This window comes from Periophthalmus magnuspinnatus, chromosome 7, assembly GCF_009829125.3.
Source record: "Periophthalmus magnuspinnatus isolate fPerMag1 chromosome 7, fPerMag1.2.pri, whole genome shotgun sequence".
NCBI classification, from domain to species: domain Eukaryota; kingdom Metazoa; phylum Chordata; class Actinopteri; order Gobiiformes; family Gobiidae; genus Periophthalmus; species Periophthalmus magnuspinnatus.
In genome coordinates this window covers 15,407,997-15,480,085 of record NC_047132.1, presented here as the reverse complement: position 1 = coordinate 15,480,085, position 72,089 = coordinate 15,407,997, and the positions used below count along the sequence as shown (strand labels likewise).

The 72,089-nt window shown below is 38.0% G+C and overlaps 3 protein-coding genes across 4 annotated transcripts in view; all 3 read left to right on the top strand.

Annotated features, from left to right (window-relative positions):
* LOC117373554 (forkhead box protein J3-like) overlaps nt 1–27,643 on the top strand; it is a 73,213-nt gene extending 45,570 nt beyond the window's left edge. Inside the window, exons 8-14 of one of the 2 annotated variants that reach the window (XM_055222897.1) lie at nt 1,283–1,477; nt 11,829–12,015; nt 15,043–15,237; nt 19,683–19,784; nt 22,515–22,796; nt 23,831–23,929; nt 24,810–27,643. In XM_055222897.1, the coding sequence (XP_055078872.1) occupies nt 1,283–1,477; nt 11,829–12,015; nt 15,043–15,237; nt 19,683–19,784; nt 22,515–22,796; nt 23,831–23,929; nt 24,810–24,931 (1,182 nt within the window). In that variant the 3' untranslated portion in view covers nt 24,932–27,643. The remainder of the gene's footprint in view (nt 1–1,282; nt 1,478–11,828; nt 12,016–15,042; nt 15,238–19,682; nt 19,785–22,514; nt 22,797–23,830; nt 23,930–24,809) is intronic. The other variant, XM_033969609.2, reaches the window with a different exon arrangement.
* Nucleotides 27,644–30,521: 2,878 nt separating this feature from the next.
* Nucleotides 30,522–56,438, top strand: si:ch211-156j16.1 (uncharacterized protein LOC564557 homolog). Its single transcript, XM_033969286.2, has 5 exons — nt 30,522–30,894; nt 48,213–48,409; nt 49,514–49,790; nt 50,499–50,607; nt 54,021–56,438. Exons 1-5 carry the CDS (start codon nt 30,831–30,833, stop codon nt 54,025–54,027), a joined length of 654 nt encoding a protein of 217 aa, XP_033825177.1. The 5' UTR covers nt 30,522–30,830; the 3' UTR covers nt 54,028–56,438.
* Nucleotides 56,439–68,019: 11,581 nt separating this feature from the next.
* The window catches only part of prdm2a (PR domain containing 2, with ZNF domain a), an 8,558-nt gene continuing 4,488 nt past the window's right edge, over nt 68,020–72,089 (top strand). The window contains exons 1-3 of the mRNA XM_033969284.2: nt 68,020–68,122; nt 69,199–69,252; nt 69,698–72,089. The exon at nt 69,698–72,089 is cut by the window's right edge and continues 942 nt beyond it. Coding sequence (XP_033825175.1) covers nt 69,721–72,089 — 2,369 coding nt within the window. The 5' untranslated portion in view covers nt 68,020–68,122; nt 69,199–69,252; nt 69,698–69,720. The remainder of the gene's footprint in view (nt 68,123–69,198; nt 69,253–69,697) is intronic.

Genomic DNA, 72,089 nt, shown 5'->3' with positions numbered 1-72,089 from the left:
AACACTGCATTTAGGCCCAGGAACTGGAATATACTTCACCATTGCACATCAATATACTGTAACAACATGTATTGTGTTTAATATTATTAATTCCCAGTAATTTTTAATTCAGTCTTATTTTTTGCACACAACTATATCAATCATAATATAATGTTTTGTGTATCAATGCAAAATTGAAAATATATAGAGGGAAAATGATTAAAAACAACATAGGTTTGGAGGCCGTACCAGTAATGGATCGGGTTCCCATTAAAGATCTTCAAATAGGGACTGTATATTTCAAGGAGTAATGGCTCTCGGGCGTATAAAGACCTAAGTAATTGTTGTAGTTAAGACATTTTAAAATATAACTTTTGATTAACCACATTTTGGGCTCAGTCCCTATCCCTAAGTGTCATTTTGTGTGCTTTACAGCCCTCCCAGTCAGATACCAAACAGTTGTTTCTCAGTTGTTTGGATGTTGCTTCTCTAAACCTCACACATATTCTCCATGGCTTTCCTTCTTTTACAATTAAACGTAGCCTGAAGGTACAGGGTTCTGCTCTGCTTCACCCACGTCAGACTGAACAAAAGTCACTCACAAGCGGGTCTTTTAACAGCCTTCTGATCCTGGGACACCAGACAATATTTCTACATGTCACTCTTTAGAAATATCAAGTCAACTTTGCATTATTCTGGTCTAAAAAGGATGTGTTAGCTGCCATACAGAGGGCAAGGAATGACTTAATTTAAAATCTGTGGCATTAAAAGTTCACGCTGTAATATGGCACGGTTTCACAAACAAGTGTATTTGTTTCAAATGAAATGCTTTTCAATGCTTAGTGCAAATAAGCCCCTAGATATACTCATGATCCATACTCAGGTGCCTGTTCCACTGCTGTGGGTAAGCATTTGTCCACCAACCAGGGGATTGGCTGCTGAACTCTCACCTGAGCTTATATATACTGTATAGCATTTATCTCAAGCAGCGTTTCCCAGAAAAACAAAACAAACAAAAAAAACAAAACAAAAAAAAACCTCTTGTAAATTGTAAACCTTTAAAAATGTTTTGGAGGATTTTGAACATAAAACAAGAAAATGTTAATAGTAATAACTGATAATATACTACTACAGTAAACCTAGTACCTGAATTGATGGGTCTCAGAGTGTGAGACAATGTAGACGGGGTGCTTGGGACAAAAAAGTTTGGAAACCATTGCTCTAGAGACTGTATCACTTTCGTCTTTTCTTTCATAGCAGTATACTCAAGTGCTCTATCTTTATGTTATTTATTTGCCTATAGGTGGCACTGTACAATCCTGAGCCAGAGGGCAGCCACAGTCCTGGGAGTTTGGGAGGCAGCCTCAGTAACAGCCTATCGGAGCAGAGCATGTCTTCTGTCACAATCAACAACATGAACAACATAAATAACCTAAATAATCTGAACAGCATGTCCACAGCAGGAGGCAGTGGGACCAGCGCACACGGCTACACTCCGGTAAGAGAAGCCTAATCTAAGGGCACTTATTCTACACACTGCTGTATAGGTTTAGAAGCCTATCCTGTTTTATGCATTATTTAGACTTTTCAGACTTTTTTCATCATTTTTACCACCTTTATCTTTAATCACCTGCAACACCAATGATATTTTTTATACTGAAAACTTTATTTGTGCTTATGTTTGGCCATGAAGAATACTAGCAGAGGGAGCTAGGATTTGAGGAGTGAAGTAATTTTAATATAGCAAGAAATTGTAGCAGTAGGTTAGCTGTAACCTGGCCAGCAAGATTCACAATATTTGAGTTCACAAACTCACGAGAATCCATCTGGCCTGGCTCCTGTTGTTGTGATTGCCCAGACCGCTGGTGGTTCACACCAATCACAGAGCAGCATTGTGGTTTTGGTGGAAGCCAAAGATGAAGCACCCAAACAAACCAAAACAAACATGGCGACACAGAAGGACGTACTTCAGCCTATTTTAGCAAAAATACTGACTATTTCGTTTTTGAAAAACATGCAGAGGTAACCTCTTTGTTCATTTGTGAATGGGAAAGATGTCTGAGCTTTTCTCTAAACTGAATGTAGCAAAAATGTGGTTTCTGGGCTTGTTCTGCTGTTGTGACGCTTCTGCCAATCATCTTCAAAATTTTCATCATGGTAAGCCGCCTTTTCCTGATCGTTTTCAGTCAGACTCTTCCAGATTGATGCGAAAAACTCAAATAAGAGTACTTCGCATATCAAGCCGGCATGTATCAGGTTAAGTTAGCTGTATTGTAGCAGAAATTTGAGTGTGGACATTTAACTGAATGATCAGTGTTGGTGAAGGTGTTAAAGTTGGAAGAGCACTGACATGAATTGTGGGAGAACATTTTAAAATATGTTACTCAAAAAGGCACAAAACAACACATGCAGTTATTTACTTTATTTGATTTATTACGTCCACTTTTAGCTGTAGAAAAGCTGTCCTTACAGTCGTCTACACCATACACAATTTACCTCTATATCAAAAACAACATAAAAGACAAGAAAACATCCTATGGATATGTTTTTGATGAGGAAACATGGTATGGCTTATTATGGGACAATTAATTCAACCAAGGCTTAGATGAGTGATGTGCGATGGAGAGGAGGAGCTGGAGAGGCTGTTAGTCCTACTTCTACAGTGGAGATGAAGTTGATGAGGGTTGTGACCCATGGAAAGAAGAAAATGCATTCGTTTTAGACTGCCTTTTACCAATCTAGTTCTGTACCAAACTTCAACACATCATTACGACTTCTAATCTTTTTTCATCAACTTCAAACTCATATCTTGATTAGCAGTCCCTTACAGCCTCATCATATAAACCAGTTTTACAGTTAGCTCCAATCCGCACAAATTACACCCCACATTGCCATTATTTTCCCTTTGAACAGCTGCTCTTCTTTTACGACTCTCCTCCTCCTTCTCCTTCGTTCACTGCTGCACCTGCTCCAGCAAAGGTCACCGCAATCTCAGCTCGTTAACCTCCAAGTCTGGCGGCCATCTTGTCTATCCCTCCCCGCTCCTTCACCTCCTCCACCTATGGCTCGCTCTCTGTCATCTTTCTGAAGATTAATCCGGTCGGGTCTTTAGGGTGTAGGGTTAGTGGAGCCTCTTTACCTGGTGGCCTGGCTTCCCTTGTAATTTTCTTGTTTTTTGCATATTTCTTGTAACCAATTAACCTAATGTCCCCATATGCTAATCAAAGGAAAACAGACAGTCTTTTGTTGCTATAGGAACTGACAATGATTTGCCGGGTTTTTCGACTGTACAAATGTCTTTTCTGTAGTAACCAGAAGCATAATATAAATTGAGGAGGAGACAATATGGATAAAGTACCTTACCCAGTAACAACATCAGTATCCTGAGTTTGAACCAGTTACCCTCCTGTTTTTGGATGAATGCTCACACTGCTGCACCATTGTTGCCATAAAGTATTTATTTATTTTTTAGTTCTGCTGCTCTTTAGAGTTTGTTCATGGCTTAAAACTAGAAATTTGTTATAATCCCTTCTAATATGAATAGAAGAATTAGTAGTAGTGCTAAATATCAGCTCCTATGTCACACCCTCAATTTACCTCCTTATATTACTTTGCTACACAAATGGGGGCATTTTTATAAACTCGAAATTTCCAAATTAAGTAAAATATCGTAAATTGTGTGCAAAAAGTTTTTGATTTCCATGGAGATTAACAACTGATTCAAATTGAGGAAAGTTTGGCTCGGTGTGTAAATGAGAGCAAAATTTGGACATTTCAATATTATGGATACATTTTGTAGCCCAAAGATCATAAACTGTGTACAGAAAATTAAATAACTTTTGAGGACCCACAAAATTTTCACAAAATTTGAAAATATTCTGATAAATGCCCAAGGAGGAGCTCATAAAAGTATCATATTTTTTAAAACATAGCAATTTGTGAGATTTGGTTTGATTTTACCATTAGAATAACATGTATTTAATGTTTCATATAGGGAGAGTCCAATGAGAGTACCAGACTATTTTTTCATGAATGTCCTATTAAAATACAATCAATCAATCAATCAATTTTATTTGTAGAGCACCTTTCATGCACACAGACAACTTTAAATGTCATTTAAACCTTTGTGGTTGTAGAGACTACTATGCCCTTTTCTGAAACCCAGTTGATAAGTCTTCAAAATGGAGCATTTATTAAAAATAAATTGTAACCTAATTTGCAAGTAGCTTTTCTAAAACCTTTACAGGACAAGGTAATTTAGATATTGGCAGGAAATGATTTACAGTTTTAGCTGTCCCAACTTTATGTTAAGCAAAACATGTGTTTTCCATAATTCTGGTGTAACTGACATTTGAATTGATAAATTAAAAATATGTACCATAATAGAGGTTAACTTAAATATGAGAAAGCTAGTAATAGTTCTGGCTCAAGGTCATCAGCTCCTATGGACTTCTTTGGGTCTATGGAGCCGAGTGCATTTAAGACCAACATAATCAAGATCAGAAGGGTCAACCTTATTATCCAAAACATGCAGAGATAAAATACTTATATTAAAAGCCTCACATATTTTGTCTTTAGAATATATTCTGTAAAATAAACCAATAAAATCCAGAACTTTGTCAGATTTCCGTGACTCTCTATCAGTGTAGACATGAAGTAAGATGTTTTTGACTTTCTAACTGTTGATAAAGATCCCAATAAGAGCCCAATCCGAATCTGACCTAATTGTGTGCATTTTTCCAGGCATCATTTCTTTCTCTAATTAAACTTGCAATCTGTCAGTTGCACCAAGGATTGTTACAGATTTTCATTCAAATGTTTCTTTTAGGTTCATGTCAGTCTTCATTAGATGCATTAATTAAAAAAAAAATTAGGTGGATGGTCAGGGAATGCTGATGTTAACCTTCAAATACATCCAATTGGACAGAGGTTGCTAAAATCCAGTGGGGAAACACCATTTACCTTATAATTATGGGGTTTGTTTGTTAAGATTATATCAATGACTGCACCTTTATTCAAATTTCTAGGGTCAGGTTTAGTCAAAATAGAAATTAGTTCTGTGAGATTCAGGCCCTTGCATAGGTCTTTCAAAGTCATTTTCCAGTTTAGAAAGCATCATAAATAGATCATTAAGAACATTTTTGGGTGCTGAAGGTGTACAATAAATATCATCAATAGCCATTTTTTTAATCATGGTCATTTACATAACTAACAGACTGAGACAGATATTCAAACATTTAGACTTGGTTTATCACCTTTAAGTGATCTTAAAGGTGATAAACAGGCAATACATCACCTCCTCCACCTCCTTTAACTTGCCTATCACAAAGAAAAACTTAATTTTCAGTATTAATTTCCGTATTGCTTATTTTATTCGATAGCCAGGATTCAGGAAATATAAATACATCGGGATCTGTTTGATTTGCCCAGACTTTAATGTAATTTAATTTAGATGCGATACTACGTACATTCGTATGTATAATTCCCAGTCCCTTTCTTGTCTTAAAGATTTGTATATCAAATAGACCTAGATCTTTAGGGATACTAGGCCTTTTTTGAGATTGACTGATTTGATGCCTGGGCCTAGGTTTATTAGTAATATTGATATCAGATATTATTGAAATCTGCACATTCATTAGTTGTAATGTGGAATTTAAGCCATTGGGTCATGTGAGACACTGTTTATGTTATGCGCAAGGAGTCACTCAATATTAGGTTCAGACTCCATCATTAGTTTGATATCGTCACTCAGTTTTTTCCCAGTCCTAGATAAATGAATAGCATCATGGGCAAATAGATATTCCTCTGTCAGAATCCACAAGAATGATCGACAAAAGGAATTCCAAGAGCACTGCAATAACCCTTCAACCAGACGTGAAGTTAGCGGATCCAAGTAAATTTCATGTCACCGAAACTGCGAGATGGAATCACAGTGTCCGTACGATTGGACAGTATATCTGCAAGCTCCAGGGTGGCATTCAGATGGCTGCATGGCATACCATAGATTAACCAATGAGGAGCCGGGAGAGGTCTTATTCAGTGAAGGATGTCATTTCTTTACCAACTGAGGCCAAGCTGACTAATGATTAATCACATGTTGCGGCAGGGACTTCTTACCCGCTTTTCCACATTTTGTAGTATCTTTATGGACATGGAAATTACTCCAATTTTGTTATTGTAATGCAGTAAGTGCTGCTGTGATGTCCTGCGAGGATCTAAGAGGGAATGGTAACTCCTCGTGACTTGATAGACGTGGAAACGCGTTCAGGTCACAAATGTTAAGCCTATTTGACAGCTCCAGTGGTTGCCTCTGATGAGGACTTGTATGATGATGTGAGCATTTTTTCTTTTGTTTATTATTTGTAACTAGGGATCTGATGATATTAAAATTTACAACCAAAATAATCGCGATTAGTGATATTGTCACGATAATTATTAAACCAAGGTTTGCAATTTTTAAAAAGTCTCTAAACCATCAATTACCATACAATTTGCTGGTGTCTGAGCAATCACCTTCATCACCTTCAATCATAGTTTTTTTGCTGCAAGGGAAATTAACAATGAATGAATAATAAGTGTCAATTATATAACTCTTGACTATAAAAAACACATGAACCAACCTGAGAAAGCCCCCAGAAAAAGGATATGATAAAGGATATGCTGAATTGCAGCCATCAGCTGTGCAAAATGCTCTTTAGCTAGTGCTAACCTAGAGAAAGCAAAGTCGATACAGACACGTACCATTATTCATACAAATCCAAACTAACACAAACTACATTCAGTAGTTTAATTTACATGGTATGTTACTTATGATGGATATTGTCGGCTCAAGTTTGTCAAACAATGGAGGATGGTTGTCTCTTAAATGTCCATGTCCACCAACACTTACACATGCTACTATTACTCTCCTCCATAAGAAGGACAAGGATCCTACATTATGTGGTTCTTATAGACCCTTATCATTGTTAAATGCAGATGTAAAAGTATTGCCAAAGGTAATTGCTTCCCGGTTGGAGAATGTACTTCCCTCGATTATTTCCAATGAGCAAAATGGTTTTATAAAGGGGCGTCAATTATTTTTTAATATTCGCACCCTTCTGAATATAATTTATTCTAAACATTCATCTGATTCCAGAATTGACTCCAGAATTGGTTATTTCTCTTGATGCGGAGAAAGCTTTTGATAGGGTGGAGTGGGAGTACCTGTTTGCAGTTTTGTCAAAATTCAGATTTGGTAATAGATTTGTTTCTTGGATTCGCCTCCTTTATTCCTCTCCTAAAGCTAGCATTCATACAAATGATATTTTCTCAGACTATTTTAGTCTTAGTCGTGGAACGCGTCAAGGCTGCCCCCTGTCGCCTTTACTCTTCGCTATTGCAATTGAGACATTGTCCATCACTTTACGCTCTTCCTCTCAATTTAGGGGGATTGCTCGTAATGGGATTGATTACAAACTGTCGTTATATGCAGACGATTTGCTCTTATATTTATCTAATCCTGCTATTTCTATCCCTACAGTTTTGAACATTCTGAATAATTTCAGCTCTTTTCTGGGTATAAATTGAACTTGGAGAAAAGTGTATGCTTCCCGATAAACCTCCCTGCTTGTAATCTCCAACAGTCCGAGTTACCTTTTAAACTGAGCCCCACAGGGCTCAGGTATTTAGGGGTAAATGTGACCCGCTCGTTTCATACTTTGGCATCTGCCAATTTTACACCTCTTATTTCAAAAATTAATTCTGACTTTGAAAGATGGCGCAGTCTCCCCCTTACCCTGATTGGTAGGATTAACATTGTTAAAATGAATATTTTGCCTAGATTTCTTTTCTTATTCCAGTCGATTCCTCTTTTTCTGCCAAAACATTTTTTTGAATTATTAGACAAGATTATTGGTGTTTTTATTTTTAGGATGGGAAACCACCTAGAGTCCGAAAATCATTGTTGCAAAGATGTAAATTGAGCGGAGGTCTTGCATTGCCCAATTTTCAGTCATATTACTGGGCAGCTCATATCCACAAACTTTACTATTGGTTGAAATCACCAGACTCCCCTTGGTGCAAGTTGGAACTTCTGTCTTGTAGAGGATCATCTATTTCAGCTCAAATTTTTTCTTCAATACCCACAAAACCGTCATCATACACTGATAATCTGGTGGTTCTTAACATGCTTAAAATGTGGTACCAGTTTAGACGGCGATTTAGATTTATATCTGCCTCTTCCCAAGGCCCGTTAACCAACAACCAGTTATTCCCTCCATCTATCTCTGACTCATTTTTAAAAATTTGGTACAACAGTGGTATTAAGCAAATCAAGGACTTATATACAGCTGGAGTGTTTGATAGTTTTGCTACTCTCTCCTCCAAGTTTAACCTACCTCGTACTCATTTGTTTCATTCCTTTCAGGTCCATAATTTTGTTAGTAAGTGTTTTCCTCATTTCCGCTCCGTACCTCCTACAGAATCCTGGGAAAAATTGCTGTCATATAATCCCCATCAGAAAGGGCTGATATCTAAGATGTATAACTTCACTTTGTCATTAAGTGACAATTCAACCATTAAAATTAAAGATGCATGGGAAAAGGAGTTGGGAATATTGCTGAGTGAGGATCTCTGGGAGGATGCCATTGATAGAATACAATCTACTACTACCTGTGCTCGTCTGTGTCTTATCCAATTCAAAGTTGTACATAGGGTGCACTTTTCTAAATCAAGACTCTCTGAAATGTACCCAGAAATTGAAGACAAATGTGTTAAGTGTAATGGTTCCCCTTGTCACCTTAGCCATATGTTTTTCTCTGTCCTAATCTTCACTGTTATTGGTCTAGTTACTTCACCACTATGTCTGCTATTCTTGGTGTAAACCTGCAACTTTGTCCTCTTGTTGCCATATTTGGGATCACCGACTCATCGCTTGCATTGACTTCCACACAGAGGGGCATTATAGCGTTTACGTCTCTAATTGCGAGACGCTTATTTTTACTACATTGGACATCGCCTAAAGGCCCTTCTTTCTCTCTATGGCTCAGAGATATGATGCATTTTCTGAAACTTGAAAAAAATTAAATACACATTAAGAGGACACACAGACAGATTTTTCCAGGTGTGGCAATGCTTTATCTCATATTTCACAAATTTGCAGGTGTTGTCGATATGAATGTGTGCCGGTACCTGGCTCTTGTGATGTCTGTAGTATTTGTGAATACTTAATTGGTGGTATGCGTTTTATATGTTGGGCTGAGATGGGGTGGGAGGGGGATGTTCATTAACAAAAACAAAAAACAGGGACAACTAGATGTTATTCCAATGTAATTTGTTTTCTTTATTGATGTTCCTAATAAAAACATTTGAAAAAAAAAAAAAAAAAAGTCCATGTAATTTGCTCCTGTTTTCCCTCGGAGCTGCAACTTTTTTTTGGCAGGCTCTGCAGATTGATGGCTCAATGCCCTGTTGGTCTTTTTTTCTAAAGCCATAATAATGCCACATGTCAGACTTCACCTTCTTGAGTGGAGGTGGATAAATGTGTGGCATCATCTGGATGCAGATCCACTGCTGCTCACTAGCCATGAGCCCTAGAGTTTCATTGCTATGACAAAAGCCCCCTTTGTGGGCAAACACCAGAATTAACATCTAAACATTCTATTGAAACCAGAGTCATGAGGCAGTCTGGTGCTGTAAAGGCGATTATAATCATGTGCAATGATCACGATTATTGAAAAATGTCACAAATAATTAATTTCGGACCTATTTGATTGTGATTAGTGATATTATCGTATATCATCCCATCCCTATTTGTAACTAGGGGTCAGTTGAGCAAGGGAGTAGAAGCCGGACCCATTTGTTTAGCTACACCATAATAACCACATGTATCATGTCGAGCACAGGTAGAAGTTGGCTGACTGCATCCCACACCAGCAAAATTTACACCGGGAACAGCTATGGTCGCATCAAATTCATTCATCGTGCCGATGGACATGGACTTGGATTTTCCAACTGTCACCACCGAGTTAAGGAGCTGCTCACAAGACTGGCTCTGGGTTTGAGTCACTAAGGAGATGCGGTTCTCTAGTTCTGTCATTCTCGTTTCCAAGAGTAGACAGCTGTCACAATGCGTCAAGCTGGCGAGTGACACCATACTGCAAAGGAAGTTAAACTCCATCAGTAAAACAAATCGGTTTATGAACTTTACATGGCTGTGAAGAACCCAGAAAAGGAGCCCACTGCGCTGGGATTAAGGGTGTGAATCTTTAAGTCCCTGGCCTTTTTATTGGATTTCAATAATTTGGGTTCTGGTTTGATAAAAAATATATATATTCTTGACTCTACAATTCTGGAGCTATTTTTCATTTTATTTATTTACCACATTTCAAGTTCCTTGTTGTAACGATCTTTTATGTAAACTGGATATATCCATATAAAATTGAATTGTTCTTAGATCAGGTAAGAATAAGAAAGAAAGTACCTGAAATTATATTTAGTTGTTTTATTAGATCATAATTCAATAGCACACAGGCTTATTCCCAGTTCACTGACGAAGAGAAATGGTTCTAAACTCCGCAATGTCAGGTGAATTTTAAGGAGGGCATTTTACCATGATGGAAACAATGTTATTAGCGATTTTTGAGTAATTTAGAATCGTTAACATGTTGAATCGCGAACCAAATTTTTGAGAGTTTTTGGCATTATTCACTAGATGAAAAATGGGGGGGTTGGAAGAAAAATGTGTAAAAAAAAATGAAGGAAAGAATAATATTCTAATAAGAAAACAATGGGTTTTTTTTTATATACTAACCTATATATTTTTGGAAAGCACATGTGCATTCCTACATCACCGTGAGGGTCCCTGGTCACTGATGGGCACTTCACTTCTCTTTGCACGGCCTTACGATACTAATATGATCTCTGGTGCTCAATCCTAATAATGATGCTCAAAGTCGCTTGGTGGTAGTAAGGTACTGCACAGCTGCTCTGGGGCAGACTGACGGAAATGAGGTTGCCAATACTCATAATATTGCTGGTACTTTATGGTCAGTGAGATCTAGTCTGTGCGTGGATATCCTGTCAGTAAAAGTGTCTGATGTTTGGACGTTGTGATCACAGTAAATTGCTGTGTTTTCTGGGAGAGGAATGTGACAGAGACGAGATGATTGAGGCTGCAGGGAGACGGCTCTCGCTATATGACAAATCCAAAGTACTTTATTCGCCTTTCTAAGTTTCCATTTCAGATGGCTATTTTTAGATAGTCACCGATTCTTGATGGCAAGATGCTTTATAGCTAATATGAATGAAATCAGCTGACACAAAATAGTGCTTGGGTACTGGGAGCTCAGTTGTCGTTTACCCACTAACAATGGGTAACAAAATTATTATCTGAAAATTGTTAGAAAATATAATGAGTTAAAAGAACTTCCAAAGGACCATGTTTTTGGCAGCTTGTCTTTCTGCAATGATGGCTCATAATGAGTTATATTGACAAGTTACAAGTTACTTTTTGAAGAAATTGTACTTCTGTGAGTAGTTTTGTTACACCAAAACTACTCATGATAATAACGCATTAGTCTTATTCAGCACTTTTCCAGACACTCAAAGCTGTTTTATAATAACGTGCATTATTCACTCCATACTTGATGGTGGTAAACTGCTATTACAGCCATAGCTGTATTATAAAAATCCTTGTTTAGTCTTCAGATTTAGCTCCTCTTTTTGTCACAACCTTATGTTGTTTGTGAAATGATACTTCAACACTATAGTATTTTTAATACTTGATACTCCTGATCTTGGGAGTGAACCAACACATTTATTATCTTGAAAAGCACTAAACCTCCTTCTCTCTGTCTCTCTCTGTCCCACAGGTGAGCAGCCACTCGGACCCCCCTCAGCCCCCTCCCCCTGTGCCCCAGTCCCAGTACGGTATCCCTGGTCTGCCTGTCCCAGACGCGGCCAGGGACAAGGCGCTCTGCTTCTCTGATTTTGAGGACCTCAGCGCCTCTTTCCGCAGCCTCTACAAGTGTGTGTTTGAGCAATCCTTCTCTCAACAAGGTGAGCCCTCAACTATCCTCACACACTTCTTGGTTATTAGATGTAGCAGTGTGACAGTTCTGATGTGATTTGTAGCATGATGACTTATGTAAATGAGTGGGACCCGAGTGTTTTATATTTTGGCAGGGCTGGGGTGTGGGGGTGTTCATGTTGATACTTTACAACAACTTAAATAACAAAAACATGGCTGAATTCAATCTAACTAACTAGGTATTTCTTTTTGTGATTTGCAACAAAATAATTATGCTGTAAATTCATTAATATCTTGATAACATGATAATAACACAATAACGTGATTATGAGGGATGCTAAACTAATGGGTATTTTAGATGTCGCCCAGTCAAACAATCAAACAGATTTTTTTTTTTTTCTAATGCCTTTTTGACCAAAGAAGGTTGAAATATGGTGAGTGAGGGATGCTAGATGAGAAAATGCTTTAAAGAAAAATTAGATTTTTTTTCTCATTATTTATTGACATTTAGATTTAATAATTCCACAATACCATGTCTCTGTAATAGTCCAGATGTCACAATGATAATGACACAATAGTAACACATTAGCAACTTACTTGTAATAATAATAGTAGTAATAATAATCATAAGTTTTACGGGTTTCTTTTATGTTTGAAGGAAAGATATTTCAGCTTGGACTTTGTGAGGCTCTAGTTGATTTTAGTTCCCAAAACAAACAAAAGGACGCCCGTTTGAGCTGCTGCTGTGACCATGTGCTCCATATATAAACAAGAAAACATGTGTCACGCAGGCACATTTCGCTAACAGCCCAATGTAGATGGACTTTATACAGGACTGTCTGTGTCTGCCTCTCTCTGCTAACCTTTTGTTCATCGTCTGTATTCACAATACACAGTAGTTGCTTTGAGCTTGTGTCACTCAGAATCCGTCTCCTGTTAAAGGAGCTGCCACAGTGCTGCGGGCCCGCCCCTTTTCCTGTGTTGCATAAAGCATGAAATCCACAGATAGAATATGGCTTATCTGAAGTATATTGTTAATAATTAGAAAAATCACCAAATAAAACAGCATTTACAAAACGAATTAATGTAGACCTGTATGAAACATTATCAGGACATAGGCATTAATATATATTGAGCCTATGAGCAGACTACAATATTTTTAAGGCTTTATATGTATTGTATGGCCTGCTTTAGTCACATTTACACTCATAAACTAAAACAAACAAATAACTAAAAAGTTTTACATTTCAAAAATCTGTTTAATTTAAAATGTATTATAGGCTTCACTTTATCAGTTATCGATCACATACTTGGTCAAATTATCAGTTCTCAGTATCGGTTGAAAATTCGATTATTGTCCATCACAAGCATCTAGTGATGTAATGTGAGAATGCAAGGCCAGTCTAATTACAGATGGTAGCTTTAAAGCCTTAAAGAGAAACAGCCCACTTGATCACCTCAGGGAAAAGTCTCAACACGTACCTTATTTCACAGTTTTTTCTTTACCACAAATGAGAAGGGATCAAGGATGCAACAAATATCCTAAGAGGCAGGGTTCTACTTTTCAATGTAATAATAGTTTAGTTAACCCTTACAAACTGAATGTAGGCACAGCAAAGCATTCCCACTTTGGCTGTTCACCTGTCTCCACTGACATGTATGTGACAGCAACATATGCCCCCACACTATCAGCCTGCACGCACATAATTAACTGTCAAACTTAAGCTCTGAATTAAACGCAGCCTGATTCTGTTGTCATAGCGCTAAAACCTGCACTCACCTTCACAATACCCCAACTCATTCTCCATTGTCTTTGAATAAACAATAAACTATCGGCTGTTCCGCATATCTGCTCTTTACGGCTCGCTCAGTCAATTAAGAAGATGAAGGGAGAAAAAAAAACTTGCATTGGGGTCTGAGGTTTTGATAGGAGCTAATTAGATTGGGTTGAAACTTTGTGAAGCATCACGCTAATTGCTTTCAGGTCAGCAGGCGCCCTCCCACCAGGACTCCCCCCTCCTCCTTGGGCTTGGTGGTAGTTCCTGCTTGTTCGTACATCCCCGCCACACAAACACACAAAGGTGGATGCGGTCAGTTGAACTGCAGCTACTGACACAAGGCCCTCTTCAATTTGTGGTGTGGGGGAGGAGGAGGAAAATGCAACATGCAAATTGTTGATAGAGAATCTGGTTTGAATGGGTGGGTATAAATGTAACAATACCCAATTAAAAATGCTATGGTAGTGCTCTGTAGTAGTCAAATGGTTGAAAAGCTACAGCACACACATACCGCTATGTGGAGTTGACGAATGTCTTCACCACTCTTCACCCCATTCATGCTATACCGTTCAGTCAAATCTTCTTCAAAGCCTTTAAAAAGTGATGGTATTTTAAACAGTTGGCAGAGGTCCAAACTTATTTCTCACTTTCCTAATGCATTCCTAGCATTCTAATTCTTCACTGCAAAGAGTATATATAGTTTTACAACTTTCAGGGGCCAGAGCAGAGTTTTGCTGTCATGGTAAAGCTACAAACAACCAGCATGCTAACAGCGCTACTTTCTGATTCACAGGCAATAAAAACATTTTTATTTTCTTCATTCATTTATAATTTATTGCAATACTGATGAGAGACTAAGGCGATTGTAAAAATGTTGTATTGCTGTACCAGTACTTCTTAAACTTTTCACACCAAGTTCCACCTAAGATAATATCTGGTTTTCTGAGTAAGACCAGTTCTAAACCCGGATTATATCAGACCTAAATTATGGTTAAACATGGTCTATGATGGGACTAAACAATATATAAGGTAGATATAAATAAGGACTAATCCAAAAAAGCCAAAAATACTAATAGATCGGTCTCTAAATAAAACTGCGCAGGGCTCCATGTACCACTAAAGGCAGCCCATGTACCACCACTAGTACATGTACCACAGCTTGAGAAAACAATTGCAATAACTGTGCTAATGCCAAATACAATACACTTTTGTCATATTTCAGATACATCATGGTCTACGTAGTTCTTTCTATTTTTACCATGCTGTTATGTCCTTCAGGTTTGATGGGTCTCCCCTCAGACTCAGGCCCTCAATCCAGGACATCCTGCTCATACCAGCCCTCCCCTCTCCAGATAACCACTGTCCCACCCTCCCATCACCATCAGCAGCACCTCCAGCCTCATCCACAACACCCACAGCACCCACAGCCGCTGTCCCATCAGAGTCACAGCACACAGCCCTGCTCCAGCACAGGTAAGAGGCATAGCATTATATATTCATGTCATATGTGAAGGTGAAGTATGAGCTACCAGATTTTTTTGTTTAATCCAGAAGCGCATTGAGGGAGATGATTGCTGAATACAATTGTATGAAATTATGAGATATATTGGGTCTCCATTTATTCTGTTTTGTCAGAAGTGTTATTGACTATTGAGGTGTACAAAAAAAAAAAAAATTAAAAATTTAACTGCACAATGTAGCTTTTCCGGTTGTCCGCCATCTGATTCCTTTGCCTAGAAAGTATTAAAGTATGGTATTTGAATTCCATCTCCATCTCCGGACAAATAAGTAGAGCCACCCGGATGCAAGTTTTTGTACAAGGTATTTTTTGGTAATTAAATCACTTGTTTTTGAATAAATCAAAGATTGGTACGTTTGATGCCATATTTTAAAAAAATAACATCTCCTTGGACACAAGCAGGTGCTGGCTGCGCTGTCAGAAAAGTTACATAGTGCACTTTTAAGAAGAAAAATAAGTGTTGACGAAGTACAGATAGGACTCTGTGGTGCACTGGAAATAGCATTCACCCCTGAACAAACATTTTCATTTTTTCATGACTTTTACATAGCACTCAATTTTCCAAAACTCCAAATGAATGACTATAATCATGATTTTGAATTTTAAGCCCAAAAATAAAATTACACATAACAGAAAAACACCTTCACATCTTACGACAATTCATAACATAACAAGAGACAACAGACAACTGTTTTGAGTCAAGAGGAGGATATTCTTTATAATAACTTTCAGCAACTTAGAATTTGCTATTCTTTTTGTCAGATAGGAGGGTGTGTTTACCTGGTTTGCATGTTTTGGCTACTTCCTGTAGCCTTTGTTAGAAGTGTCTTGTGTTGTAGTGACATGTCTTGTAGGCTGCTTTACTTGGTTTTGCCAGACAGTAGTTGAAGCTGACGCCTTCTCCAGGACCGCATCTCCTGTGTGTGATAAGGTGTACGCTCCCTCATCACGACTTATGCTCCTTGGATCTTGTTTGCGGGGAAGAATTGCTAATTCTAAGTTTAAAACTGAAGACAGAATAAACCTTTGCCAAAGATTGAAAGAAAGTTATGGACAAGGCTTGCCCAGAGAACAGAACAGCAACATGTGAAGTTGGCAAGCTGAAACCATCTCTGATTCCAGAAATGAAGGACTCATCCTGAGGAGTTTATACATCAAGAACCCAATAAAGATCAAGAATGCTGAGGACATTTTGAAAAATGCACAGATGGCCCTGGTAAAAGAGAGGATACGGTGCATAACGGACAATATTACTCAAATTAATGGAGACCTAGATGCAAAAAGGCATTTATTCAAATGGACTCATCACCCACAAACCGCAATAGGCAAAGACATGATAATTTTGAACTACAATATGAGAGACGAGAGTGGAGGCACATCTAAAAACCTGAGTAGCTAATCTCCAAAACCTGCAAGAAGACAGCTAATCATGCAGCGAATCCAGATAACCTGTCACAAAGCAATCTCACACAACTGTTTTAGTGAAAAGGACTCAACTATGCTATAACACCACATAAAATATCGTATGAAGATTTCATTCTACCTGTAGAACTTCAGAATGTCAGTCCATACACAATCAGCGAAAGAAGGCAGAATTACACAATGAAGTAGCAGGCATATTAAAAAAACACACATTTACCACCCAGCAATATCACAAAGGGGGAGAAAAGAACCATAAACACTCAATCTTAAGAACAAGACATCATCATACTACCAGCAGATAAGGGCTGCACCACAGATGTTATGGATAGGGACAGTTACAAGAACAAAATTTTACATCATGGCAATATCTACCTGCTGTAAAAGAAAAATTCAATTCTGTCAACATTTAGCTGCTTACCCAAGTGGCTTTTTTAGTTAAGTACCAGAACTGAAGAAGCCAAATTGAATTTTCAGATATTTTTCTTTTACTATGAATCATACCTGGACGACGGGATTACACAGACAGTAACTACGTGTTCACAAAAGCCCTGGGTGAAGCCACAATTCAACATCGTTCATAATAGACTCACTCCAGAAAAGAACCAAACTCACACCTGATACAGTATAATGACCCTACTTGGATTTGTAGCCACATTCACTTACTTTCAATACCAAGTAACCATATATAGACAGAAAGAAGGATTTGCCATGGGAGACCCACTGTCAGTAATCATGAGTGTATTTTTCTTGGAAGACCTGGAACAACAAGCCATCACCACAGCACCTATAGACTGCAGGATGGAGGAACCTGTTACACACAACAGCTCAGAGACCACCTGAACACCATGAACCACACAAAGCATCAAATTCACACACAAGGAGGAACAAAACAAATAGCATTTTTGGACATTAAAACGCACCAAAATGACGATGGAAGCATAAAAATAAAAATATACCACCAACCCACACAAACTGACCACTACCTACTATAGACACCTGAACACACAACAGAACACAAATTGTCTATTGTCAGAACACTGTACAACCGGGCCACGATCATCACAGACACTTAACACAAGAGGAGACACATATACACAATGCACTGATCAACTGACAGTATCCACAATGGGCAATAGAAAAAGGTAAAAGACAACCATAAAATACAGAGAAAAACACAAAAAGGACCTGCAAAAAACAAAAAACCTGCAACAGTCACACCACCATACATCAGGGGGGTTACAGAAAGCATGCAAACAGCCATGAGGAAATACAACATCAAAAGACCGACCAAACCACACACAAAACTCATAAAGTTATTAGCAAAACCAAAGAATACATCCATAACACAAATGCGACTTAATATGTGAGATGCCATGTCTATCATGCAACAATACATATGTAGGGGAAACAGGAAGACCATAGAACACGGAAAAAAGCTTTGAAAAAGAGTGTATAAAACAAACGGGCAGCAGACAAACAAGAGTAATGAAAGTCTGAAATCAACCATATCTGACCATTTCAAGAGACAAAACCGCATCATGGACTGGAAACAATACCATGTCCATCTGTGCTGAAATCAACAAATACCACTACTGGATCAGAGGCCATCAAGATCCACAAGCAAGGTCCAAGGAGCATAAATCGTGACGAGGGAGCTTACACCTTATCACACACGCGTAAGCTTCTGCTATCTGACAAAAACCAAGTAAAGCAGACTGCAAGACAAGTCACTGCACCATGACGTGATGCTTCTGAGGAAGGCTACAGGAAGTACCAAAACACGCAAAGCAGATAAACAAATGCTCCTGTCTGACAAAAAGCTCTAATTTTAAGTTTATAACTGAAGACAGAATGAACCTTTACTAAAGATACAAATTTCAGTTCACATTCCACATTTTGTTTATTGTGGTATTGACAGTCAGCATCATATTTCCTTCATAGCGTTGAACAGATAAGATCTCCTCTATCCTCTCCCCTCTCTTCCTCCCTGGGCATCCCGTCTTATGAGGCAGCACTGGTCTAATACACCTCGGATCCTCCATAGCTCCACCAAACCTTTCCCACCTCATATTCCCAGGGACTAAGCAAGCGCGTTTTATTTAGTTTAGCATTCCCCACAACCAATACATGGATATACTAAATCCCTCTGTGGCTTTAGGTTCCATTGTTTGTTTGTGCATGAAGGAAAGGTGAAGGCAAGCATGCATTTCCTTTTGATTTGAGACTGGGATTTTACAGTAAAGTCAAGTTCCTCCCCCTAGTGGCAGGTTGCTAAAGTAATCACAATTTATTTGACAGCAGTTTTGGGCATATTCGAATTAAATATTTTAGGATAGGGATGAAGGATGGCTTGACAGGACGCTTGGATATTTTATTAGTCACACAAATCTTCTTTCCAGTTTTTATAGGATATGTTTAATATGTGAAAATAAATTAGTCATCTGTGCAAATTATGACGGACCGTGAAATAAGTGAAATAAGATACGCTTCATCTTGCTTATACAGACTGCAGAATAAATTAAGATAGTTAAGTGTCATATTGTGTAATTTATTTTTAAATTATATGGCGTTAAAGCAGATTATATGAGTTAAATCAAATTTTACCAGCCAGAAGACGATGAAGATGATAATTTTTACAACAAAGTGCTGTAGCTAGAATTAGTAATGTCAAGATTAATCAGTGTTGGAATCTAACTATAGATGTTTAAAGGGAAATTGAATGAGCATTAAAGCTAACGACACAACCTTCTCTAGGCCATGCATAACAGAAAAAAATGTTTGAATAAAAAACCTGGCCTGATAATATTGGTATTAGATATGTGTGTATGAAAGTGAATACAGAATAATATTTTTTCCATGATTTTTTCAGATATAAACAGCACACTGAAATAGAAATAAATATTACAAAGCTAGCTAGACTTTAAATGATAGTAGCTAAAGCACTCATGTGACCTGTTCCTTTCCTGTGCTGATCCAGGGCTCTCCTCAGACTGGTATCCAAACCTGGACTGGCTTAAAGAGAGCTGCCGCATCGCCACCAGCTACAACTGGGCTGATGTGGACCTGTCGCCTTTTCAAGGTAACACCAAGCAAATGTGTGAGAAATATTAGCACTATTAGCATTAGGCACCTTGGGTTAAAACAAAATCTGCTAACTTTGCACAACTGTTTCTGAGTTTCGTACACATGAATTTAGTTATTTATCCATCTGTTTTTTTATTTTATTTATATAGATCCTTATTAGTTGTTATCACATTAGTCTTGCTGGGGTCCATTACATTACATAATAAACAATGACAAAATTCCAATAATATACATACAAGATTGAAAAAGCACAATGCAACATGAGAAACAGTACAGCAGTATAGTACTTTCAATAAAACAGCTATAAAATAGATAGATATGACTTTTACTGTCCCAAAGGGAAATTTGTTTTCACAGACGCCATGACATATGTTGACATTTCACACCAAAATACTCTTCTGACTAAAAGAACATAGTGTCTCAGTTTTTTTTTCTTAAAATAATTTTCAAAGCATCTAATATTGTTTGAACATTTTAGCAAATCAGGACAGGCAAGCCTTTGGTTCAATTTCTGGAACCCGTGAAGCAGCTTTTTGTATTGTCATGTTTTCCCTGTTTTAAATTGGCTTTTCTGCTTAGACCTAAAACATGTACTATAGGCAAAACCTGACTGAAAGTTCTGTTGCAAAGAACTATGGGTGAAATTTGAGCATGTATCAATACTAAAAAAGTGACATTCACAGGACAGACACGAACATTTCCTGAAAAGCTTTAGAACAATCTTGAGCTGTATCAGAGCAAGTATAAAACCACATGGAACCTGTCTCTACTACTGAGGAATTACACAGATAGTAATATAAAAGAAAGTACTATGGTTTAATGTTGAAAATGGCATTCTATTGTCTAAATAAAGAGTGTATTTAATTCATGTGGTATCGGTATAGATTATCAAGTCTATGCCTTAGTATCGAAATCGAGTTGAGAAATTTTAGTAGTGACAACGCTAACAATATTCAATTAGGACTTCTACAGCACACCTTAACCTTACAAAAATAGCATTAATACTTGTTTGGTTGTGGCTGATGTGGCCAGCACAGTGCCTCTCCTTGCTTCCTCTCTGGCCCTTGAGGCTCCATATTACAGCCCTCAGTATAGTAATGGTTCTGGCCTAATAAAAGTCATTATGCAGCATCACACACATCTCCCCTGTCTGCCTCCCTCTCTCCCAAACGTATGATGTGAATAATCCAATTAGGCCTGGCTCACTAACAGCCTGTTATCACGGCCGCTGCACAAAGCCACACGACAGGGGCTGCTTTCAAATGCTCCGTTTGGTCCTTCCTCTCTCCTCGTCTCCTAGTCTCCTCTCTCCTCGTTTCCTTCCCGCAGCGCTTGACCTCCCAAACACGAGACGCCATCCCTCACTCCGCCTGGCACGTCTCCAAGCAGCAGGCCAAACGTAGCTCAAAGAAAAGTGTCTGTGGAAATATCCCTCCAGAAAAATAAACTGGTCTTCTTTTGTGTGAATGGAGAGGAGTGAAAGGGTGTTGCATTCAGGGAGTTGTCAGAAATGTGGAAATATTCAGTGCTTTGTGGCTCCTAATGTAACTGCAAGCTGCAGGTGTTTTTGAAGGTCAGTTCAGATGTCTGCTTAAAGTCTACATAAAATGTCAGTCTAGTATAAAGCATATTATATTCCAATACAATTAGTTTAGCTTGGAAGTAAGTAAGTAGCTAGTAAAAAATGTTAATTTGTCATTTACTCTTTAAAGGCCCTGTTCCTTATTATTATTTTTTTACTACTTACTACTATTTTCTAATCTATGTTGTAATGTTTCATCATCAAAAGCATACTTGGTGTTTTGGTTCATTCACACATGTACAAATCTTGTCTATTTAGAGTTCTTCTTTCAAACAGAAAACACTCTGTTCCACCTCTGGATGTCATGTGGTAATACAGGAAGTGCTCCAGCGTGTTTTGAACCCCATACACGTTTACTAAAGCGTTTAGTGTTTTGCGCTTTGGGGATATATGAATGAAACTCCAGGTATGTTTTTTGGAGAGGTTACGTTTTAACATGGCTAAAAGAGTCGCGTACTATAGGACCTTTAAACTGAAGCAAAATGAAAAGGTGACAGGTTAGATTACTCATTTCATTAAAGCATAGTTAACATCATATTTTTTAAAGAAAAATCTTACTTAGTTTATTCTAGTTTTGAGTTTGGTGAAGTTTATAGTTTTACTTCTGTCCTGGTTGGACACAGGCAGCAAATATGACATATGTATAACTGTTACCTAGCAACCGTAATGTTAACAAGGGCCAAAAATGTCTAAATCACATCACAGTTATTATTAGACTAATTTATTTTTTAAATCAATGTTCAATTTGTCAGAAAAATGCCTTCCTTGTGCGTAAATTGTCTCTGCATTTTGGATGGTGTTTTTGCTGTTGATGACACAGGTACAGATATTCTGTGTTAGAAGCTGGTGCTACTTCCTATGTATTTTTTACTTTTCTTCTCAACTTTTTCCCACAAACTGACACTTAACTGATGTAAAACTATGATAAATTTTAGTTCAGGTACTATCCCAGCAAACTAACCAAGTAATAATACATTTTTTTAAAAAGCATGAAAATCTGTCATATTCACTTTAACTAGGCTTGGATTATTTTCCTTGGATTATAAACAGCATTTTATTCTCAATCTAATACCAACCTATACTAGAACTATGCAATATTGATCCTTTATGCCCGTAACCTGCCTGTCTCCCCCACTACCCCAGGTCTAAAGGAGAGCATGCGTCAGGCCGAGCTGAATAACTGGACTTTAGATGCAGCACAGATGGCCGACTTATGTTCGTCCATAAACCAGTTCTTCGCAGCGACCGGAGTGATCCCTCCGCAGAGCGGCTCCCACCCTCCTCACACTCCTCACCCATCTCACCCGTCTCACCCATCTCAGAGTGGAGCGTCTCAGGCACAGCAGCAGCACAGCGGGGGAGGCATGCACCAGAAGAGCAGCCAGCACAACCAGCATGGACAACACAACCAACACATCAGCACAGGTGTGTTCGAGCACTTAAGAACATTATTTAGCTGTTAACCCTGACACCACTGTTTGATGCTAAATAATAGAACTAGGGATGGTACAAGAGCTCATGCCACATGAGCTGGTAGTGTGTGTTCTCACTGGTGTGAGTGTGTGTGAATGGGTGAGTGGTTCCTTGATGTAAAGTGCTTTGAGTCCCTAGAAGGTATAAAAGCACTATATAAATGTGACCTTTTAAAATGTATTTTTTTTTTATATTATTAATGATGTCAAAATCTAGTTTTGTCTTGTTCTAGTGGACACAATCTCATGTCTTGTCTCTTCTTGTGGAAATTATGTGTCATCTCATCCCACCTCTAATTAGAATTCTTACTTTGGGTTAACATGGAAAAATATCTAATTTTAAAGTAATGATGGCATTTCCCTTAATCTGACATTTTGATATAATGAAATTTCAATTAGTGAATTGGTCCATGATCTTACTATGTCATGCCATATTTGATTGACTCTCATTTTTGCTGATCAGCTGATTAACTATCAACTCAAACAAAAAATTTATGTCTAGATTATTGCAATGCCATAAAAATTCCATTTTGTAAATGAGCACATGAGTTGGTAGATAAATAACAAAAAATATTGCAGTTGTTTTGGACATGTCATCCTTTAATCTATGATTTTTCGGGCATATTTCTGATGGATATATATATGTGTGTGTGTGTATATATGTATATATGTGTATATGTGTATGTATATATATATATATATATATATATATATATATATAATGTATACATTATATATATATATATAATGTATACATTATATATACATTATATATATATATATATATATATATATATATATATATATAATGTATACATTATATATATATATAATGTATACATTTGTATACGTATACATTGATATTGATGACGCTCTCGAGTCTAAAACAGTTTCTCTATCTCTGTGTGCTCCTGATATGAGACACTGTGCAATGTGTGAGCGGCAGCACTGAGTCACTGACCTCTTGTCTGTTGTGTATTTCCACAGGGAGTTTGTACATGGACTCCAGACAGAACATGTCTCTGATGGGGCCCCCTGGATACTCCCACCTGCCCCCCATCAACAGCACCGCCCCCAGTCTGACAGGTGAACGCCACATCCCGGCCTGTCTGTCTGCCGGACAAGCTGTTGCACCAAAAATAAACACTGTAATATAGAAAAAAATTAAGTGTATGTACATAAGTAACTCGACATGATTAACCTGTATCAGTATGTGATAAGATGCACAATATATGAGTTTATTATCAGAATCAGAATCAGGATCAGAATCCTTTTATTGCCATTGTTTGTGAACACAGTTCACAAACTAGGAACTTATTTTGGTGATAAAGTGCAACATAAAACATAAAAACACACTGAATAAATACAAATAAGGGCATGCACGAAGTAAAAAAAAAAAAAAGATGCTTAAAAATCAAATAAAATACTTAAAGGTAGAAAATATATACAACAGCAGCATCAGAACAATACTGCAAACATGACTTATAACTTAAATACATATACAGTGCACACATTGGGAAAATCTTTTTTCACAAAAAATTCAAATAAAATGTGCTAGGCCTATGCAGAGTTCACATGTTCTCACTGTGTCTGGATCTGTCCTAAGTCTCTGGTTTGTCCCAACATACAATAAAACTACTCAGCACCCAGCCCAGTACTTCAGGTCCTGAATTGTCTCTCCCACTAAATATAGATCAATATAGAACATGTATGTTTTCAATATAATACAGAGAAAGTGTTTTTTTTTAAATCTACCATTAGTCATTAGTGTAAGATTAAAATGATTTTGAAACAGGACAAAACTGGCTTAAACTTGAAAAAGGAGAGTGTACTAAAGTATACAGTAAATATAATTGACTCTAAATTAAGAAAATATAAGCTTGAGCATAATAATGTGGTGTGCTTCTGTACCACAGTTTGGTATACCACTGGATAAACCCATCCTGTTGTTCCTCTCCCTCCCCAGGCCACCACAGTCAGCTGACCCAGCCACAGCCTCACTCTCTGGGCCCCGGACACTTCCAGGTGAGACGCATGCTCACCACTGATGACATCCAGGACGATTTCGACTGGGACTCTATTGTCTAAACAACACACAACTTTAACAAAAACATGGCAAATACTGAAGAATTGTTCAAGCTACATGTGATTCCGGGGACCTGTTCCTACCACATGGATACTGAAGACAATCCGTGTGAAACAATGGGATTTCAGTTTGAAGACAATCATTTTGGAGAGAATACAAACTCGAAGTGTAAAAATATTGTCCAAAGCGCTATGGATTGTGGATGTTGCGTCGCCGTTGACAACAGGGTTAACCTCCGCCAAGGTGTTGTCTAAACATATGTGAAGTTCTCATGCTCTTTTCAGACCCCTAAAAGTATTTTTGCAGAAGGAATGCCTGAGCAGGTTAAAGTGCCATCTAAAGTTCACCATTAAGGGATCCAAGAAATCTTTACAACCTGATGTTTTCTTTTGCTGTCCTGTTTTCAGGATCTTAGTCTCTATATTGCAATGGTACAGTTTTCTTAATACACATCCAGGATTCACCCCAATACAGTTTTTTATACTTTAACTGATAATATTGCAAATAATATGAAACATTCCGTTTTAGTTATTTTAACACAGACAAACAAACTAGAATTGAACCCCAATGCAAAATGGATAAAAGTCGTACTGCAAATGAAATTGAGATGATAAATTATTATTATGATTATTATTATTATTATACATTTTTTTATATAAACAGGGCATAGCTGCAAAAATGCTAAAACTTGCATTGCTCTATTCTATTGACAAGGTTAATTTGAGCAAACCCAACAGGACCACCTGAACACTTATTTCACCTGTACTCATTTTCTCCCCTACAAAGCCTAGACTAGTGAATGGCTCCACCTACTGAACCATAAAGGTACTGCAGTGGTTCCTCTAATATTTTTGTTTTCTGTCGATGTTCAAGGTCACATTGGAGCCTAATCACAAGCTGCTTCAGTTGTTTGTTTATCACATCCATATTTTCAATAATCTGGCACAACTCTAAACTACATATTTGTTAGTCTAATTGTAATCATAGTTACAACAAGTAATTGTTCATAGTTACACACATTTTTGTGTTTGAGCTGGTTGTCTATAACAAAACCATCTTTCATGAGAGGATTTCCAATATAGTTTTATGATATATTTCAATCTGTAAATAAAACAAATGAAACTAATTTCACTTTTACTTAAAATCTTGACTAACGTCCAACTAATTGAACAAATCTATTAATTTTATATATTCAAACAGTATTTATTCAAAATCATGAAAGTGTAGAAGAGTGTAGAAAGGCATAATTTATTCCTAATACTCCTGTGAACTCACTCAATGTCTTCATTGTCCATAATCACAAATCACGAATAATTGACTAAACAAGTACCGGTAGATTGTTATAGACGATTTAAATTATTACATTTTTGTGAATCCGGATTACTCTTTGACTTCTGTACTATTGCATTATAAGGCCTTCATTTATCCTTCAGTAATAATCTATATTTTAACATTAGTCCAGCCATATTCATACTACAACACTGTGTTTACAAGTATTTTTACGGTGCTGTTTAAGACTTTTATGTCAGTCATTTCAGTCCCTCATTTATAAGCTAACAGATACAGAATATTATGGAATAAGCTTCTCAGTCACATTTAGATCACACTTTATGATATTTTAAATTAGTTTTTGGGTTGCTACCGGCTGCAGTGGGATCTGTATGTCCTCGTTTGGATAAAAGAAAAGCAATTTTTGCACAGTTCATTAGCAAAAAGAAAAAAAATGGGCGCTTAACTTCATGTTTCTAAGGACTTTAAGCAAAATGGCGTTGGAAATGTTCTAAGACTTTTTACTGTGACTTTTACTTTAACTCGTGCAGTGTGTATAGTCCTATCTGGTTTCATTTAGCACACAATTCTAAAAAATACCCACGTGGATCTTTGTATTAAACGGGTACAAATTGAAGGTGCTTGTTGGGACAGTAAAGTGCATATGACAGGTTTTCATGTTTTTCAAATGGGTTTGGTGGGATAGCACATGTGGTAAATATTTATCATAGCTTTACACCATTTAAGAGGCAGCTTGTGAAAAAAAAAAATAATACAGGACGTAGTGCTGAGTTGTAAAACCTATATCATCAACATACAATACTGAAATCCCTGGATAATTTACACACAAGGAAGGCTTTTTTTTTTTTTTTTTGGCAGTTTAAACCTTCATTTAACAAAATAAAGTTGTTGTCATTTATTTTTATTAGTCTAATCATAACTACTGTGCAATTTAGATAAGTCTTGGTCCTTGTTATCATGGTTGCTTAGGTAACAGTTATGGTCAAACCAGGAAGTAAAATTATAAACTTCACAGAAATGTTTAAACTAGAAAAGAGTTGGCAAGATTTTTTCTAAAGTCTTAAATATAATGTTTTAGTATGTTTTTGTGAAAATTAAAGTCATCTAACCTGTCATATGCACTTTAATAATAATAATTAAAAAAAATAATCATGGTATTGCCGTTCAATGCTGTCCACCAATGAGCAGCAACAGTACGTATATATCTTGTATGTCAGTGCGTGTTGTCCATGTAAATAAGTATGTGCTCCTCTGTTGCCATTGAAAAAGCCCATGCAGGAGAAAGTATTTTGTTATTGGGAGCGTGTACATACATACTTCAGTGGATTGTAAATAGGCAGTGTGTGTCCTGAGTATTCTGTGTTTGGAGGTAAATGTCTGTTCAGTGTTTTCAGTATTAAAATGTCATGGAGCATTTTTACTGCAAAAAAAGTCTAATTCAATTGTCTTTATTTACAAGCTGTGGGATTCAATTGTTTAAGTAAGAATAATAGATTAATGTGAAATTATGTTGTATTTATATTTATAGATCTTGTATCGTATTTTTGTCTTTTAATGTGTATGCTTTTTAGGTTAATATTTAGCATAGTAATGTATTTTGCGATTGTGATTTGTACCCCTTCCACTTGCCTTACACATCGAGGCTGAAGAAGATAATACGGGTGATGTTTGGTCAAGGTTTGAACAGTAGACTCTCTATTTGGTAGATTAATGCATAACCCTGTGCAACACTTTCTACTTATTTAACAGTGCACTATGTAACACACCTTCTTGTCTCAATGGAAATGTTATTGCTTTGCCTGAAATGTTTAACAGTACGGCACTAAATATATCTATCTTGTATTTATAAATTGTAGGTGTTTGTAACTTAACACCTAAAATATGCATTATTTCTGTGAGTCGGTTCACCTCACCACATATCTGATGTGTAACTCAGCCTGCCTAGATAGAGAGGTTTAATGCCACACTGGGAACATTTAAGTTAAAGCAATCTCCATGGAGAGAAGAAGGTGATGAACCTGTTTTTCCACCACTATGTAGTGCAACTTCAACTGTTGAAACACATTTTTACACAAAATCATAGCACATTTCACAACCTACAACCTAAAATTAATAAATAAATACACATAACGCCATAATAGCAAGTTAACTAAAGCCCAAATATATTTTTACTGTAAACAGTTTTTTGCTAGGCATAATTCCAGTTATCTTATCTATATAAATTGTTTAGGCCACATTGTTGCGTATCCGTCCAAGCTGTTCTGTATTTTCCATAAGGTCCAGCAGATGTCATCCTTGAGCTGTAGACCTGCTCTTTCTCTGTCCGCGTGCAGCTGCCTGTGCTGTGCTGCATGTAACCGGCGCGACCACCCATGTTCCACTGTGCGAAAGTCACACAATGTTCCAGCTGCCTTGACGACCCCCTCACCCTGCCCCAAAGTGCTCCCCATTCAGCACAGACACTCGACAGCGTACTATTCTGATCCTTGATGCCTACTCTCATTAAGTAATGCTTCAGTTGAAATCTGTTATCACGTTAAAGATACACTATGTGACTTTTCTGTGAATGACCTGTCACCTACTTGTCTCTATGTTCTTTGCCTGGAATGTTCCACAGTGTGCCATTACTTATTGCCATCTTGTATTTATTCAATTAATACTTTGTAGCTGATGTCATCAAAATTCCCTGGATGTGTGATGCTAACTGAGGGCACTGCTCTGTCTAAGGCTTTGTTAGACTTCTTATCTTAGCTTTATTTCAACACAATCTGACCATAAAAAACTAACTTAACTACAACAAGTGAGCTGATTTGTGCTGTTAAACAAGTGCTTCTCAAATAATCTGCCATAGACATGCATACAGAACACCCTCAGCATGATGTCACTGCAAAGGGAAATCGCTAAAAAGCAACTTGGGAAAAAAAACAAACATGCACATTTATTGTAAGCCTGCTTACCTCTACACAGATCTGACCTGTAACTTGATCTGGTGCTGTCATCTGCTTGTCCTCATGGAGACAAGTTTAATGTTACACTGAAACTTCAGGTCAAAACAGTAATAAGTAGCAGAGAGCGCTTTTAACTGAAGAATGATGTCTTTCTTTGTTGAATATGAGTAGTCTCAAAACACTCCTAAAAAGGCAATGATATGTAACTTTCTAGCTTTTGGTTACTATGACAAAATTGCGTTTGATCACTTACTCTGTACTTAAAGTTGTTTTGAACAGTGCTTTTTGGACACTTCAAGATGCCCCGGGGCCGACTGATGAAGATGTGGCTGCCATTCCGCGCCTACGGCCTCTCAAACCACCACCAATTATCAATCACACATTTGTTCATCAGGCCAGGTGAGTGAAATGTCTTACCCAGGGACATAAAAGCAGTACAAAATGTTATTAATATGCACATTTTTTTGTCAAAACCGTGGCTAACTCTACCTACGTGGCCAAATTCAACATGAAAATCCACTTGCAGCAATGTTTATTTATGTTTTGCATGTTACAGTATGTGCAAGTTTAAAACATCTGGAAAGTGATTTAAAACAAAAGAAAAAAAAACAAAACAAATATTTCTTTAACTGCCTATGTCCTGTTTACGCCTTGTTGTTTTTTCCATGCATGTTACAGGGTGGGCATGATTCAGTCCTAGCATTGTGCCAGTCCCGGGACCCTCCTTTACCATTTCCTACCCCTCCTTTACTGCTCTGCACTTTGTTTTTCCCTCCTCTCCCCCCTCATCCCCACCTCTACTCCTCCACACCTCTTCTCATCCTCCTCTCCCCTCTACCCCTTAACTACTCCTTTATCTCTCCTGTCCTCTACCCTGTCTCTTCTCTACTTCTCCTCTCCCTCTTTGACTATTCTTCTGTCCATCCTTTCCTCTGTACTCCTCCTCTCTCCCTTCACCACTCCTCTACCTCTCCTCTGCTATATCCCCCCTTCACTACACCTCTATCCCTCCTGCCCCCTTCCTCTCCTGCTTCTCTATTTATTCTATCTCTCCTCTTCCTCTATCCCTTTACTACTCCTCTATCCCTCCTCTCCCCCTTGCTATCTCCTCTATCCCTCCGCTCCCCTCTCCTCTACTCCCCCTCTACCCCTTATCTACCCCTCTATACCTCCTCTCCCTTCTCACCAACACTTCTCTAACCAATCTCTATTTTACTACACCTCCCTTTCATTTTTTATCTTTCTGTGTTCTAATTCCATACATGTTACAGGGCGCTTCAGTGCTACCCTTGTGCCAGTCCCGGGACCCCGCTCCTTTCCCCTCCTCCTCTCCCTCCTCTCTCCGTCCCTCTCTCCCTCCTCCCCTCCACACAACCTGCCTGTTGCTTCCCATCCCACCAGAGCCCAACCAAACCCTCCTTCACTCCCCTCGCTCTCACTTCAGCTGTGCCTCTACCAGCGCTTGTCCAATTCCTCCACAACCCCTGCAAAACTTCCTATCTCCTTTTTTCTTATTTTAACTAACTTTTTTTTTTAATTTTTAGAAGATTTCATTTCACCCCAGGGACATCACCATCACTGCCATCAAAGTTCTTCAGCCAAAAACAGGACCTCCTAAATATTTCTTTTATTGTCGGAGAAAGAGAAGAAATTTGAGGACAGGATGAAGTTTCAGCTGCTGCTCTTCTTGGCTCTGGCCGGCCCGTTCTACGCAGTAACATTTGCAAGTGAGTAGTTCATTTATCATGCTGTCAGTGCTGGCCTCGGTACACTGTGTCCACTACAGTCTGCGATACCTCCATGTGCCCACCAGATCATACACGCCCTTTGTCTATCCCCCTTCCTGTCCTGCTCAACTCAATCCTAAGATAGAAAGTTCTTAATACTGCTTTATTATTAATACAGCATTTAAAGGGTTAAATATATGTTGAAGAGTTTAACCAGATAATTTGATATGTGTGAGGAAAAGTGTGCTTTTTTGGTAGCTTTTTTACTTGCATTTTTTATTTTTTTTTCCTTCGAGGAGTATAATATGAATGTACAAGTCTGAATTTAAGATGCTAATTTGTTAAATACGTTTGTTCTGGCTCAATGCCAAAATTTCATTATCTAAACGTACTTATGTTAAGCTTAACTTGTTTATTATAAGCTATTAGGCTGCAAATGTGGTTAATAGGTTTAATTAGCCTCAAAGTAGTGAACAGTGGGTGATGGCAAATATGATTTCATTCATTACATTTTGCTGTAAAGTTTTCATTTAAGCATTGACTAAATAGTGACTAGTCCAAGATTTCATTGCATTACGCTGTGAATTTAGTAAAAAAAGAGTTTGAATTTCCAAACTTTGCTGCCTCATATCTTGAAATTCAGTTCAGGTCTATGTAACGCTCTGGGCTCCCTTTTTGGCAAGCCACAGGTCATCAAATGTTTTATAAAGACCCAGTAGTTACTTGCAAAATAGTGAGCGCAGAGCCGCAGTAAATCTCACTGACCTTCTCGTTTAAACTGATGTAAGTAACCGAGCACTATTTGGCAAAGCACCGGTAACCACCAACATGATTCTATTAATATATTTAACTCACATTATCTAAATAGGAAACAAGTTGTTAATCTCATTTTGCGAAGTGAATCAACTTTAAAATGCATTACTTCGAAATGGTCACAATTTTGGTACAGGTTAGATTACATTAACAGCAGTAGAGATGACCAAAATTACATTGTTGTCATTAATTACTCTTATTGGCTAAAATGTATAGTTTATATCTTAGCACGGAATTAATTCTAAACTATTATCATTTATTTATTTAATATAAGTTTACAAGTACTCTGGCTTTCAGTTTTGATATGTAGACACGCCCTTAGCCCTTAACACTTAGACTTTTACATTGAAGTTTGTGAAGTTTTTTTTTTTTTTTTCCATATACTACAACTCATTATATTTACATTTTTTATTTTTAGATTATTAGTATTTTTATTTATTTATTTATTTATTTATTTATTTATTTATTTATTTATTTATTTATTTATTTATTTATTTATTTATTTATTTATTTATTTATTTATTTATTCATTTATTTATGTATTTATTCATTTATTTATTTATGTATGTATTTATGTATGTATGTATGTATTTATTTATTATCTATTTATTTTATTCACATTTCCAGATTAAACTTGTATACTCTCCCCTTTAACAATTCACAGAGCAGTTTTTCTTTCGAACCTGTTAACTCCACTACTAAAGTCTCCCCATAGATCCACTTGATTATTTTAGCAGACATTTCCTCTATCATCTCATTTCCACACTGTTATTGTTCCAAGTCTGTCTGCACCAGGCCTAGCTAAACTTTGGTGATTCTCAGCACGAGCTAGCGAGCGAGCGAGCGAGCGGTCCAATGTGATGTAATACGGCACAACTCCACAACTGCAGCCGCGGATTCTTGGCACAGGACAAAAGAGCAGTGCGGAATATCCTTTTGGAACGAGCCCAAAGATCGTAGCACAAGAAAGGAGTGAGAGAGAGAGAGAGAAAGAGGCAGAGAGGGGGAAGAGATAGAAAGAGACAGAGAGAGCGCGACAGACAGATGGAGAGAGGAGGAAGAGAAAGAGAGAGACACAGAGAGAGAGACTAAACTACCAAAACCACAATACTGTATTTCAGAAGTTGAAGTTGTTGTCTCAGGTTACTCTCCATGTAAATAATTGGATTTTGTCTTGGCTTTCTCCGTCTGTTTACAATTTTTCTGCAATCTGTTCACTCCTTCCTTCCTGGCACTATTGTGGTCATGACACTACTTCTATTGTGCAAACCTTACATCCTAGCAACAACAAAGCAACCCAACTGTTAATTCATTTTTCTTCTTTTTTTTTTTTTTTGTGATCAAATTTTTTATTGTTTACATAATAACAGCAAAAACACAACCCCTATACATTACTATACTTATATTTACATATACACTTACACACACACACATATATATATATATATATATATATATATATATATTACATACACATATACATACATACATACACACAGACTTGATTATTTAAGATTATTTAAGATTATCCAGCTCCAAGGCAAATAATTTTTCTTCTTTTTAAAAACTTTTTATCTAGTGAACTATAGATTCTTTTAAAGGGGACATTTATCTGCACTTTTTATGCACTTTTAACCATTTTGTAACGGTGTTCCTTCATCATCAACTCAACTCAATCAAAGTTGTTTTTAGATTGAGTCATGCATGTTTGAGTAATCCTGTATTGTCTTGCATCCGAGGCTTGAGTGCCCAGAAAGTTTCTATTTTCACCTAGCCCCTATCTCCGCCCTCTGAAATAATTCACTGAAAATTTGTAGTCATTTCAGAACAATAACGCATCAATGAAAATCTGCTCCTTGCTATAATTACTTTGAATCACAGCAAGGAGCTCCAATCTTGAACAGAAAGTCAATAGAACTGTTCCTGTTACTGGTTTACAATGAACAAAATGTAAAATTACAATCTACATGTCTTATGGTTTAAAACAACATACCTGCCTTATATTTACATCTATTATTAAATGCTGACAAGCGATATAAAACCAATATGTTATTGTGTTATACATTGGTATTTTTTTAGCTTAGTTAGTTTGAGTTGGGATTTCCTTTAGCCTATCCCTTTCAGGGTTGTCAGAAGTATCGAAAATCAGATAATAATTGATACTAAAACTAGTATCAAAACTAGATACTCATTTGAACAGGTATCGATACTAAAAAAGTCACATCATCAGGACAGAAATAAAACTTTCCTGAATACCTTTAGAATGATCTTGAGTTGTATCAGATCAATAAGATACTATTACTAAATGTTGAAAATCACATTCTATTGTCTAAAGAAAATATTAGTATTAGTAAGAGTATTTTTTATTAACATTGTGGTATCAGAATCGGTAATAAGTACTGAGTCTATTCCTTAGTATTGAAACTGAGTGTATGAACTAGCAAATCAAGAAGTTCAGTTACCATCATTTCCATTTCTTTTTGTCCACATCCCATTACCACATTGCATTCCATTATTATCATCTTCTTTAATCCCATGCCCTAAAATACATAGTTTTCCATAGACTGTAGTGGTCAGCTCAGAGAGCAGGGGGGGCATGGTCATGTTCACTTCTTCTTGTCTGGGCTACTGTACTCTGCTGTATTCTGCATTAAGTTTAATAATAACCAGACCGTCTATTTTTAAGTGTCTCTTTCAGAGGCGCCCACCAACCCTCTCCAAGTCCACCCTCTGCCCGCCACATGTGTCAGAAGATCAGGCTCCTCCCCCTTGGCATTTACCCATGTTTGGTGGGATATTAAAACCCTTAACCCCCTCTCTCTCACTCCTCTCTCCTCTCTCTTTTTCTCTAAGTGTATGGGAAGAGAGGAGCGAAAAGGGGCAGGGACTATTTTTAAACGACAACCTTTACACATTAGACATGCATGCTCCATTAGCGTGGAGACGTTAACATGTGACACTTGGGCTAAACATTTGATTAGCGTTAGTGTGGTGTGGACTTAGCATGTGCTTAGCGGCCTTTGTGCTCTATCTACTCTATGCATATGTATCTCTAGAGATTTAGGGGCATTTCCGTTACAAACTCTTCCACATCCGTTCCCATATGCTTTGATTTTTCTGTCCATTTTTAGATAGTTTAGACTAAACTATGACTAAATCATCCCTCAACAGGGACTAAACCAGAGCTAAATTTGGACTAAAGACTAAACAGGGACGAATCCAGGACTAAACCAGTACCAGGGAAATCTAGAAAGCATTACGAAATTATCCTTATTGGTTTTAATCAGATGCCCTTCCTGATGGATCCATTTGCATTTATTCCTGCTTGGGGCTGACACAATCTTGGTACTCATGACCAAGATAAATTTGTTTACAGTTATGAAAACTTTTTAAAATGTACTGTTTAAAAATCAGGACAAGTTTGTGGTGCCACTGGATAAATATAGTGAAGATAATGAATCTTGTCATAACCCATAGAATTCTTCAACATTTGTGAGTTTTTTTCCCCCCATTGACATATTACATACAACTGTAGGCAAGACAAGGCAGGTTTATTTATATAGCTCAAAACACAAGTGATTTACAGAACAAGAAATACATTAAAATCATAATACAACCAAATCAAATCATAAATAATCATCATCAGTCATATGCACAGCTAAAAAGAAGCGTTTTGAGGCTAGATTTAAACATTGTCAAAGTAGAGGCCTGTCTACTTTAAAACTTATACCCAACAAATACCCTATCCCAGTTTGCATAAAAGAATGAAAAAATAGCCTAAAGTTTGTGTCAGTGGAGTGGGTGACAACAGTGGAGGACATCTGGCTTATAAACCTCTGTTGAATTAGTATCTTTCATGACTTTTGATTGGTTAGTGAGTTGTCTACGCACCCAAACCTGTCGAGTCCCGAGCCCGCCCACACTGTATTCCTATTGGCTGAACTTTTTCAAACGTCAACTAATTAAGTTCAGGATTTCGCTGGAGACTTTGTGAGCTCATAAAACGCAGAAAGACGATCTGTTACAGGAGCTGAGAGAATTATTGTGGTATTAGGTAACCTTTAAGGCCGATAGACTCTTTGCTGTTTTTTAATAGCAACCCTTAAATACAACATGGAAAGTTTAAAAAGTGGCAAATTCAACTTCATTTCTTGATACCACATACAAGCTATATTCAAGATTAATACATGGTGATATGCTAGAGTCCTGATTTTATTGTGGTATTGATGGATTAGCTCATTTAGACCTGGTTTTAACACATTATCTTAGGTTTAGATTGGGTTTAGTCCTGGTTTACCTGGTTCAGCTTGGTATTCTGCTTTAGTGAGTTAGTTTATTTCTAGTTTAGTCCTGGTTTAGTCCTGGTCAGGTGTTGGTTTAGTCCTTTTTTTTTGGTCTAAGTCTTGATTTAGATCAAGTTTAGCCCTGGTTTAGTTCATATTTGGTCATAGTTTAGTCCAGGTTTATTTCTCTTTACAATTACTTGGCCCTGCTTAGTTAAGTCAAAGTTTAGTCTACCCCCAATTCAACTGATTTAACCTTTGATGAGTTCTGTTTAAGACCTGATTAAAGCCAATATTTTTTAAGATGGTTCTAGCAAATTTTGTTGACCTAATAGATTTTTTCATAGTTTTTTGTCCCAGTGAAACAGCTTGGATTTTTTGTATTCATTAACTAAAACCAGTCTGGAACAAAACAAAAAAAAGACTTACTTGACTAAATCTTGACAAAAATACAAAAACAACACTACCACAGTGTTCCTGTTGCTATAGTTAAGTATACTTAGGTTGCGTCTCCTCTCTAACTTCACAAAGCCCATGTGTCTTGTAAAGCGGCCGTTTTCCTCCTGTTCCCCATTTGCAGTCTGTATAATGAGGTCTGTCTGCGTCCCTGGGCCTATAATACCTCCATCACTCCTGCTCGCTGTGAGGAGAGAGTTCAGTGCTCTGCCTCTGCTTCCCGTCCCGCAGAGGAAAGTTGTTCTAATGCTCCAAATATGAGACACATGCTGCAGAAATGCTGGGTCATCGCTAAAGTTTCCGTCAGCAAAAGGAATACAAGTCAGTTTAAGGATGTTTTAAAGCAGGCGTCTGACTGGAGCTGGTATGGGGTTTTCACAATGTCTTCACAAACTTTTTAGACTACTATTTTGAATGCTTTCTTAATAAATTTGTGTCGTCACGATACTAAAATTTCAAACCAGTTCTGATGCTAATGAGCAGACTGATTCATAAAGTTAGTTATCTGTTAATGGCAGAAAAAGATTAAGGTAAACCATCTGCTGCTCTTCACGATCAGATCACGATTAGAATTTTTATCACCATATCGCCCAGACCAACTTCATTATATATTAAAGCATCCATCTAAATTGCATACTGTGTTAGCTTGAACATGTTTAAGCCTTGTGGACCAGATATTAACAGTTCTCCCTATGCAAACTGTGCTGGATCCAAGCCTTTCTTGGACAAACCTATTGTAGTTGTATTTGTCATTTTGATGTGATCTGATGTTTTAACCATATTTTAGAACATCAATAATGAGGTGAAAGTATTGGTTGGCCAATAGGGTATATCTCATGATTATAATAGAAATTAATAAGCTTTCTTTTGGGTCACCAATCTCAAATTCACACTAGCTTATTCATATACAAATGTATGAAGTGAAGTGAAGCCCAAGAACACATCAGAAACAATATGCTATGCTAGTAGCAGGAGTCGGCCTGTCAATTATTATTATTTTTGATGGCAAAAGTGGTTATTCTATTTGAGGAGTCCGAGGAATTCAGAATACACACTTCTTTAGTACTTTACAAAGGAGTGTGCCTGGTCACTGTTGAATCTTGCTGAGTTCAGATGGACATGACTGACAAAACAAATATGGCTGCTTATGAGGTAAAAAATATCACAGACGACTGAAAAACATCACAAATTTCTCTTCATTTCACATGCTTCACTGAAGAAAACAAGCCAACCAAGTCAGGAAAAGCTCAAAAAAAAAAAAAGATTTTGCATAGAGCTCCTGGCGTGAGATGCAATGGTGGGCGTGGGGACCAGACTGATATCCTTCGGTATAAAAAAATACAAAGAGATATCATTCTGGACTTGCCAGGCAGGCACAACACATATCTCATTATCCTCATAGCTCCACTTGACCATGACTTGCTTAAAGAATACTTAAAGAGGAGGGTATTTTACTTATATGGGGTATTAACTGCTAACACGGAGGCCTATTTAGATCACTATGTTATATTTGATTGGTTTGAAAATGCTATATTAGCTGAAAACAACATTTTGAGTCTCCCCTCCCTTTGCTCCACACTAAATCACTCCCAATTCAGAGTGGTACAGTTTTGTATCGGGATGACGTAAACTTGTGAGTATTTGACAAAATCTTACACCTACCAGTAAGAAGGGTTTGTACAGGGCCCAGGCGAAATTACTAGATTACTGAAACATGCATGGATGACATTTAAAATTTCTTCAGACATGTTTTTGATGAGGAGATAACATTATAACATGGCAGAAAGATTTTGCATAATACCCGCTCATTATTTACTATTTTAGTTTTAGGAAAATGAATGACACTATACATTGATTATTTTATTTTGCATACTTGAAGGTGTATTGCAATGGATCCTTGGCGTTAGTAAGTAAGTATGCTGAATCTAACCCTGTGTACAGATGTCTCCTGTCTGTAGCACCTATGTGCGGTGGAAAACTGAAAAGGCTGACTCAGGCCTTCTTACACAACTGGGAGTGCTCCAAAGTGTGGGAGCCGGAGGAGCACTGATTATAATGTGGTACTCCAGGTTAGGGGTGGCTTCGTCTCTTATCGCCTTGTTTGAAAAGAAACCATTTTAAAAGATACACTGTGTAGATTCGGGTTTACACTTTGTCCTGCCAGCGATGATTCATTACTTTTGAGGAATTTAATCAGGTCGCTGTTGTATAGGCAAAGATTGGAGGTCCTGTGCTTGTAATGTGTTCCTGTTTGGGCCAGGCCTGATGGAGTCCAGATGCCCTTCAGTCATGGAAGAGAGGTTAAAGGGCCCGTGTTATGTTCAACTGACTTCTTTGAGATTTTGATGTTGTAATGTTGTATCCTTCTCATAAAAAAGACACCTGGAGTTTTTGTGTTGTTTTCTTCACATAATTTTAGTCCATCTAAAACAGTTTAATAAAAACTCATAGAAGACAATTTTATATAATATGTCCAACTACCTCCATTTGATCATTTCTTTATCTTATTTAGCTTCACTCCAGCCCATGCGCCCCTTGCTGGTATAAGTTTTGATGGCTTCCATTGGTCCTCCCGAGACCATAATGCATGTTGACTAACAATAATAACACAGCAACACAGTGGCATAAGGATTAGCATTCTTGCCTCACTGCCAGCAGGTCTTAGGTTTGATTCCAGTGGGATAGTGGGTAGTGACACAAGCTCCCCTGAATATGTAAGCTCCCAGTGCTGCTATTGAAAGTTTAGCATTTATTTTACTTCATTAAAGCACAATGGTAGTTTACTTAAGATTTACAATTGTTTACATTGAAAATCACCTTTTTAGACAGACCAGCTCCTCCTGTGCCACAATGAACTATTGCCTACTTCTGGTGATGTTTATAACTAGTGTCTTTACACATAGTGCAGCTGAGTCATCCCTCTTTAGCTAATATCTCCTGTTCACTCCTCTAAATCTGTGTAAATTAAAAGTATTTAGACTCACGAGGTGCATGGTTGTACTCCCTACCCCACCACTGGCCTGGGCCCCCTGACAGTGGCTGATACAGATCATGATGGATGATGGTTCCTGGTTCTACTCCCGCCTGTCTATCCTTGGGCTCCTGTGTAGTTCTTTATGGAGTTTGTATTCAGACTGAAGGCACAGAACATTTAGTACTGATGCTGAAAGCGTAATAGTTATTTGGTAGATTTTTAGCTAGATACCCCTCCACTCAAAAAAAACAAATGTGTTTGAGTGGTAAATTGGATGAAATGTCTTTAATGGGAAATAACAACAGGACACACTTAAATGGTAAATGGTGACATTTTTTATAGCGCTTTTCCACCTTCAAGGAGCTCAAAGCACCTCAAGGACACACACTCATACACAGTGTACACAGACACTGGGGGCGAGGTGGGTTAAGTGTTTTACCCAAGGACACAACAACAACATTCATCTGTGGGAGGTAGAGTCACATCGCCAATCTCTGGGTCAGTGAATCTTTCCTCTCAACCAATGATGTTTATGTTGAGAGCAGGATTGGAACGCCAAGTTTAAATTATGCTAAAAACAATAGCTGCCAGCATCACAGTTGGCTAGCTGGAGGTGTACTGACTTAAAACACAGTGGAGCACCTCCTGGATTACCACCTGATGACATCATGGAGTGAAACAGAGCAAGCCTAGAGACAGAGACAGTCTAAATAATATTTGCTTGCTCCAAGATGTGTGATTGAAACAAAACACTTTTTTTTCATGAGGGGAAAAAAAAAAACATTTACTTACAAGCTCAGTGAAGTCAGTTTGGTAGAATACAGTCCTTGAATTCAAGTAGGCCACCTCTGTGTTTTTGGGTATTTCCACTGTTATTACCACTGTGTACCCAGCTGTCTCCAAACCAGAAGGAGGGAGTATGAGGGATAGCTCAGCACCTCTGACTCAGAAACAACACTTAAAAGGAGACTTTGTGCCTCAAAACGTTTACGTAACTGCATTTTCGCTGGTGCGTCAGGTCAATTTAGCCACAATTACATCAGCGCGACCACATGCACGCTCCCAAATCCGCAGTCTCTCTCATCGACTGGCTATGCCCTTAGAAGTGTATTCGGGCTACTGCTGCTAACTTCATACGTCACAAAATTATTTCAGATTCAATTTGTTCAGATTAAAACCACTCCTAAAACCACTGAGAACAGGGTGGAGAACTGTACCTTTTCTAAAATTGTTGATAATAATAATAATAATCTGATAGAATGATAAATTGTGAATGGTTCGTTGTACGCCCCAAGTTTGTTTACGAGATCTACATTAGCTTACATAAACATATTTACTTGGGTATATTTGTCCTGCTAGCTTAATGCTACAGAGGCACGTTTCAGCTCTCCTCGCTGGTCATTGGGGAGTAATTTCATATTGAGAGTTTGGTTTCTCATGCTAAGGTTCATGCTCTTCTTGGAGGCCCAGCATGTTTCTTGACGGCATCAAAACGTAACAGGAAACTGAAGCTGAAATGTTAGCTTTCACTGGCTCCCTGGGTGGTTTAGCTCAGGTGATGGACATCTAAGAATAGAGTGGATAGTGTACCAGAAGATGCAAGTTTAAAGGCCCTATATAATGCTATGATTTTTGAGTTTTGCTGTTATAATGTACTTTTGCCCAGGAGAATGTATCTTGTGTTTTATTTAATTTGCACATATTCATCTAATTCTGCATATATAGGCTGTAGTGTTGTCAAAAGTATCAAAAATCAGATACTAATCATTACTACCGAAACTAGATGCTCATTTGAACAAGTATCAGTCACATTCACAGCACAGAAATGAACCTTTCCTCAATATCTTTAGAATGATCTTGAGCTGTATCAGAACAAGTATAAGACACAGAGTATACGCCCATGGACCACTAAGATAAAAATCTATTGTCTAAAGAAAGAGCATCGGAATTGATGCTAAATATCAGGTCTATTCCATAGTTTGATATTATTGTGACTACACTTCCTCTTGATCCCGCTGTGTGATGTCATCCAATGGTAATCTAGGAACTCAAACTGCACTCAAACTGCCTTCATTGTGCAGCTAAATAACTCCAGCGCTATCAGGTAGTGTTTTTAGCCTAATTTTAACGACTTCACTCATTATTGCAATAGCAAGTAGCATCCTTGCACCCTCGGCTACCTACAGGACACCTAAAAATCAGAGGTTGTGTTAACTTGTTCTCCAAATATATTACTTTAACATAAGATTAAGGTGTTCAAACGTCATTTAAAACACCTGTGAAATCCATAATATAGGAACTTTAATTAGACTCAAGCAAGTGTTATTGTTGAGTCCCAGTGTGGTTACATAAAAGTGTTTTGCTTTTTTAATGTTACGTAAGTCAGCTATTTATCATTCTATAGGAGGACTTGGACAATAGAGTACATGTGGCCCAGCTGTCTCTCTCTCTCTCCCCTCCTGTAAAGAATGATATATGAAAACTCTGCACACATCTTGGTTGGTTGCGTAAATTCCACAAAAGTTTAATATTTGATTTATGTATTTGATGAAAACTTCTTGAGCTATGTTCTCGTTTCATATACGTGAGATTCCTTAAAGTGCTCCAGTTTCCTCTATCAACTTTGAACAGGCACAATTGGCTAATCCTCCACCTAGGTACTCTGACCAACATCCTGGCTCAAATTCTTTAACCCTACATGTTTGCTTTTTTACATTTTTTTTTAATTATAACTTACTTTTTATAATAGAATTGTGTTATGATAAGTATTGAGCAGTGGGTGGACATGGGGGGTAGGTGAAAACAGGAAGTTTATATGCACTCAAGCCCTGACATAATGTGATTACGCAAACATGCATATACATCCACCAAATTACAATTTTCAGTGAACGAATGACGGTTACGCTTGAAAGCTTGGAAAAGTTGATTTTACATAATAGGGTCCCTTTAATCTTCATCAACATGGGAAAAAATCCTGAAAAACACAACCAAGCCAATCATATGACCCCGATGTATTTGCTATCAGTCATTACATAACGTATTCCTCTTTAGTCTGCGTATAGCCACGTAGTTACATTACATCGGGGAGATAGGGTTAAATCAGTGGCAGGAAACTGGAGCCTGTGCTTTCTGGTGGAGTGGCAGATGCGTCACTTAGCACTGCTGTCAGCACACATGGGTCTGCACATGGGAGATAGGAGAGGAGCTAAGGCCGCCCCAAAGCCCCCCTCCTCCTCCTCCTCTGTAGCACAGCCCCCTCCTCTTGAATCAGAGTCTGCGACAGCGACACACTCCTGACGACTGCTTTTGTGTTTGATTTTATACGGTTAAAGGTCCAGTAGTCTATATATTTTTATTGCCATTTTATAACTTAGTTTTCTTATCATAATATCACTATAGATTTGTGTTCTGTGTCATTCATACATTTCTGAGTAATCTGCATATTTAAGGCTTTTCCATTTTGTGACGTCATCCAGAGGTATTCCAGGAAATGCTGCTTTTTAATTTTATAGTCCATACTCCTTAATAATAATAATAAGTTTTCACTAAGATTGTTTCGACTATGACTCTAATATAGTTTTAGCCTCAGTTGAGCTGCTTCAATTTAACTTAACATTCCATATATTATACATATACATTATTTATTAAAAAATGTGACATATTTATCAAGACTATGATGTTTATCATAAATTGAGCACCTGAAACAGAACCCAGAACCTCCTTGCTGTGAGGTATTACTTAACTCACTTTGCCATCACAGCATGGCTATTGACAACATAGAGCCAGCAGATACATAGTGAAGGCAAATTGACTTTTTATATATTATATAATATATTGTAAAAACAGCTATTAGGTTCAAAATAAGACTGCTGTGTGCTGTCTGCATCTACTTCTGAAGCTTTTTATTGCCTGCAAACCAGGAAGTGCACTGTTAGCATGCTAATTGTTGTCAGTCTTGCAGTTATATACTTATTATGGTGAAGAATTACAATGCTAGAAATGCCTTGGGGAAGTTAAGACCTTTTCAAATAGTTTTTCTGTTTTCGTTTTTTTTCTCAGTTACATTTTATCTTGACCTTGATTCTGGAAAGTAACTATTTTTTTAACACTTCTCTACAACTTCCAGCCGCCTTGCTTCTCCAATCCTTCCCTTGGAGCATGCATCCGGAGGGAGCAGGGGTGCTCAGGAAGACTGGCAGGCCAGATTAAAGGATAGCAGAGGAAGTCCTGGTGGTCAGTGATGCTCTGATACACAGGGCACAGGAAACGCTACATGGACCTAATTGTGGGAGCTATAACATAACATAATGAAGCAATTGTTAGGGCCACTTTAAGGCTGATTACACAGAGGTCACAAGCACTGGTTGATTATGGCTGGTCTAAAAATTGTCCTTATGTGGAAGAGCTGGGGCGGGAATTAACATAATTGTACTGTAAGGAATGCTAACTTATCTGAAATGTATATTTTGGAGTGTTTTATGAAGTAATTATAGTTTTGCTAGTAGTTTTCATAGTATGTTTTATTCTAATTCTGGAAGTAGTAGCTGTAAAAGTGTTAGAGTACTGGCTGATATGGCTTGAGTATTATTTAGATAATAGTAACAATTAATAATAGTAGTAATACTAGCAGTAGCGGTAGTAGTGTTAGTAGTAATAGTGCAAGAAGTGGGCATAGGTAAAGCTAATAATACTATGAAATTTAAATTATTTTTTATTTAATAGTAGTGGTAGTAATATGAATAGTAGTAGGAATAGTACCAGCTTAATTAGAAGGAGTATAATTGTAGTGGTAGTGGTAGTACCAATACCATTAGAATCTGTGCAGTGTAGGAGAAGTTGGAGTGGTTAGTAGTAGTGATAGTAGTGGTGGTAGTAGTGGTAGTAGTGGTAGTTGTTGTTACTTGTCAAGTATAAGTAAAATAATATTCTGAATTACCGATTACTTCTTACTTTTGTGTGTTGTGCTCACCACTTTGCCAGTGTACAACAGTGGCTTAGTCATTCACAACTATCTTTATCTCACTATTATTGTCTGTCTGAACAATTCACTAAATGTAGAAGGCATGATGTCACTTCCTCATTTAGTTCCATTTGTTCTCACTTGGAAAGGGGGAGGTACACAGAGGGAAAGAGAGAGAAAGAAAGAAAGGAGGGACTTTGGTGCAAGGACGGTTTTTAGTTTTCTCTGTGGTTAGGAGGATATTGGATGAAGAGAGGAGGAATTATTGGGGAAAATGATTAGTTTCAAACCCAGTCCATGGCTTGATGACAGACAGAGTAAAGGCACGTCTTTAGACTTAAAATGGAGCCTCTATTTTACTAAATGAGCCTGGTGTTTAAGATAAGTGGTAAACCAGACCACTGATAATGACTGGACGAGCCAAATGTCCATGTCCCAATGTAGAATCCTGCACTGAGCCGTGTACTTGAAATAATGTGACTCACTCTCACTCTGTCTGTCTCGGCCTCATAATGTAGATCAATAACAGTAGTTAGAAAAAAACTGACCTCTTTCCATAGAAATCTTGATCCATTGGCTGTAATATTCCACAGTATGGCATTAAGTGTGCCTAATTCTATGGAGAATATTCCAAAGTATGCTTGTAACTTTCTATTTAGGTGGTGATGTTTTTTTGTTTTAACTTTTTCAGTAATGTTGAGCTAAACAGCTTAATAATAGAAATGGGATCACATGACTTCCTGTTCAAAACAGCAGAACTAATAGGCCCTGCCTCTTCAAAGAGACATTTCTCAGCAAGCAGCACATGTTCATTTTTGCTTTTTTTTTTTTTTTTAAATATGGTTAGGCAACATTTGCAGACCTTATGTATGCGACTCAGTGTATGTAAGTACAGTGAAGTCGATGGAGATGGGAGTAAGTGAAACTTTTTGAGCCACGAGCCTCAAATGCAGGACAATACAGGACTACTCAAAATGCAACTTTGAGTAAGCTTATGATAAAGGAACATCATTATAACATGGTTAAAGCCACAGTACACACAACTTTTTGCCAAAAATAAATAAATACAAATATCAATATCAAATAAATGCTTTATAATTCTGGATGTTTTTATTGCACAAAAGATGCACTGTGAGCAGGAAATCTTGTTTCTTTGGCTATAATCTTCCACAGTATAGCATAAAACTTATCTTTCTCCATGCAGAATGTTCCAAAGTATGGTTTTAACTTTCTATGTAGAAGGTGATGTGCCTCCAGAAAATTACATACTGTACCTTGAAAAGCTCATTAAAAGCTGATATTTCACAACATGACAAAAACATTTATTTTAACCACCTCAACAACCATAACTACCATAATACGAGAATATTTACTTAGTTACTTCATATATTCATGTATTTATTTGTGTTAGCATGGGAGAGACTCCAGACTGTGAATGTGTCCTGTGACTGTCTGTCTGCACAGTGTCTATATTTGGGGGCCACTATAAAAATCTGTGGTCCATTCCTCTCATAGTTATCCAAACGTTTAGGGCCCATTTTACCAAGACATTTGTTCACATAATGCCTGTAACAGCCTTAAGAATGGCATCCAGTTACTTTTTTCTTTTCTTAACTGTCCGGCAGCAGACATCCTTTTCCTAGGATATTATTACAAAATCAACAGCAGCTCAGGCCTTTTGGTATTTCTCGCCCGCGTCATGAGGACCCCGCCCAACCAAAGTACTGCAGTAAAAATCCATTGAAGTACACAGAAGTACACATGTGCAAGACTATGGGAGCTCCCTTTACAACTGCGGACAGAGGAAGTGAGGCAGAGGATGTGGCATACCAGACTTCTTACACACACGGATGACGTGAATTCCTGATTTGAGGTGTTAGAACAATTAGACTAGATTTATTTAGTTACACCTTACACTTAGCGTTTGTTTTATCAACTCACATTATTCTTTTCTTGCTTAAGTGACAGTTAGACAGTGAACTGGAAGCTAAATAAGACTTGAAATGAGATAAAAAACAAAACCTAACTCCCATTGTTGCAAATTGTTGGTTGAGTGAGATAAAATTATGAAAATATGGTCAATATTGTAAGTTTCAAATTGTGTAAATAAATGATCACACACCATATCACAATTGTGACTAAACGGGGACCAAATCTAACCTGGACTAGACGAGAACTAAACCAGGACTGGAACAGGACCAATCCAAGGTCAAGTGTGGGGCTAGAGCGATGATGTCATAAAGTCACACAAATCTAGTCTAAATGTTTATCTTGTCACTCTGACCTTGTCCTCCCACCCTCACACTGGCACGATTATCTCTCACCAAGCGCCTACGATAAACACACACTTATTCACATAGGGAGCTATTATTCTACATCAGAGGTGTCCAAACTATGGCTCGAGGGCCAAATGTGGCCTTCAGACCAATTTTTTGTTGGTTGCCAGCCTTTGTGTTGAATTGGCCCAAATGACAAAAAGAAAAATTCTGTAATCATAACTTAAGTACCAAACATTTTGATGTGATACAGACCTGACAGAAATGATCCAAACCTTATTTAAAGTGTGAGGGCTCAGTCAAAAACTATGTTAAATGCAACATTTTGAATGATTCACTTCATTGTCTTGTCGTCTGTGGCCCTTTGCTCCATATAATTTTTTATAATCTATTACTCTATCTGGAAATCAAAGGGAATGGAAATTAAAGTAGTGGAAGTCACTGCTCCCTGTTGGTATTACTAATTGTAGTTGTAATATCAGTAGGAATGGCAAAGCAGTTTCATTTCTAATCTCTTTTCTTCAATTTTATTTTTGTGTTTAATTAATGTACTTAATTAATGTTGATAGATTCTTTATAAAGGGGACATATTATGCACATTTCACTTTTACCAGCGTAAAGCCATGTTCCCTCATCATTAGCTCACTCAGTGCTGTTTTTCAGTTGATTTATACATGTTTGAGTAAGAGTCATAGAAATAGTGTTGGTTGATCATTGTCCTTAGTTCAACCTGCGCTGTTAAACCAAGTTTTCTTGACTATGCAAACTTTGTGGTTTGAGATCAGCATGAGGCTCAGGGTACTTCAGGTTACTACATTTCCACGTTATTATCTTGTTGAAGAATGTTGAGAAAGTTATTAATGAAACTAAAACATGAGATAGCTCATTAGTGCCTCTACTGTTGCCTCTACTGTACTACCCTATGCATAAAAATAATTGGATTGTGAAAAGGCGACAAAGATTTTTCAGTCGTGAAAAACAGAACTAGTTTTAAATGTTCTGTAGTGGTCCAAAATTATTCTTCACTTTTCTTAAGCATTCCCAACATCCTAATTATTCACCATGAAGAGTTGATAAGCACTTTTCTCTACTGCCAGAGACCAGAGAGGCGTTTTGCTGTCACTATAATGCTAACAACAACTAGCATGCTAACAGTGCACTAGCCTTTACTACCCGGTTCGCAGATGTACCAAGAAGTTAGTTGCAGCACACAACAGTTTAATTTTGACCCTAAGAGCTGTTTTTTTACAATATGTGTACTGTGGTAGAACAATTTATACTTTATTACATGAAAAAGTCACTACAATCTGTCTAATAAATAAGTAAATGTTATGAAGACTTTCTGTACATTTTTGATTTTCTTAAACAGTTTCAAACATTTGCAAATTCCTCCAGCTAGATGCTTCTGACTAAGCTTCTGACTGATCTAGAAAAAAGTCCCCAGATGCTGCACTGCTTTTAACTCTTTACCCCAAAAGAAATACCACGGTTGATCAAAACAAGATGGTCGCACGAAAATGATCTACCAAAACTAAAATGTCTTTGTCGTCCTCTAGGTCCCACAGGGCTGCCTGAAGATGTCGTCCCAGTGACGGAGGCTGCTCCAGAGACCAGCCCCGTCGAGTCCGAACCAGTGGTCGCAGAAGAGGCTGTTCCAGAAGCCACTGAAGTCCCTGTCGCTGCAGCAGAAGAAGAACCAGCCGTAGTCACAGACCCTCCAGCCACCGAGCCCCCCGCTGCCGCAGCCGAGGAGGTACGAATGTCACAATTTCCACATCATGGTTTTAGGTTTTTCACGATTATTAAGACCATGACCAAAGAACAGTTAAATCCTTAAATAACATGTTTTTCTAATTATGGCTTGGTTTTGTGGGACAGCAAATGTGGTTGTTATTATTATTATTATTATTACTTTATTAGTGCAATTTAGACAAGTTTTGGCCCTTGTTTATATTATGGTTGCTAGGTAACAGTCTGTCACATCTACTGCCCATGTCCAACCAGGAAGAATTTATATTATAAACTTAATAATTTTAATAAAACTAAAAATGGAAAAACTAGGGGAAAAAATAGGCAAGATTTTTTTTGTAAAATTTTAATTATGATGATGTTCTCTATGTTTTAATGAAATGAGTAGTCTAACTTGTCACAGGCGCTTTCATTTTCTAACATGTTACTATTCTTTTAGTGTGTGACCAGTTTTATGAAATCAAAGTTAATGTGACATAAGCAGCCAGATAAAAAAAATATCTTTAGATGTATTTAATTTAATTAATAAATTTTTTTTAACTGTAGACTGAATTTAAAAATACTTGATTTTGCTTCTAAAACTGTCTCGATTATTTCTTGTGACCTCGCTAATCACGATTATCAGTTAAAGTGATATAACTTTTTTATGATTCTCAAATTTTGACTTAATTTGTTGGGATACTACCTGTTGTAAATATAAAGTATAGTTTTACATCAATCAAGAAGCAATTTGTGAAGAAAAGTTGAAAGATATTGATGACATCTATTCAAAAATGTGTTCAAAATTCAAAAGTTAGACACACTAGACACACTATTCATCTATTCACAAAATCTATACACAATTTACACATTTTAACTATATAAAAAAGATATATAAAAATCAAAATAAATAAATATAAATATAAAAATGGAGAAAGAAGGACACATTTTGCTAGGTAACAGTTAGGGATGTCATGATTTTGGTGTGATGTCATGATTTCCAACCAAGAAGTTATTTATTTATTTTTTTTTCAGAACCTTAAATATAATGGTCTTAACTGTGTTTTAGTAAAATGAGTAGTGTAACGTGTCATGCACATTAACCTAATAATCTTAATACCTCTACAAGGAGGTGGTGACCGCAGCCCCAGAGGAGGTTGCTACAGAAGCTTCTGAGGTTGAGGATGTAGCCGTGACAGAAGCTCCGGTGGTAGAAACCGAAGCCCCCGAGCCTGCCCCCACGGAAGCACTAGAAGAAGAAGAGGTGGTGCTGACCGAGGCACCAGCTGAGGAGACAGAGGTAGTGACCGAGCCCGCGGCGGTTCCGGACGTCCCAGTGGCCACAGAGGCTGCAGAGGTCGCACTGGAGACAGGAGGACAGGTGCTCGTGGAGGGGGGAGAAGACGGTGAGAGACAAAATAATGCAATACTGGCATGAAGGTTGTCACAGCATTGTATATTATGCTAATGCTATGCTTCAAGGTGCACTATGTAACTTTTCTGGCGAAGAGTCTGCAACCTGCTTGTTTCCATGGAGATGTAACTGCTCTGTCTGGGTTATTACTCTGTATGGCATTAAAAACATCTATAAGTTGGTGAACCCACTAGATCAAGTTACAGATCAGATCTGTGGACCTCACTCCCAACAAGAATCCATGTTTTAAAAGGTATTTGGAGGCAATAAAAATACTTATGTTTGAATAAATGCAAGATAAATATGTTTAATGCCATACAGTGGAACATTTAAGGCAAAGCATTATCATTTCCATGGACACAAGCAGCTAGCAAACTCAACACCAGAAATGTTGCACAGTGTATCTTTAAGCTATTTATGAAGACATTTTACCTTTAAAGCATGCCATACTTTTTGTGCCTTAAACTTAGACATTTTTTGTTTCATTATTATCTCCTAACCTGATGAAAAATATCACTCCCAAATTTAAAAGTGGTGGTTTTGAACGTTTATACACCATAACAGTTAATATTTTTAACATCTATAGTAACCATCTATCTGTTAGCATCATGTTGCCAATAGTTAATTATTCATTTCTCCAGTCATGTTCATGTCATTCTGCTAAATATTCATTGGCAAAAACCGTGTGTTTGTTTCCCAGAGGGCCTGAGCTCAGGGCAGGTGGCGGGCATTGTGATCGGGGCTCTGTTGGCTGTGATCATCGTTATTGCTGTGGTCATCGCAGTGGTCAGGAGGATGGGCAAATACTCGTGAGTTCACACCACAATATAATGCATTCATACAACAAAGTACATGTTCTTTTAAAATGGAAGTAGTAGTAGTACGATTGCTCCTGTTTGTTTGAACTGATAAATATGTATCTGTTTATGGAATATATAAGCTTTCCAAAACTGACAAAAACTGTGGTTACATAAAATAAAACCAAAAACTATACTGGAATAGCATCATATACCAACATTTTTACTACAATGATATAGTTTTGCATGACTGACGAGTCTACTTGATTTTGATTCTAAAGAATAAACCCAATACCAATCTTGATACTCAAATGATCATTTAAAATTTTATTATTATTTCATTTTATTATACCATGTGGTCTAACACTAGTCCTGATAAAACTCAAGACAAAACAGTTCAAGAAAGGTCAATTTTTCCAGTATTGATAATTGTTCAATTGAGTATCTAGTTTCGATACAAGTTTTATTACTGATTAGTATCTGATTTTCGATACTTTTGACAACCCTAGGTACTACAAAGGATGCTTGCTGTGTATCACTTAGCAAGACATCCCTGTATTTGCTGTTGTAATTGAGATATGCATTGAAGTGCCTGGAGCATGTTGAACTAATGCGCATGTGTTTTTTGTCACAGGGCTCCTCCTAAGGGCAAAAAACCCACCAAGTCTAAAAAAGACACCGTGATGGTTTCTGTAAATGTCATGTTTTGTTCACTTTTTAAGCTAATACCTTTAACGTATAATAACTGTACCACGTCCCCTGTCCCGTAATAGACTGACAACTACTGTGTTTTTCTCTGGTAAAAGTACATAGAGAGCTGTCCACTTATCTTAATGACCCTACTTCTGCCGACTTCATGTATTTTTATAGTTGTCAAATGGTTTTATCCCAGGGGCTTTTGGCAGTTGTTAACGTTAACTATAGGATCATCAGAAGTCATACTGCTAAAAATATATAGTGAGCAATGCAACAAAGTAACAATGCAAATGGATTACTGAGGTTGTCTTCTAACCTTAATATTGAGGATTTGACTATGACTGAGACACTTAACACATTTTGACTGTGTGTCCGAGAGGTCTCGCCTGTCCAATGTTCAAAATCAAAGCAATTATTCCCGTCGATACTTTGAAGTGACATCACGCTGGAGGGTTTTCTATGGCAGAACATTCAGCTGTCACCGTGGCGACCCAATGCGGATAGTAGCAAACACTGCCAAGCTGCGTTTAGGTGATTTTCAACCAAAAAAAGTGAGCATGAGCAACTTCTGACTGTAATGTACTTTGAGAGGGACAGCACACATCAGCTCACTTGTTGTAGTTCCAGCTAAATCAGGTTTATGTGGTCAGATTATGTCAATAAAGCGAAATAAAGCTCAGATTAAAGTATAACAGAGCTTCAGACAGAGCAGCGCCTCCAATTAGCTTCACCCCCCACAGGGAATGTTGATGACATCAGCTGCAAAGAAACAATACAATTAAAGGGCTAATTCATGCTAATTTTGGTAATCTTTAAAATCTTCCATTCATGTGTTCCCCTAAGCACTAATACAAGTAAAATAATCAGGCCTAACCATTAGAATGTACAACTAAGAATAGACTGTACCTTTATTTTTTAGCATAATTCAAAGGATATAACGTGTGTGCAATATAACTGTGTGTCTCTTGTGGGTCATATGTGGCTTTTCAAACTTGTCTCATTCTCTCATGTTCAGAGGCGTAAGATGGTGATAGTGGGCCCCCAGTGCAGGCTTTTATAATACAGGTATAAGGCAACGTAAAGGCAATATTATTATCTACACTACTCACCTAATATACATCTACCTACCTCACCGGTGTTTATCCTGCGTGCTGCACATGTTAGGACTCCAACTGAGATTATGGATCAGCTACAGCAGCTAGAGCATTAGGAACAATGGTGGCTCTGAAGGGACATTCTGCTTCCTGTAAAGTAGTATTATAGTGAAGAGCGAATATTTAGACCACGTTGTCAGTCCCAGTTCAATGTACGGGTTTGTTTCTCTTTTGTCAGTGTGTAATAACTAAAATACTACTTCAAAAGATGGCGAACCAGTAGTCTGTGAAGTTATACTGTAGTTCTGTTTTCACCATTTTAAGACAGTAAAAAGGTAGTTGTTTTTTTTTCCATATATATATACGTGCAATACCTTTTAAAGTGCCTATGACAGGTTAGACTACTCATTTCACTAAAACATAGTTAACATGATTATATTTAAGATTTGATCAAAAATCTTGCCTAGTTTTGTTTATTTTGTTTTTTAATAGTTTATAAATTGGTTGGACATGAACAGCACAGATATGCAGTGGTGGAATGGAACAAAGTAAATGTAGTAAAGTACTGTAAAAGTAAACTAAATGTTGTAATGTATCGTGCTAAGAAAAGGTACTTTATTTAAGTAAATTTTAAGATGGATACATTTTACTTCACTATATTTGAGAGTCGGTATCTGTACTTCCTACTCCATTACATTTTTGAACAAGACTGAAAAGTAAAAGTATTTTATACGTATTTTATGAGACCTGCTGAAAAGCCTGAGGGGTTTTTAACACGTTCATAGTTTGAGCAAACAAAAATATACAAATAAAAACAGGTAGGAAAAAAACTTCAGTTGTTTCTGTTAAACAAAACCCAGCGCAAATCGTGATGATTAAATTTGAAGCTTTATTAGATCTCAAAAACTTTTACTTTTTACTCTTTAAGTACATTTATAAACAGATACTTAAATACTTTTACTTAAGTAGTTTTTTTCATGTCCTACTTTTACTTGTACTTGAGTATTTTTTGTTCCAGTATCTGTACTTTTACTTAAGTAAGAGAAAGGCCACTGCAGATATGGCAAACATAGAGGTAATTCCATGTTTCATACTTAGCAACCATGATGTTAACAAAACCCAAAACTGATTAGATTATTAAAAATAATTGACAACATTTTGTTAAATAAAGGTTTAAACTGCCAGAAAAACATCTTCCTTGTGCGTAAATTGTCTCTGCATTTTGTATGGAATTTTCCGTTGGTGACATAGTTAGAGGTATTGCTTTTTAGGACTGACCACTACTTCCTGTATTTTTGTACTTTTCATCTCAACCTTCTCCCACAAACTGCCGCTTAACTGATGTAAAACTATGATAAATATTTACCACAACTACTCTCCAACCAAACCAAGTAATACCGCAATTAGATAAAACATGGAAACCTGTCATACGCACTTTAACTGATGAATAGGCCATGTATTTATGTTCAACTAATATAACCAACCTCCCTATTGTTTTATTTCAGAGAGAAGTCTTTCCTCAAACTAAAAAACCCACCCTAAATGGACAAATAAGCCGATATTTTTTCCCCTTGTAACCCAGTAATCACCAGCATATGAAATCATGATCTAACCACTTCTCTCTCTTTCCCACAGCCCTTGAAGAAAAAGCCAGCCAAGCAGCCCGAGCGCTCCAAGTTCTGGAAAGTCTGAAACTACTGAACTGTCACGTCAATAAAGATTACAAAAAGAAAAAAAAGAAAAAAAAAAACGAGACCGAACCAGGACTAAACCAGGACCTCTTCTGGACTAAAGCGAGACTAAACCAAGAATAAACCAGGACTAAATCAGGACTAAACCAGGACTAAACCAGGACGTAACTGATCTAATCTTGAACTGAACATACCATCGCATCAAAACTAAGAAGATTTCAGGACTACACTCATTGCCTACAGGGAGGAGGAGATGCGTATGTAATGTATGGAAGCCTGTAAGGGACAAAAGTGTGATCAAATCCTCCCCTCAGTCATATTTTTTCATACCCTAGAGCCGCTGTCCCATACCAAGATGGCGACAGCAAGTCAGTCGGAATTTCAGGACTTTCAAAAATACAGTGTCAAAAGGGAGTAGGACTTAAAACCTCTTTCCTTTATGTTTCTTGTGAATTTGTTGATAGTAGATTTATGGTAAACGGCAGGAATTTTTAAATTAGAGTTGTCCAGATAGCAGAATCAGTACTATGTGGTATTGATGTATTGTATCTGTTCTTTCTCCAAAACTTTCTAAAAAAAGTACAAGTTGTCAATGTATTTGTAATTATGTTGTGACTGTCTCTAAGCCTGGCCACGCCTTATCCACCGAGTTCCGAAGTGCCTTAAGTTTTCATTTTTATGTTTCATCATTATGCCTTCTTCAATGTTATTTTTTGTTTTTCTGCTTGGTAATGTTTTTTCGAAATGCAAACATAAGTAGTAATAGTGAGATTTTCTACCCCTACAAATCAAATTGAGGTCCAATGAAACCCAATGGTGGCTGGCCAGGCTGTCTCTCCTGAGCACTGTACGGAAAAAAAATACTGTATAAAGGTTCGGTAATATTATCAAGAGCCCAAACGAGTTGGTGTTTCTGATAGGGACGGTTAAAGCAACACTGCGTAGCTTAAATAGTGCTAACCTAATTAAATGACTTGTATAGGCTGTATACCACATTTCAACATAACCAAAGCACTTTACATCAACTTTTTTCCCTCCTTAGTCGGTCAATAATGAAACTACTTTTGCTGTCCTGGGGCGGACTGAAAGAAACATGGCTGCAAATCAGCGCCAACAGCCTTTTTGTAACCACCAATCACAGACATACGCATTCAAACAAGCCAGGTGAAGACTCACGCCCAAGGACTCAACTGAAGTTTGACGTAAGCGGGATTCAGACCACAAATCTTCCAGAAAATGGGAGTCTGCTTCACATACTGGAACCTTATTTGAATTTTTGAATAGAATACATCTCACAAAGTTTTATAAAAATATATAGGTTGCAAATTATTCAAATTAGAACATTTAAAACAACAAAATAAACTACACCCTATGTTTAGACCTGACCAACGTTTCCACTGTGCCGTGCCTTTGCTAATACCCTGTAAAGTTCCGCAGTGTTGCTTTAAGACATGTAGAAGGGCCATTGGGACATGTCTATTAGAAACACAACAAAGAAGTGCGAAGAAACCAAGAGCGTCTGTTCCAAATTCCACAGGATGTATAGACAATGCAGCTCGCAGTAATGACTTGCTCCCATGCAGCATCTACGCTATCAAAAAACGCAAAGCAAAAAAGGGAAAATGTACACGTTTCTGATGTTTTTTCTGTCGCCTGAAGCCCACACTGCTGAAGTTTAGCCGACTGTATGACGGGTGGCCCATGATGGCTTCACGATAAGGCGATTTTTAGAAGCTAGCCATTCTGCGTACGCTAACACTGAGATGCTAATACATATCTGTGAAATTTAGCAGAGGGGTTCGTGCCACTGTCAGAGGGGGGATTTTAACTTTTGAAGTGCGTTATAATAATGTGAGTGACTGTAATGTTTAACCCATTCCAAAAAAAAGAACATGGATTTATTATTTTGTTAATTTTGTTTTTGTTTTGCTAGCCTAAATGTGTTTCTTGTTAGCAGCTCACATAGAGAACACATTGTCTCCACATTGTAGCCCTGCCCTTTTTTTAAATTGACCCCAGGATTTCGAGTTGCACTTAATTCTTGTGCACAATAATGTTCTGTTTAGTTGAGTTGTTTTGAACAAAACGGTTGTACAAATACATATTGGCTTTTCTCGCTCGCTGCCTGTTCACACCTGTTCATACGTGCACTGAATGAGAGAGTAGTTGTAATACTTCAGACACTGCAAAAAAAAAACATTTGCGACGACAAGTTGTGTGCTGCCCCCTCCCCCTCGGCTTGGCTTCATTTTATCACTTCTATGTCTTTAATCTGTGCCATGGGAGTTGTTTGAAACTTTATTTAATTGCAGTGTTTTTTGTTGTTCATATTGTTTCAATAAAATACGGAAAATTACCAAAAGTTGTTGTACGTTTTATTGAAAGTATACTCAGCACTTCATTATGTGTGTTTAAGCCTAATTTGGAAAAACGGTAAGCCACTAACATGACCTCAAACGTGTGTAACTTTTGTAACTTTTCCTGGGGGAGTGTGCGCTAATTGTTTTTCTCTATGGAGATATTACTGTTTTGCCTAGAGTGAGTCTTCCATTAAAACTTTTCTATCTCCATGGAGACAAGCAGGTGAAGCAGCAGATTCAAGTTACAGGTCAGTGCTGTGGAGAGGCAATCCGGCTCATTGTAAGAACGTTGCCGTGCTCCATACTGTGAAGCAAACACATCTTCTTTGAGACTAAAAAAGATACACTGTGCTGCTTTAATTAAGTAGCTCCATAAATTCAACATGAAGTGTATTTCCAGCTCATATCACAGGTCGCTGTAGTAATCTCGCCTCTAAATCAACTATTAGGCTATGTACAAATGCACTCTCTCTCCCCTACTTCACCCTGCCATTTCAGCTTCAGCTCGCCCCACCGCAGCAGCAGAACTGTCAGCCTCTCCATCTCCTCCTCTTTCCCATCAGGGCTTCTTTTGATAGATCTTTTTTTTTTTTTTTCTTTTTTTTTACTATAATTCCATCATTGTTGTCTCATATGTCTTATGGTATAAATGAGTACTGCCATGTTCTGACCAACTGCCTGTTCAAACTTTAGACAAGACACTTCTTTCAACATTTCCTCTGAGGCTATAGTGACCACATAGAGTCACATTTTCATACTTCTATTGCCAGTCGCAGATTAGACCCATTATCTTTCGGACAGCTCGAATCTCATGATGGTGATTTCCAACTCAAATGTCCTCTGGCTAAAAGCTGTATGTTTTTCAACTGCTAATAATTTAAAGTAAAGGATTTTGAGTAACGAAATTTCAACCAGGAATATTGTATTTCCTTGTTGCTTTATGTCTCTCGCATAAAGCAACTCTATTTTTGCCTTTCAGGTCAATTATATCTTCACCGCAGCAGCAGAACCATCAGCCTCCTCAGCCTCTCCATCTCTTCCTCTTCACAAAAATACCTTCCCTTACCTACATATCTACCTAAGTTTATTTATTCATTTAACAACCCTCATTCATTTGTCAGTTAGAGGTTATGTTCACGCTTATCCTGGTTTGATCCTGAGACTTGGTTTAATCCCAGTGTGGTCCCAATCACAACAACACGGTTTAAAGTTCAGACATGGGTTGAAATAGGTTAAGCTTACAGTTTAGGTTAAGGTTGTCAGTTTTAATGAATGTAACTTGATCTAATGTCTCCAGAAAGAATGGAAACCCAACCTATGTGTAAATGTGAGTGTCATCTTTACAGTTTAAAGCAGTACAAAATGTCCCTTTCAAAAATCTACTGGAAAAAGCATTTATCTCAGACTTTAAACACTGTGTATATGTAAAATTATACTCTGCATATTTCATTTAAAACATGACAAACTTGCAAAGGGGCAGGAGTCTAAGAACATCTTCTATTGGCTTATTCAAAACTAACTTTCCCGAAAACTGAAAGTGAAGAAAACATCACCAAATATGGACGCTCTGAGTCAGTTACAGCCGTTGGGCTCCTGACAGTTAGCCGTATATTTTTTTGGGTTGTGTTTTCGTTTTGGACAGAGATGCAGTGTGCGCGCCTACCTCTCTACCTCTCCTCTCTGTGGTTTTAGGCAAGGACCCAGCAACGACTCCCCCTCCTGGTTCAGACTCAGGCCAACAATGGGGTCTTTTGAGCGGGGCAGAGTTAGGGGCATCCCGTCAGGAGGAGAAGGGGGATTTCGGGGCATGGTTCTGGGGTGGGGTCACTTCCTGGGTGGGCTCTGCTTGTAGAAATCATGTGCCTGGAGTTTCTAACAGGGTTTTAATTATGAACCACACGCCCGCTGGTGAGAGGGCAGCAAGAACCAAACACAGCCCCTGGCATCGGTTTGAGAAGAGGGGGTCACAAAGACAGCCCAGTCACAGGCAAGACACGTGGTTTTTACTCATGCGTGACAGATATGGAAGTTTTGAACACAATTAGACACATTTTAGCTTTGTTTAAAACAAAAATTGGTCATATCGATAACTTTTTAAATTGTATCACTTTATATTGACCCCTGTGTACACAGACACTGGGGACAAGGGGAGTTAAGTATCACTGAACTAGTGGTACTATGACACCACAGCTCCTATCACAGCTTTAACCATTACTGCAAGCATACTTATTGGCACAATTACTCTCACTACATTGATTGACTTCTTATTATAGTGTCCTACAGATTAGTGCCAAACCCGCATGGGCTTTCAAGGCACTGTAAATAATTTCACTGATGGCTGCAGATTTAAAAAAAAAAAAAATTCTGTTGGAGCATAGTGAGATACAAATCATACTGTACTACTATGACTCATGCCTCAGATGCTACACTGCTATTGTTTTAATACTTGTTTGTGGGACAAAAAGTGGAAATGAGCCACTGATTACAATAAGGCATGTTTTCATTATGCATTGGACTGACCAAATAAACATATGTAAATAAATATTTTGTGGACAACTACTGCTACTACTACTATCGCTACTATTATTACTACTACTGCTACACATACTAAAACCAACGGCTGCCCCTAGGTACAAATATCTATGTTGTGATTATCATTAAACATCGTAACCTAAAAACTGTTAACAGTCAGATACCTGCTGAGTTCATAGTCAAAGGAGAGCACAGTTTGTCCAATAGCGTGACAACTGTTCAGAACTCCACAGCAGCAGGGGGCTAATGCCATGTGGTTATGTTAAGACAACAAAACAACTGCAAATGACTAACAAAAACTCCAAATTATAGAGCGCTGACTCAGATGATAAAATGTGATTTATTTTTATGACTGAGAAAAACAGTGTTAATACCTTTGGAGAAAAGACATGGGTACATTATTAGAACCTGTGGGTAAACGTAAAGCACATTTCTATAGATGACTTTCAACGTACATCACACGGTATATAATGATTATCGCTGCATCCAAGGGAAAGCAATCAAACATAATTATATCCACATGTATACGTAACCCTGCATAAGACGGCTCATCAGAATGTGCCCTTGTGTTTATGGACCCACTGTGTAATTATGTGTGGATGTTAATATGTTTGTGTGTAGGTTATAATCAGTCACACTTTCACTTAAACTTAAAATACCATTCAAAATCAATCATTTTTGGTGCGCAACAAAATATAAGCTTCTTACTAACGGCTTTCTTTTTCCATGCATTACAGCTGCAGATATCGCACCTCTAGCTGGCACTTCGTATACACCTTTTATTATAGTAGATCCAGCTATGGGATGTTCTATGAACTTGAATAAATGTACATTATACTATACAGGACATACCAAGGCAATGTTTTTTTCGAGAATTTTTGCCATAGGGCCTTGAAGATAATACAGTGAGCACATGTGCATAGACAGTAGACGCAACACATGCACAAAAGAAATCTGATAATCAAAAACATCTGGTGATACATATCTGTTAATCAATGGATTTTAACTAATACATTTAACTCTACAATCTTTAACATTTTCTATTTTTTGTCTTTCACCCTTTTTTGCATAATTGTTTTTGCCAAAACCTGCACAGGTCTAAACAATCATAAAAAAAATCAGATTACACACTTCAGATGTAACTGCTTACATGGTCATTATTTGATAACTAAATGTCATATGATCACATTAACATAGCCATTGAGCTCCACCACTGTATGTGTGCTGTAAAACACAAATCTGATGTGTGTCTAGAACATGAGCAGACCCCCAGAGCAGAGAATATTGTGGAGGCGCTCTGAGTACCACGGACAGGTGGGCCGTAAGGCAGCAGACAGGAGCAGAGAGGAGCGACAGGAGCAAATCAGCCTGGAGTGTGACTGAGAGGTTTAGAGGAGTGAAAGGAGCCGTCAGGAGCCGTCAGGAGCCGTCAGGAGCCGTCAGGAGCCGTCAGGAGCCGTCAGGAGCCGTCAGGAGCCGTCAGGAGCAGAACAGCCTGGTCTGTGACTGAGGTGTTCAGAGGAGCAAACAGAAGCAGAGCAACCTGGTGTATGACTGAGAGGTTTGGAGGAGCAGACAGGAGCAGACAGGAGCAGACAGGAGCAGACAGGAGCAGACTGGAACAGATCAGCCTGGTGTGTGAAAGAGGGGGGGATAGAATAGGAGGGACAGGAGCAGAGAGGAGCAGCAGGAGCAGCAGGAGCACAGTAGCCTGGTGTGTGACTGAGAGGTTTGTTGGAGCAGACAGGAGCAACAGGAGCAGAACAGACTGGTATGTTAAGAGAGAAGACAGGAGCAGACAGGAGTGGAGCAGCCTGGTGTGTGACTGAGGGGTTAAGAGGAGCGACAGGAGTGACAGTGAAAGATGACACTCTCTTCTGTGTGTGCTGTCAGATCTACAGCATTGCAGCATATGGTCTGCTATTTTATGGGGACTTTCTAAATATGTGGGAGGAGGGCTCTGGAGGACTGCATGTGTTTAGAATTGGGACTGGTTGCTTTATGTCTGTATTGTAGTGAACAGATCTCCATAGAGAAAAGGAAGTGGTGATTCCTTCACCAGGAAAGTTATATAGTGCACCTTTAAATTACAATCTGGTGTAATCTCACTGCATCCTGTTTGGCCTGTCCTCCAAGTTGTCGAAATATTGAGTAGAAGTTGTTGTTTGCTACTGCTACTACTTTGAATGCTTCAGTACAGATATATTGTCCACTGCATGCTGTCTGCATCTAATTATAAAGAATTTTATTGTCAGGAAGTGTGGTTACCATGCTAGTAGTTGTTAGTACTGCCGTCACGGCAAAACCATTCTGTTCTCTGAAAGCTGTGAAAAGCTCTTATAAACCCACTGTCCCAACCATATACATATAACATATAACAAATATTGTGATCATTACTTCTACTACTACTAACACTACTACCAGAATTACTGCTTGTACAGTATATATAATCCATTACAGTGGCATACTGTCGTACCCCCCCCATCCCTGTCCCTCCCTTTCCCCCCTCACCTCCCGCCCTCCTCTCACATATCCATGTTCTTCTGCACAGCTGGCGGCACGGCCCACCACACAGCGCAGTAAACCTTGTGTCAGTGACATGACATGTTGTCTCATGACAGCGGGGCTTTGTCTGCTGGGCCCGGGCACACTTCTGTAAGATAAGAGCCTCCCATTGTCCCGCGTGGTTCTGATGGTTCCACACATGTGCTGCATGAACCACCTCTCCCCTCGCTCCCCCTGCTTTTGTCCCCTGTGCTATATAGCTCCGGTCTGAATGTGCTATTGTGTGTGAAGTGTAAACTCAATGGCACGGACAGGCTCTCTGTGCCACAGGATGCCGGCCGACCTGAGGTGTGGCTCATGTTGTTTCTGTCAGAGCCAATTCATTTTAACCATAGGCTTGGTTAACCAATGTTACCAGGAGTTACATCAAACGTTCCATCACCTGCAAATGAATGGTGAAGCCAATCCCCAAATTAAAGTATATAAAATGTTTATTTCATGTTATTTATGTAATTTATCTGGTCTCCTCACCAGTAACATTTAGTGGTCACTAAATACTTACCAGACTTTATTAGCCGTATACTCAGATGACACTATTACATGCTAATTATTTATCTAAAATAATTTGATGTATTTGCAATGCTTTGGTTTCTAAATTGTAATATGTTATGTCTCACATTTCTGGACAGTGATCAAATCTAACAAAGAAAATATATGTCATATTTGTGTACAATAAGTCAATCAATCAACATTGGGACTACTGAACATCTGCAACTCAACTCATAACTAAATCTGGACCCAAGAAAATTGACAATTGTAATTTTTCTGACAAGCATAACAATTATGATTAGATTTCCAGTCTGAATGTGCTATTGTGTGTAAACTGTAAACTCAATAGCCTGGGCTGAGGTGTGGCACACAGTTTCTGTCCATATCGGCTGGTTTCCTTCAGGCTGGGAATGACTGAGTGGATAGTGTATTGTGGTGAATGTGTTGATGGTTTTCAGGTTCTACAATGTGATGATGTCATACTCCCAGTTTTTCCTATTGATTACATTGTGCTTTGCCATGAAATATACAAAAGATAAATTCACAAACGTTGAACCTGATCATTTCTATTAATGACAGCTGCCATTCTGCATTAATACAATGGTGTGATATCATCTAAAACCCAGCAATTATGGTTTGTACTGATATGTGTATTTTGCATTTTTACATGAAACAATGGCATTAAAAGCATGGGCTCAGGGCAGGACTCGCAGAATGGAGGTCCAATCTGTGGCATCCACCTATTACAGTCTTCACCGATGTCATGTTCATAGATTGTATATATAAACGAACAAAACTACCCTGGCAGCCACCATGTTCAAAATAAGAAGTGAGCATGGGCACAATTCAGCTCCAGCTTCAATTCACTTTCACTCTGTAACTGCTGCTCTCAGGCTCATCTGTCTGACCGTAAAATCATTGTTTTAACCTGCTCTACATTATCCTGGTTTTTATTTCACTATTTTGTCCATAAATCAAGATATGAACATTAATAACAAATCAATCAGGCTCCTTCTTTCCCCGAACAGGTTTGATTGACAGCATTGCAAAGATGGCTCCCCCTGCCAAACCAGGGGTACGGGCAGGAAGGGACATTAGTTTAATGCATGAGTAAATGGTTACTGCAAACTGACAGAAACAAGGGAAGGTGGTGCACTGAAACAAGGGAAGGTGGTGCACTGAAACAAGGGAAGGTGGTGCACTTCGTAGCAGCCAGTGATCTTCCAACCAAGTAATAACCAGACCTGGCCTTAGATTTTGAGGTCAGATCAGAACTGCTTGATCTACTGGTAAATACATTTATGACACTAGTCTCAGGTAAAACCCATCACGATTCAGCATGAGTCTACAAACTGTGTGGCTGTGAGGAGTCTATCCCATGGTTGTGTGTAACCCAGGTGTGTGTGTACTAACCTTAAACTTGGCTGTGGATTCTGCGCTATTTTTACCTGAGCAAAAGAGGAGAGGGCAGATTAGTTTCTTTAACGTCACGCGCCTGTGGCCTCTGACACGCGAGAGCAACCTTTCACTCACAAGACCCTGCACCCCAACTCTGCTGACTCTGCACATTGTCAATATTACCTATGAATGAAATGATTTGGATTTTGCATGAGTACATGCTGTTCCTTTACCAGTCTCTCCATATACATGTGTGTGGAGGCTTGGTCAGACTTGTGTGACTTCAGCACCTGCTTGTTGGATGACTTGACAGATGAGCTGGATGTGACAAACTGTGAGCAGCGCGCGGTCACTTTTCACAGCTGACAGCCTCACAGTCCTGGAGATGCAGGGGCCCGGAGCAGAGAAAAGAGAGGGTGCTACTGAATATAAATAAATATACAACATCACACTTCACTCACACTCAAGTCGCCAGTGATTTCAAATGTTATCTGCTGCTGTGCGTTTGTGATGATGTGAGACTGACCAGAATACAGTAAAGGTGATGGTAGTTTCTAATAGAAAAGAGCAAGTATCAAAGGCAAGCAACACAGCAGTTTGAATAGAGGTAGTAAGAAAGTAGAAGTACATATATACAGCTAAATATATTTGGGTTTTGGCACACAGCCAACTCACAGCTTATTTACAGAGCTGGTATAAGTATAAATATGGACTGGAGTAAAAGAAATATGGTATATTTTTCCAAACAAATTGGTGTAATCCCTCATTTGAAACCGCTCCTACCATTTCCAAATTAGTCTCATATAACACTTTTAGTTTACTGAATTAATTGAATTAGAATAAGAATTATTATTCTATTAATATGTAACTGTGATTATTTAAGTCACTACAAAAAAAACAAAAATCATACTTAGTAGTATTTTTCAATTTAATTTACATAAAAGCAAGTGCTTTTTTAATCTAGTTGTTTATGTCACATTAATTTTGATGTCATTCAGAAAGTTTGAGTTCATAAAGCTGGTCACATACTACATAATACTACTAATAGATATAGATAGATATAGAAGTACATAACAAAGAATGAAAATGTATTAAGGATTTTTCTGTGGTTTGGTTCTGTCAAAGTGTCAAAATTGGGAATAATCGTAACACAAAAATGTGATATCCCTATGACAGGTCATACCTTTCTACTCTCACCACTACAATTTCACTCTACTGTGTAACCCAGTGGTGGAAACCTGATGTAGCCATAGTTGTCCTGGGGCAGACTGACCAAAATATGTCTGTTGGTCTTTGCCAACAGCTCTCCTCAACTACCAAAATGGATGCAATTAACAAATTGCAAAGGCTTCAATTTTTAATTCCACAGACTTGTGAAATGGACTGATACTTATTGTATTGTTCTGTGTGACATTGTATATCCATTACACATTGGGTTTTGTTATTCATATATATGCAACTGTTTGATTGATTTTAGAGCTAGGGAGCTACTAGTGCAGTGGGTTGAGCCTTTGCAGAGGAGATATATATATATATATATATATATATATATATATATATATATATATATATATATATATATAGTGCATTCGTAGTTTGTAGTGCTGTACTGTGGAACATTACGGAGTCAAACAGATGGAATTGCTATGGTAACGGTCCAATTTTCCTTCCTAAAAGAACAGAGATATTGAAAATTGACCATTATCAACAGCAGTATGTCCATATAGTGCTGGCACAAACTATTTATCATATCATATATTCCACCCTCTTGTATCTCCTCCTTGGTACTTCCCTTATAACAATTGTCAATAGCCTCACGCGCGCTCCACTCCTCAGCCCCTCACACCTACTGTCATGGCCGCCTTCCCCCTGCTTTCACATGGCATTACTGCAACCCACATATCCACACTGATAGAATGGACCGGCATTGAAGCAATCCTGTAGGAGTTGTACATATGCCTTACATTGCACTGCACATGGGTGGTGTTCTCATAGTATATGCATGATATGTGGGCTCAATAGAGATATCAAGCTGCGTGCCTAGAGCTATGATCAAATTAAAGTCCTATAGAATGGGACCACTGCAATGTATAGGGCATAAGTCATGTTTGGTATTTGATAGCTGAATGCCGAGCGGTCCTACAAGCAGCATGGCAAGTTTGAAGTTACTGCCAGCTGGGTTAAGAAAAGGAGTATATACTATGTAGGATTATGGTTGAACACAAATACAATTTGAAGAAAGTTATTGGTAAAAAGATGCAGGTATGAAGTTGGTCTACTTTATTGTAAATGAAAAACCTATGCAACCATTATTTTGTTACTGAGATTGAATTGATAGTCAAATTTAAATACGTTTGCCTTTTTGCTCTAATATACAGCAAAAACTAGCAAATTCTATTATTCTACAAGCCTAAATAGTACACTAGTATATAGTATGTAGTAATGAAATGAAAACTGCAATATGCAGGCTACTGTACAAAAACAGAAATTTCTCTTGAGACACGGTGCCATCTAGAGGTGTGTCGAATACACTACAAGATTTTTTTTCCCAGATGGAGAATGCACTTATTGTATACATTGTACATTCTTTAAATAGCCGACTATAAAAGCTGTCCACTTGTGTATTGAGCTAGTCACATAGGGGTCAAGCAACGTGCTCTGGCAAACATGTCTCTGTTATTTTTAGACAACAAAAATGTGAATGTGAATTTACTTTAAAATGGAAACAAATAAGTAGCTCACACTATTGGCTATCGGAATGTCACATTTAAAACCATTTGCCAATTTCAATGTTTTATGTCAAATAAAGACAAATTAGGAATCATCTACTTTAAAAGATATCTTATAAACAAGAGGCTTAATGGACAACCGTGACTTTTTAGTGACATAATGAATCCTACGTTTTTGCTGAATAAAAGTTGGTTTTGGACAGGGACATAGACTCTTGCGAGAATAGCTATCTACAAGAATAGTCAGAAATTCTATGGGCCTGATTAGGCATGGGGATCTTATCATTATCAATGGCATTGATGATTCTTCTTATGGATCTAGTTGCTTAATGATTTGCTTTTTTATTCCCAATTAATGAAAATATAATGTGCCTTCATGCATCCACTTTTATAAGCCTATATTGTATTTAATTTTTAATAATAAGGAACATAAGATATAAGCATAAACTACATTATGACTAAATCTACAATGTAAAGCAATTTGAATAGGCTAATGTAAAAATGTATTTGAAGCTCAATTTTGAATATTACACTAAGTTGCCCAGACAGACCATTAATATTTTATTGTGTATTATTTAAAACAGTACTGGACAATGGTAAATGGTTGGATCTGTAAAGTGAGTTAACGAAACTAACACACCTATTTATTTACAGTTTCTGTTTGTTGGCTAGGCCTATTGAACTACACTAAGTGTGAACTGTGCCTGAGTCACACCTGTTATCAGACTAGCTCTCACTATTGTTTTGATTTAGGTCTGAGAATGAGAAATAAATACTGTCTAAGCCCCACATTACTCAAGGATGGATTGTCTTAGAATCTTAGACTGTGCCGTAATTATGGGAGAGAACAGGCAACTTCAAGTAAAGTCTTCAAGAAGCCCCCACACACCAACCCAATACCTGCTTTATGATTCACACCATCCACTGCAGCACAAACTCAGAGTTATTAGAACATTACAACACAGGGCTCAAGTGGTTCCTACAACCACAGAGGGAGAAGTTAAAGAAGGATAATGTGTGCAGAAAGTTATCTCTGCTTGAATATCCAGAGTGGGCCTTCAATAGACCCAAGAGAGCTAAAAAAAACAGTGCAACAGAGAATCAGAATGTAGGAGAAAAGGTGTAACTATTCCATACACAGCTGGTGTGTCTGAAAAGGTTCAGAGGATTTTCAGAGAGCATGAAATCCAAGTCTATGTAAAATCAACAAACACTTTAAGCCAAAAACTGGTTCACCCAAAGGACAAAACCTTGAGCCACAAACAAAGCAATGAGGTCTACTCCATTTAGTGTAGTGAAGAGTGCAGTGAGCGTTATATTGGAGAAACTAAACATCCACTCCATAAGAGAATGTACCAACACGGCTGCGAGAGCTCCTCTGGACCCGTCTGCCGTACATCTCCATCTCAAAGCCACTAACCAGGCCTTTGACGATAGTTAGGTCCAGATCTTAGCCAGAGAAAAGAAATGGTTTGAGAGGGGAGTTAAAGAAGTCATTTTTGTTAGGGTAGATAATCCATCTTTGAACAGGAATAGAGGGCTTATACATCATTTATCTCCCATTTATAAGTCCATCCTCAGACACAAATCAAAATATGAACAATAAGGATAGGTAGTGTACTAATAAGTGTGAGAGCACACATTAGAGGTCTGAATGATTTTGCTAAATATAACTCACTCGCAGCTGATCAAACTCTCAGACTGCTTGTGGTTATTCTTGCACAGGCGCACAATAACGAATTTTCAACTGTTGTGGTTACAGCTGTTGTTTTCTGACAGCTGCCTCTCCTCCCAATCACAGGCGGTCAACAAACCCGCCTCTGATTGGCCCGTTTCTCAGATCAACACTGCGCCAGCCAATCAGAAAGCCAGAAGCTGCCTGGTGAATTGAGGAAGGGGAAAAACATACACAGCTGTCCACAATCTACACGAGAAGAAAACTATTAATCAGAGTATTGTTACAGCTTCAAACGGTGCGTATTTAAACCGTGATCTAGCCCTGTCTTTGGTCAATAACTGCTGAAGTCCTTACGCGCTTCTGTTATTACGTTTGAGTCAGATTTAGCTTGAGTTTAGCATCAGGCTAACGCGCAGGCTCGTTGCATTGTACTTCTTCTAACATCTTTTCTCTCGTAAACGCCGACTGTCATACGCGCTCCGCTACTTTGCAGGCTTCTTGTGCAAGTTGTTGAATTAATATCAATCGTGGGCACGGATCAGATGGCGTAAAATGACCTTCTGTTGATGCTAGCAGTCCCGTAGCCAAATAGTGAAGTGGCGACGTGTTGTACATTGAGTAGGCAATGGTGCAAGGACGGGGCGCGTCATCAGCAGGTGAACAGCAATGCATTTCAGCTCAACATTATACAAAATTACCATCTATATTCTTTTAAACAGGATCACAGTTTGATATAAATGCACAGTGGATTTTAGTCTAAAATAATTGCGGCTATGGGAAAATGCCAATTAAATGTATGCAACGTAATTAGGGTTTATCTAAGGTCGGATAAATCTGTAGGCCTGATCCTCTCTCCTCGATCGCTACATTGAATAAACTCAAGCATCCTTAGTTAAGCTTGTCGTTAGTGAAATGGAAACTTAAGATTTCATGTTTGATTAAGTGTTAAAAGGTTGGCAAGAGCGTTTTAAGGCCTTTGCCAAGGCTTTTCAAATGGTTACAGGTGCGTGTACTGCGTCAAATGAGGAATTATTTCAACAGAAGAGACTGAAAGTATCAATAACAAAATTATTGTAACATGTAATGTAATGCAATTATTATATGTATTATAACAAATGAAAATCAAAATTTTAAATTTCCAAATTTGCTTTGAAGTATTAGATTAGGCCTACAATACTAAGAATAAGATTCATTTGGATAAGTAAAATGCATGAATGCATAAGTAAATATAAGTGACTTTTAATAAAAAATAAATAAATAAATAAATAAAAATTGCAAATTGTAACAAGTGGCTTTTTTTTTTTTTTTCCAAAATTATTGGCTCTGCTGGTGTGCCAATCATGGACCTAATATTTCCCTTTTTCATTACAGGAATACTTTGGATGAAATATATTGCATATTGGATAAACAACAGACATTGCAATGGTAAGATCTTACATTTTACTATGGAATAGTATCTTGTACCTCATTAATTCCAGCATGATTTACTCCAGATTTGCTCCAGTTTATAATATACCACATTGTTATTATCACAACATGCAAGAATTGACAAATACATCGTTTTATGCATGGTTCAAGTAATTTATCCAGTCCTCTCATTAGTGATTTTAGTGATGCTTCACGGACTGCATATGTATGATTGTCATAACTGATCGGTACATTTACAGTAAAAAGCAAATAGCCCAATAGATCTTGTTTTTGGTTTGCACTTACATGTAAAAAAAGGAAAATGAAGAATCATTAAGAAATCAAACTATTCACAACACGTGGAACTGTTTACATGACAATAATCTGATGACTATAGAAATCAGATAAAGGTCATATTTTGGTTTCATCTGTTTAAGTTACTGACATCTCTCTGTTTTTCCAGGTGTGACCTACCAAACATAAACCATGGCCCACTTCCACTCGTATGTATCACAATACAGAGACATTAAAGACACAGAAGATGACACCAACCAGGCTCCAGACACAACCAAGCCAGACCTCAACATCAAAGATACAAAAGCCCAACTGGACTGCTTCCCCTGTCCGCACTGCGAGAGGCGCTTCACCTGCAAACAGGGCCTGGAACGCCACATGCACATCCACAACAAGAAACCGACACTAGAGGGCGCAGTTCAGCCCGACTCTTCTTCTCAAGCTGGCATAGAGACTTCAGAAGGGCATCATCCTTGTCATCACTGCTCCAAAGTATTCAACTCGCTTATAAACAGGCAAAGACATGAGCGACGATTCCATGAAGTGCAATCTGAAGCAATGCAAGATGAGAATGCACCTATTATAATCGATACAGACTCACAAGAACTTGAAACTGGACAAGCTGGGCAATACATACTGGACATTTCAAGTAATATTTCAGAGAATTTGAGTTTTTTCATTGATGGGAAGCTAGTATCGGCAAGTACATTGCACGAGACGACAGAGGCTTCAGCGCTAGTCAGTGTGGATGCCCTAATTTTAAATTCTACCCAAGTTGTAAATGATAATAACCCTGATCTAGCTACTACAAGGTTTAAAAGACGTACCAGTACTCCCCAACGTAATGAAGATACGCCAGACATAATTGAATGTAATTTAAGTGTTGAACCAATAGATAATCACAATTATGCATGTGATGAACAAGCAGCCAATGAAAAATCTGAGCCAGCTGAAACTGTGAAGGAGTCGGAAAGCACTAGGCCTTTAGTGATTGGTGGCAACTCTTGCAATCAGAAACCACTCGATTTGTCCAATGCAGTCAAAAGAAGCAAAGATGTGGCTTTAGCTAACGCTGTGCTAGATTTAAGGGTGCAAAAGAAGAGCTCTGAGGACTCTGAACAGGCGACAGACATGATCACAGTTGCTAATGTGAATGAACCAAATAGGATTGACAGCATAGATGAACAAAATACAAACTTGGCCCCTCTCGTGACAGACTATGCCATAGTAACTGGTTCAGATCTGGTAAGCCCAGTGGAGCAGATCACAGATGGCCTTGTGTATGGACTCGCAATTCCCACAAATAGTCTGACCCCATCTCCAACATCTCTAGCCCCCGTGACACTGCAACCCACTATTGCATTTGCTTCCCCCTCTCCGCACGCCGTTTTACCCGCTACCCCTTCCTTAATAACCGTATTGGCAACACCGTCTCTTCCTACCCAACCAAACCAACCTCTTCAAGTTCTCGCTCCCAATTTAACCCAAGAGCCTTTAGTCATTTGCACCGATAACACTTTGAACGCAGATTTAAGCAATGCAATCACAGCTGCGAATTCGGCCAACCTCGTCACGCTAGCGCAACCAATAGACCCGACTTTGAACATACCAGGACACGTCTTCTTAGCCGATCCAATCTCTCTTAATCCACCTTTAGTTGAATCGACTCCTGTGGCACTAAATGATCTTAATTCGTTCAATATTGCTAGCAACACAGTGCTAATAGAATGCACGCTGTCACTAGAGGCTACAGGAAATGTTGTCCCCACGGCCATACCGTTACAAGAAAATCAAGTAGAGCAACCAACGCAAGTGCTTGTTAATCATATAGAGCAACAACAAATTGTATCTGTGCCAACGACGGAAAATGTGGATTCTGCAATTGTTATGTCGTCTGTTGAGGAATCAGTGATATGTTCTACTGCAACAATGACAGAAAGTCCTACAGCTACAGAAACTGGCAATGCTGAACCTCCAGTTGTTGTTGAGCCAGCTGTAACAAAAGATGACCAAGAACTGGATGAAGCTATTTTGGAAACAGAAAAGACAACTGAGATTCAAGAAAAAGTTGAAAAAGAGGAAAACTTGGATGATTCCCAACAGCAAACCTTCACCAAAAATTTCATTTGCAATGTTTGTGACAAGCTATTCCACTCGATGAAGGAGCTAGGACAGCACGTAGCTGACCACGCCGGGAAATGGCAATACAAATGTGAATTCTGTCTGCTACTCTTTGAAAAACCGTCTGATCTGCTTGAGCATAGATCGAGCCTCCACGGCGTTGGCAAGACATACGTGTGCAGCGTTTGTACAAAAGAATTTGTTTATCTCTGTAACCTGAAGCATCATCAAGAGGAGTTGCACCCGGGTCAGCAGTGCACACATACGGAGGAGGAGAAGGGAAAGCTTAGGCCACAAAATTACAACAATATCTCAAAGGATAATAAACTGAATGCGCAAGAGGAGACCAAAGTCGTCAAGAAGGAAGAATCGAATGTAGTGACGGATGAGCTGTTCACGACTATAAAAATATTGGCTTCTGATAACAGTAAGCTCAAAGG

Coding starts and splice junctions, on each gene's coding strand:
- si:ch211-156j16.1 (XM_033969286.2), top strand. CDS start 30,831: ATGAAGTTTCAGCTGCTGCTCTTCTTGGCTCTGGCCGGCCCGTTCTAC. Junction 30,895..48,212: donor CTACGCAGTAACATTTGCAA/GTGAGTAGTTCA, acceptor GTCGTCCTCTAG/GTCCCACAGGGCTGCCTGAA. Junction 48,410..49,513: donor CCGCTGCCGCAGCCGAGGAG/GTACGAATGTCA, acceptor TACCTCTACAAG/GAGGTGGTGACCGCAGCCCC.